We start from the raw sequence: 71,637 nt of genomic DNA on the forward strand, positions 1-71,637 counted from the left end.
GCAACAAATATCCCACAGAGAAGAATGAAGGGCCATTCATACAAGCGTATGCATATACCTTTTTGGATGAACCACTTAAAAGAAAGTTGCAGTAAGCATGACATTTTGCCCTTAAATACTTGATTGTGTATCTTTCTAAGGACAAGGACATTCTCCTACATAACCTCAACACTAATGTGACACCCAAGAAATTTAACATTGATACAATAATATAAAGCCCATATTCAATGTTCCCAGTTGTTCCAAAAGTCTTTAAAAGCTATTTTGTTTTTGTTTGGATCCAATCAAGGATCATGTATTACATTTTTATCGTCATGCTTTTTAGTTTCATTCAATCTAGAATAGTATCACCCTCTACCTTTGTTTTTTTCTTTAAAGACACTAGTATTTGTGAAGAGTCTGTGTCAGTTGTCTGTAGAACGTGCCACAATCTGGGTTTGTCTCATTATTTTTATATAATTTTATTCAAGTTCAACATCTGTGGCGAGAATACTACATAGGATACCCTAAAAGAGTGTTTACCTGGGCACATAGCAATCCAGATTATTCTACTCCACTCTGCTCCCTGTAACGTGTATGACACCATCTTACACCATCAGAGGACCACACTCCACTCTCCAGGAACACAAGACTAACGAACTGAAAGGAAATTGGATCCCTGAGAACTTCTTGAATCAGAGAAGCCATATTGCTCTGAATTGCAAAACTTCAGACATTTGAGTGAAAGGTAAATAAATTTTCATCCTTTTTGAGCCACTGGTGTTTTCATTACTTTCAGCAAAACCTAATAAAAGGGTCAGACACAAAGGAATTGGAAGGAAGCTAAGTAGGAGATCTGTTATAAGTAAATCTTGAACTTCTAGTTATAGGAACCGATAAATGAACTTATTGTTTAAACCAGTGTAATGGTTGTTACAGGTCTTGAAAACATCCTATCTGATACACGGGCTTTATGGTGTCTATAAAAATGTGTGAGAACATAGAAGAAAATAAGTCAAACAATAAATCCAAACAATAACAGTGCAAAGAAAGTTCTTATGTAATAAACTAAAAGATCAAAACAAGAGAAATTAGGGACAATTTCCCAAGAAAATGACATTTATCAGCTCCCTAAGGTCTAAAATATGTTTATTTCTCTTTTGCATTCTTAGTGCTCTGTAGAATGACTGAAATATATACGGGACTATGAACGGTTATCAAATAAATTAATTACTGAATTATATCAATAGCAATGAGATAGAAAAAAATGCATTATTACCTTTCGTTAAGTGTATAGGACATCTACAGTAATGAAATGAAGAAAATCATGAGAAAGGAGAAGAAAATAAAAGTGGTTGACCAGAGACATTATGGGAGAGCTAAGAGAAACAACAGCCCTGGACGTTTTCTCTGCAATGTTCTTAACAGGTCACCCTACGCTTTTTGGGATCTAAGAAGCAAACTCCAAAACAACAGATTAATTGGTTATGTGAAGAGCTCTCCCCATTGGAAAGTCAAATATGCTTGGAGACTCAGGTCCCCAGAGACATTAAGAAGAGATCAAATCTAAGAGTACCTTCCCCATGAGGGATCCACTAGGTAGAGAAAGGAGAAAATAAGCAAGTCATCAAACACCATCTGCCTTTATCACTGGTTATTTCTCCAAATAGAAAGACATTATTCAGGTAATGTCTCCTGGAAAACACTGAAAGAGGCACTAAGGTGGAATGAACCAAGGACTCTTTAACTGCAAAAATACATCAGCGTATGAGCTTGTATTTTTAACATATGTTCTTGAATATGATCATATTTTTGCACAGAATTTGGATTTATGTATCTATTTAACAGTATCTCAGTGTGTTTATATTTTTATGTTAAATGTGCTTTCATTTTCATTTTTATTTGTAATGATATTTGTATGTATATACAATGCATGATTTATTTATGACCTTAGACGAACCCGGAACCTGAGGATATTGGGCTATTTATTTTTCCGTGCTTGTGTTTAGAAATGTAATGTGTTAGTGTGTGGATTTGTGGAGTTCATGTATGTTGCTTTCAGATTTGCATATGTGTTGTGGTATAAGGGGATGATGTTTGAGAGTCTATAAAATGCAGAAATAAGCAACCAAGAAAGGCGTTATCCTCTCCTTCTTGATCATCCTTAAAAACTAGAGAGATTCTGACTCCTTTGAATAACTGAACTGTTTAACTGCCTACAGGAGCTTGACGGAGATGATCTTTCAAATTTCTTCCCTCCCCCTTCTGAAAACCATGAAATGGCAAAATGATAGAAAAAGAAGAGAGTCTGAATAGATCTGGTCTGAACAGATTGGTAATAGATCTGATTTCCAATAGAGCTGGAAAAAGGCGAAAAAAAAAAAAACAGGAGAAAATTGGGTTGGAGAGGAGACACGTTGAGAGGAAAAGAAAGAGAAAACAAGTGAAAGAAGGAAAGAAAAAGATAGAAACAGAAGGACTCCAGAGGGAGAAGAATACAAGAGAAAATTCCCTTGACTTGGAATGGGATTTTCCACACCCTGAACATAGAACATATTCTGAATTTGAGCAGGAAAATGTCTGCTGGGAGGGAAAATTCTATCCCCAGCCTTGTGGGAAGGATGGGAAAGGGAGAAAAAAGTGAAAAGGGGGCCAGAACGATCCAACCCTCACCCCAGGAGAAACTGAAAACAGAATTCAACGTGTTCTTATGAAAGGTGGGCGCCATCAGGAAGAGGTCAGGTGAGGGAACTAGGTTTAGAGAGCCCAACATTCACCCCGGCTTCCAAGAGTGGGTGAGGGCCAGCATGGACTCAGGGCTGTCCTGCCTCAAAGACCATGAGATTCTAAAAGAAATGCAGTTCCAATGCTTTGATCAGATGCAGAAAGGGGTCACTTTTGCCCTCTTCACAGTTCCATATTTACAACTTTCCCTTGCCCTTTCTTTCATCCTCCAGCCAGAAGGGATGCGAGCAAGATGAGCACAAACATGTCTGTGGTGACTGACTTCATTCTTGTAGGCTTCTCCCACCTAGCTGGCCTCCAGGGCTTCCTCTTCTCTCTGTTCCTCACCATCTACCTGCTCATCGTGGCAGGCAACCTCCTCATTGTGGTGCTGGTCTCAACTGATGCTGCCCTCCGGTCCCCCATGTACTTCTTCCTTCGAATCCTCTCAGCCCTGGAGATTGGCTACACATCTGTCACCGTCCCCTTGCTGCTTCACCACCTCCTCACTGGTCAGCGCCACATCCCTCGCTCTGGCTGTGCTCTGCAGATGTTCCTCTTTCTCTTTTTTGGTGCCACAGAGTGTTGTCTCCTGGCAGCCATGGCCTATGACCGCTATGCAGCCATCTGTGAACCCCTTCACTACCCTCTTCTGCTGAGCCATCGGATGTGCCTACAGCTAGCTGGGTCAGCGTGGGCCTGTGGAGCAATGGTGGGCCTCGGCCACACCTCCTTCATCTTCTCCTTGCCCTTCTGTGGCCCCAATGCCATCCCACACTTCTTCTGTGAGATCCAGCCCATCCTACAGCTGGTATGCGGAGACACCTCACTCAACGAACTGCAGATTATCCTGGCCGCTGCCCTCATCATCCTCTGCCCCTTCGGCCTCATCCTGGGCTCCTATGGGCGTGTCTTGGCTACTATCTTCCGGATCCCATCTGCTGCTGGCCGCCACAAGGCCTTCTCCACCTGCTCCTCCCACCTGATCGTGGTCTCCCTCTTCTATGGCACTGCCATCTTTATCTACATCCGCCCTAAGGCCAGCTATGATCCAGCCACTGACCCTCTGCTTTCCCTCTTCTATGCTGTAGTCACCCCCATCTTCAATCCTATCATCTATAGCCTGCGGAACAGTGACATCAAGGCTGCCCTTAAGAGAACCATCCAGAAAATAAGGCCTGCAGAGATTTGACAAGGGGGTGACAGTGATGACTACTATTCTCAGTCAGCCCCAAATCACCAAGGATCAAAGGGAGAGGAAGCATGGTTCTCACCTTGGGGGAGGGCCATCCTGTCAAGAAGGCCTGTTACCTTCGAAGAACTACTGGAGCCAAACCCCTCCTTAGACTCCCATCACACACATACATGCTCTATGCTGCCTTCTGTTGTAAGAACAAGAAATTCAAGATGGAGGGTCAACTTTACAAACAGAGGAAGTTGACAACAAAGGAAAAGTTATAAAATGTCATCTCCACCAGACTATCAAGGTAATAAAACTTCCAGGTCCTTAAAGTTATTTGTCATTTATATATCCTAGGTAAGGTATTGGTTTCGTCAGTGATACTGCTGGCTAGTACACTAGCACCCATAATTATACCTAATTATATCCATCACCAGGCAAAGAGCGAAGTCCTTAAGAAGTAAGGAGGGGCCAGAAAATTTCAACACAGGTAAGTTCTTATGGGAACCATTAAGACACAGTGATTAAGAGAATAGATTTTAATGTCAGACTTTAATTCGTCTTAGTTCTTCCAACTGGTTAGCTGTGTGATCACAGGAGAATGATATAATCTCCCCCAGTCTTAATTTCTTTATCCATAAAGTTGGGATAATAATAGAGTCTATTTCTTTGAGTTTTTGTGAGGATTTATAGACTTGTAAATCACCCAAGCTCAATATCTAGACAAAACATTGTCTCAATAAATGTTTTTATTAGCAAGTCAGATAAGTCAGCACAGAGGATAATATCCGTATTAGGTGCCTTTTTGGAGGGAGAGAAGAGTATTTTTGGAATGTCAATGGCATTGGGAACCTAGAGACCCAAGGGAGAATGGAAGAGACTCCACACACCACTGCTACAGGAAACTGCCGCCCAGCACAGACATAAACCAAAGACAACCAGGACACTGAGAGTGAATATAATGGGGAAGTACAGGAGAGTCAAAGACATGCAGAACAAAGACACGAGATGATCTAAGTTAATCAAAAAAATGTCTCAGAGGGACAAGTATTCGTTAATAATTAAAAGTTCAATCCACATCCTTTTTTGTATTCCCAACACTTTGAGTTTTACAAGCATTTATTGAAGGCCTTGCATGTGCCCATCGTTCTACTTGGCACTGTGGTGAGTACCAAGTAACTACAGGGTGGGTATTTTGCCCAGATGGTGCTTGCTGTCTGGTTGGGAAGATAATCTTGATTCTCATACAATTGTCAGAGAACAATGAAAAGTGGGGGAGACAATAAATGGTTGCACCCTCACTCTCTACTCCATGGAGGAGTAGTATGGCCTTCCCTGGAGTCAGGTGAACTGTCTGGCTCCTTGATTTTCAGAAGAGGAATTCAACCCAGTCCCTACAGTCTATACACCTATCAATGAGTAAAATCTCAAAACTATTGCTCCTTAGTACTTACCAAGATTTTGATTGAGAGGGACAACATTTAGGAAGGGTTGCCTAAAGGATTGGTAATACAGCTTTTCTTCTGATAATCTGAAGTCTCCTCTCCAGACTAAAGCAGACGAGCAGAGAGCTGCATACCTAAATGCACTATTTTCCACCTCCTACTTATCTCTACCCACCCCATGACATCCCTCTTAGAGCTGTTCTTGCTACACGGCACTTTGGCGTTCTAGCATTGGTTTACATTGAGGAAGCTTACAAGAAGCAACATTATGAAACTCATAGAGGAAAACTTTCTCTCACATCACAGTGCCAGGAATAACTGTACTTCTGTCATATAAGCAATAACTTTTTTCTAACAGCTTTATGAGGATATAATTGGAATATAATAAAACTGCATATATTTAAGTGCACAAGTTGATAAATTTTGGCATAGGTATACACCCGGGCAACCATCTCCACAGTCATGATGTGAACATATCTGACCCCCTCCAAAGTTTCCTCACACCCCATCGCAATTTCTCTCTTCCACGCCCCCACCCCCGCATTCCCCACTCCCAAGCAACCTCTGATCAGCTTTCTGTGACTAGAGATTAGTTTGCTTTTTCTCAAGTTTTACATAAATAGAATCATAAATTATGCACTCCTTTTGGTCTGTCTTCTTTCATTCAGCATAATTATTTTGAAACTCATCCTTGTTGTGAATATCAACAGCTCGTTACTTTTTCTTGCTGAGTTGTATTCCACTGTATGGATATATCACAATTTATTTATCCATTAACCTGTTGGTGGAAATTTGGGTTGTTTCCAGTTTTTGGTTATTACAAATAAAGCCACCATGGGGGGCCAGCCCCATGGTTTAGCAGTTAAGTGCACGTGCTCTGCTATTGGCACCCGGGATTCGGATCCCTGGCACGCATCGAAGCACCGCTTGTCAGGCCATGCTGAGGTGGAGTCCCACATAGAGCAACTAGAAGGATGTGAAACTATGACATACAACTATCTACTGGGGCTTTGGGGAGAAAAAGGGAAAAAAAGGAGGAGGATTGGCAATAGATGTTAGCTCAGGACCAGTCTTCCTCAGCAAAAAGAGGAGGATTGGCATGGATGCTAGCTCAGGGCTGATCTTTCTCACACAAAAAAAAAGAAAAAAAGCCACTATGAACATTTGTGCACAACATTTGTGCTTTCATTTCTCTTGGGTAAATATCTAGGTGTGGAATGGCTCGATCATATGGAAGGTGTATGTTTAACTTTTTAAAAAACTAAGTCACCAATTTTCCCTCTTTTCATAACATCTGATGAGCTTATAGCCAAATTTGTAACTCAATCCCAGCAAGTGTACATTTCCTCACAGTACGCTTTTGGAATACTCACCTGCTTTCTGATTTCATCTTATTTTTTCTATTCTACAATTTTCTTTGTTTAGTCTACCTCATCTGTATTTTGTGCATATTATATAAGGCACATTGAAGTCTTTCTGGAACAAGGCGTAGAGCCATGAGCATGCAAAAAACAGCAGGAAGGATTGTTGAATGGGAAAAGCCCTTGGTGAAGACTGAAAAGTTGGGTTATCATCTCTACTCTGCTACTAAAGACTTACATGACCTGGTGCAAACTCCTTCCATCATCTCTCTGATTTTCAACTTGGTCAATAAACAGTATTGTTGAACTGAAATATTGTAGCCATTATCCCTGGAGCTAAAGGCTGAACCAAATGAGTTCTACATTGGGTTCAGCTCCACTATTCTGTGCCTGTTTCCCCAAGGACTTTCTGCTTCTTGTGGCTGATTCTCTTACAAAGCACCAAAAAGATTGTGGTGAATGCTCCTTCTCCACTATCGCTACCAAGAAATCTTAAACTACATTAATCCTGGCCAAATACAAGCACGTTCACCTGATTGCCACAGCCAACAACAGTCAAAATAGGTAGCAAGTTTCTAAATTCAGATCTATGACCCTGGATCTAAAAGAAGCCAAGCAGACAGGTTTCTGTTTCTTTTATTCACATGGTGATTTCCGGCAGAGAGCAGACATGCATGTGCTCATCACGGGAAAAGGAAAAGACACAGGGGGGAGCCACATACTGGAGGGATCTTTGGGAGGCCAACGGTCACCTTCCCCCAAGGTTGAGGAACAAGAGAGATCAAATGACATCTGCTCCCAAAATCCAGTGTGCTTTCTGCCCCATCTGTCTTTCTGGTGAATGCTCATCATATCTGTGAGCTGTATATAAGAGCCAGCATCTAATCTAGAAAACATCGAGGTTGCAGTGTCTCACACAGGGCCGTCAGCTCCCTGTCAAGGGGGATCTCCCAAAGAGGGGAGAGGCTTATCAGCATCTATGGTGTTAGTAGAAGGCAGTCCCCAACAACATGGGGGTTTGCAAACCAGGCACATGTACGAAAACATTAACACGACTGCCTGACAAGGTGCCTGAAATTGCACTCTTAAAGACTCATAAAAGCTCTTCCCTTCGGATCACAGATAATTTACTTCAGGAATTTCTGAGAAAGTGCATTACCTGAGTCATTTGTCATTTACAGCTTAAGGGAGAGTTCTAGAAGCAAGATGTCACAGGACTTGGAACTCAGACGGATGGAGAGGGAATGATGAGAGGCAGGCCAAAAGCAAAAAGGAAGGGTCCCGAACAGCAGAAAAGGTGGAAAGCAGCTAAGTCCGACGTTGTCCATGTCCCAGTTGTGCCACAGTCAACAATACGACTTCTCTTGGGTAAGCAGGACCTCACCTCCACTCTCACTTCCTAGCACTTCTCCGAACTTTCCCTGTTGACTTCATGGGGCAATAGACAATTTTATAGTGCGCCCCCCAGTGGTTAGGGAGCATGTAACCGACTACTTCATCTCTTTTCAATAGTTCGCAGACTGGAACACTCTGATCATCTTTTATTTGGAGTGGGACGGGAACCCGCCGTGATGGGGCTGGGAGCCTCCAAACTACTGGCCTTTCCTTACACTAGCGCAGCGGTTCTCAAAATGCAGTCCCTCGACCAGTAGCAACAGCATCATCACCCAGGAACTTAGAAATGTAAATGCTCAGGTGCTACCCCAGACGCGCTGAATCACGCATCCTGTTTGTAAAACCCAGCTTAAAGTCTGAAACTAATGCCCTAGCTTCAGCTCAAGGGATAATGGCTAGGATATTTCAGGATCAGGGCGAGCCCTCCAGAGCACTGAAGATGCGGTTACCCATCTAGGCCACACGGTGGCACAACAATCCTGATAGCCTGACATTTTCGCCCTAAAGATGGCTGTTGTATTTGCATTGCTGAAGGAAAAGGCCTCTGCCCACAAATTGGTAGGCTCCTGAAAGTTCAGGAGAATTAGAAAGCCAGGGTAAAAGTATTTGTAAACAATAACTTTAAGCCAGGGTAAAAGTATTTGTAAACAATAACTTTAAACCAATTCCAAAGACAGCACAGGAAAGTGAGGTTGATTCAAATAATTCATCTAGAAAGAGAAATGCTGGCTTCCACCAAGCAGAAGTTTAAAAATAACTTTCTTTTTCCAGTGAAAAGGCAGTTTATTGAAGGGAATAGTTGGTACACAACAAAACACATAGGCAGCCCCAACCTCCAGGAACTGAGTCCAGTGGAATGTTGTAATGACTTTCACTTCCAGAAAGTCTGATTTTCCAGATGGGGAACTGAGCAAAAGATGGTGTTTCCACCCACTTATTATCACTTCTGACACCTCTTCAACCAGGAAACACGAAGGGCTGAGAGGAAGTTGGGCCATTAACAGCCACCACCACCACCACTCTTATGTGTGTGTGACTTCCCCCCTGAGTTCTGTGGAAGACAAAAAGTGTTGTTTGGTTTTCACATTTCTACTCACCCAGACTACCACCACCTCCTGTCTTGATGAAAAAAATGGGCAGGAAATTCCACCAGAAAGGCAGAGTGCAAATCTAATGAAAATCCCATCCCCTGTACCCCCAAGTTCAGAATGTCCTGGCATCTTAATTGAAAGCTGAAGATTTGGGTGGAGGCAAGAGAGAGCAAGTTGATGGGCTGATGCAAATGAGGGCGCCTGAACTGCACAGCTCAGAAGGTCACTTCAGGGGTGGAAATATAGGGGGGACCATCTCAAAAGGGGGCCACCTTCTCCTCCCTCTTTAACGTCATCCATGAGGTAGACCAGAGGCTCCAATGAGCCACTAAGGAGTGGGGGTGAAAACCCTAGAAAATAGGATGAGGTAAGTTAAATGAGAAAACTCTACAAAGGGTTTCTCCCCCCATCCCATACCATCTGCCATCCTTGTGCTCCATAACTTCTGCTCCCAGATAATTCCTTGGGGACCCAAGCACCCAGGAATTAGCTGTCTGATGTTCTCTGGGAGTTCCCATACTTCTGGGAAGCGTGGGAGAGACTCTGAGGAGGCAAGAAGAGCAGAGGCCCAATTCCCAGAAACCCCACTTAGTCACCGTGCAACCCCAGGTATTTGCCTGAGAGCAAGTAGATCCCTGGCAATGGTGACTACGGAAAACCAACTTGAGCTGGCCTATCCACCCCCATTCTGGTGTGGCCCCAAATCTTCCCTTGATGATTCCCACTGAGGAGGGGTGGAGCCCGGGAGCGGTGAAGCCGGGGCCTAAGCTCCCTGAAGTGGCTGGCCTCTGCTTAGTCCCAGCTAAGCGCCTCAAGCGTCGGTCCCGGGTCTGGCCAGGCCTCAAAGTGTCACGCCCGGCCGCCTGTCCGTCCCGTGCAGCTTCCGGTGCGCGATGAGGTTGGTCTTCTGACTGAAGCTCTTGCCGCAGTCACGCATAGGGACGCTCGCCCGTGTGCGCCCTCTGCTAGATGATGCGGTGCGAGCTCTGGCTGAAGCTCTTCCCGCAACCCCGGGCATGTGCAGGGCTTCTCGCCGGTGTGGACCTGCCTGTGCATGATGAGGTTGGTGCGGTGGCTGAAACACTTGGTACAATCCCCGCACTTGTAAGGCCCCTCCCCGCTGTGGGTGCGCCGGTGCTTGACCAGGTCCTGGCCAAGACGGAAACTCTTGCCGCAGTGACTGCACTGATAGGGCCACTCTCAGGTGGACGCGCTGGTGCGCGGCCAAGGTCCGAGCTGCGACTGAAGCGCCGGGTGCACTGGGGACACGGGAAGGTCCGCTCACCGGTGTGCGTGTGCTGGTGACGCCCCTAGTCCGAGCTGAAGCCAAAGCGCTTCCCGCACGGCGCGCACCAGCAAGGCCATTCGCCGTTGTGTCTCCGCAGCTGGCGCGTCAGGTCTGAGCTCCAGCTCAGGCGCTGGTTGCACTGTGGACATTGGAAAGGCTTCTCGCCGCAGTGCCTGCACTTGTAGCGGTTCACGTTGAAGCGGTGGCTGAAGCCCTTGCCACACTCCAGGCACTGATACGGTTTGGGGGGTCTGGAGGAGAAAGAAGTCGCCAGGGACAGTCAGTGGCAGTGCAGGGGATCAGTTCCTTGCCCTCCGAGAGAACCTTATCAGAAGGCTCCCCAGAGACGTCGTCCCCACTGGGCTAGGCTGGGGAAAGGAATCCCTAGAGATCGCCGGCCTCGCAGCCCTCCCTGGACAGGGTAGGGGTTTCAGGCATGTCACCTGTGGGGGAAAGTAGAGGCCAGAGTTAGAGATGGGTGGAAGTGTGCTCGAGTGCAAATTAGGAGATTTGTGCCCTAGTATTGAGGCTAATATTGACCCATTGAGCGAATCACTCAGTATCTCTAAGCCTTCTTCCTCATCTGTAAAATGGGGGAAACTGGCCACACTTAACAGGTCTCTTAGGGTGATTAAGTAGTTGCTCAATAAATATTTGCTGGATGGAGCAGTTGAAAAAATAAAAAGATAAAGTGATACACACATTCATGGTGTCCACAATGCTTCAAACTCCATGATCTGGCTTCTCAGCAGAAACTCAGACAATTCAAAAACAAAATCAATATACAGTTATCTCTACTTGGTTTTAGTAGGTTTAATTTCCTGATTCTGTCTGGCTCATAGTCATTTGGGGGGGTGGAGGAGGACTTCCAGTATGGCTGAGTGAGGCACACATTTAGCAAATACTCTTACCAACAATAGAACTTGACAAATTTGTCAAAAACAGCCATGCAAGGACTCTGGAAATTGACCAAAGGCCTCCAATAAATTGAGAAGCATTTATTCAAGAATATTTCCTAAACCTCAGCAAAAACAGTGAGAAGCTGTGGCATTTTAACCTGGATCTCTCCCCATCACCCACCCAGATCTCTGGCCCCAAAGTTCTCCCAGGGAAGGGCAGGCCATGAAGATCAGCAAGAAAAGGGCTGACTTTATTTGCAGCAGAACAGAGAAAATACTACGTGCAGGGAGCTGTCAAAATAACAACAATCTCAGTAGCAAACAATCAGGGAAAGCCAACATCTTATCTACCCCAAGATCTACATACTGACTGAGGAAAGCAACCAACCTACAGACCAGCCAGCAATTTAACAGGCAGATCTGGAGAACAAGACATCCAAAGTGGTCCTTGATAAGATCCTACATTTCTTTCATGATCTGAAGGCTGTGCACATGTACAAGGCTACACATACTAGCAAACTACTCACCTCAGACTGAATGTGAGACCTTACAAACACAGAAAGTAAAAGACAAAAAAACTTACAAACTGCCTGAAATTTGAATGCATTCTCCAAGCCACACAGATCCATCAATAAAGGATACATCAATAAAAGATGGAAGACTTAATGGCTCAAGCACAACATCTACCCAAGCTTTGGCTAACCAATAAACTATGCTGACCTCTAAGAGGCAAGCATTAAAAATGAAACAAGAATTAGGAAACACTGTGGCCAACACAGAAGGAAAAGAAACCCCACAGAACTAGTCCAGGAAAGTTACCAAGCAAATAAAAAGACAGCAACAACCACCACCCTTGGAATTGGGATTCAGATTTGCTACATTATCTAAAATATCCAGTAATCAACAAAAAATTGTAAGACATGCAGAGAAATAGGAAAGTGTTACCAGTATACAAGAAAATAACAATCAACATAACTGTCTCTGAGGTAGCCCACATGTTAGATTTAACAAAGACACCAAAGCAGCTATTATAAATATGTTCAGAAAACTAAAGGAAGAATTAAAGAGTTTTTTAACTGGGATAACAATGTCTGATCACATACAGAATATCAATAAACAGATAAAAATCACGAAAAAAGAACTAAATGAAAATTCTGGAAATGAAAAGTACAATAACAGAAAGAAAAAAAAAAAGTAGATTTGAGCTGGCATAACAAATAATAAGCAAACCTGAAGATAGATCAATAGAAACTATCCATTTTCAAGAACAGTAAGAAAAATAAAAACAAAAGAAAAGTTACTCATCAAATACAAAGGATCGTCATAAAATTAACAACCAATTTTTCATCAGAAATCATGGAGACCAGAAGGCAGGAAGGTAACATATTTAAAGTGCTGAAAGAAAAAAAACGTCAACCAAGTAGTCTACATCTGGCAAAATTATCCTTCCAAAATGCTAGAGAGGGTCTGGCCCAGTGGCGTAGTGGTTAAGTTCATGAGCTCCGCTTTGGTGGCCTGGGGTTCATAGGTTCAGACCCCTGGCATGGACCTACACACTGCTCATGAAGCCATGCTGTGGCAGGCATCCTGTGTATAAAGTAGAGGAAGATGGGTACGGATGTTAGCCCAGGGCCAATCTTCCTCAGCAAAAAGAGGAGGATTGGCAACAGATGTTAGCTCAGGGCTAATCTTTGTCACACACACACACAAAAAATGATGGAGAAATTAAGACATTCTAAAATAAACAAAAACTAAAGGAGTTTGTAGCTAGAAGACCTGCTCTATAAGAAATGCTATAGGGAGTTCTTTAGACTGAAATGAAAGAACAGCAGATGGTAACTAGAAGCTATATGAAAAAATAAAGATCTCTGGTAAAAGTAACTACATAGGTAAATATAAAAGCTAGTACTATTATATTTTTTTGTTTCTAACTCCTCTTTTTGTATCCTATATGATTTAAAAGAAAAAGCCTAAAACAATCATTATGAGTCTATACATATAATGTATATTTAATTTATGACAATAACAACATAAAAGGTGGGGGGATAGAGGTGGATAGGAGCAGAGTCAATGCATGCCACTGAAGCTAAATTGTTGTCAGTTCAAATTGGATTGCTTTAAGTTTACTATGTTAATTGTAATCCCTATGGTAACCACTAAGAAAATAATTAAATACCCATGGGTCAAAGAGGAAATCACAAGAGAAATAGAGAATATTTTGAAGTGAATGAAAATGAATACATGGCATATCAAAATTTATGGCTGCAGCTAAAGAGTGCTTGGGTGTAAAATTATAGCTGTGGATGCCTATATTAGAAAAAAATTCCTATTTAATAACATAAGTTCCCACCTTATGAATCTAGAAAAAGAAGCGCACATTAAACCCAAGGCAAGATAAAGGACAGAAATAATGAAGATTGGATGAGAAATCAATAAAATACAAAAACAATAAAGAAAATTAATTAACATAAAAGTTTGTTCTTTGAAAAAGTCAACAAAATTTATAAACCTTTAGCTAAACTAACCAAGGAAAATCTGATAAGATACAAATTACCAAAATGAGGTATGAAAAAGGTAACATTACCAACCCTACAGAAATTAAAAGGATAATTAGGGACTATTATGAACAACTTTGTGCCAACAAATTAGAAAAATGAACCAATTAAATGGACAAATTTCTAAAAAGACGCAAATTACAAAAACTGACTCAAGAAGAAATAGAAAATCTGACTAGAACTGTAACAAATAAAGAAGATGAATTCATAATTTTAAATTTTCCCCAAAAGAAAAGCTGAGGCCCAGATGACTTCACTGGTCTATTGTATCAAATATGTAAAGAAAAAAATCCTTCACAAATTCTTCCACAGGAGAGTAGGAAGAAACACGGCCAAACTTTTCTATGAGGCCAGTATTATCCTGATACCCCAAAGCCAAAAAACATCACAAAGAAAGCCAACTAAATCCCAATATCCCTCATGAATACTCATACAAAGATCTTCAACAAAATATTTGCAAACCAAATCCAATAACATAGAGAAAAGATTATACACCGTGGCGGAGTGGGATTTATCCCAGGAGTGGAAATTTGGTTTAACATCCAACCATCAATATTGTAATATACCATATTAATACAATAAGGAACAAAAACTACAAGATCACCTCAACAGAGGTGGAAAAAGCATTTGTCAAAATCCTGTATCCATTCATGTCTTAAAACTCTTAACAAAGTAGAAATAGAAGAGAACAACCTCAACCTGATAAAGGAAATATAAAAAAACTATAACCAACACCATATTTCATGGTGAAAATCAGAATGTTTTCCCCTTAAGATCAGGTGTGGATGGTGAGGCTCTTCACTCTCACCACTGTCATTCAGCATGGAGGATCTAGCAGTATTATCAGGGAAGAAGAAATAAAAATTAGCCTGTCAAAAAACTGACTTTTTTCACAAATGACATAATTCTGTAAGTAGAAAATCTTACAAAATGCACAAAAATAAATACAAACTAATAAATGAGTTCAGCAAGGTCACAGAATAGAAGATAAACATACAAAAACGAATGGTATTCCTACAAATGGACAATGACCAACCTGAAATAAAAGTAAGACAGTTCTATTCACAATAACGTCAAAAAGAGTAAGAAGAGCAAAAGCTGCACACTGAAAACTAGAAAACGTTGCTGAGAGAAATTGAAGATCTGTTTATCTGACTTATTAAAGATAAATGGAGAGACACTCCATGTCTGTGGATTGAACGATTCATTATGAAGATGGCAAGTCTCCTCAAATTAATCTGTAGATTAAATGTAACCCTTATCAAAATCCCAGCAGGCTTTTTGGCAGAAATTGACAAGCTAATCTTAAAACTTATATGGAAATGCAAAGAATCCAGAATAGTCAAACAATTCTGAAAAAGAACAAAGTTGAAGAGCTTCCACTTCCCAATTTCAAAATTCACTATAAAGCTACAGTAATCAAGACAGACTGGCAGTAGCTTAAGGATACACATATAGATCAATGGAACAGAAATGAGAGTCTAGAAATAAATCCTTGTATTTACGGTCAACTTGTCACTGACTAGGTGCCCAAAGGAACTCAAGGGTGGGTTTGGAAGCACTTAACTGTTTTTCCAAATTGTTTTTTTCCCTTTTGTTATGTTAAGGACATGCAACCACCAACCACCCTGAACCAGACCAAGCCTCACCACAAGAGCTATGCCCATGACCTTTGCCTTATTTTTAATGCTAAGACCTCTCCAGGAGGAGCTTGGGCCTTATTACCATAACCTGCAGTGTACTGGAAGCATGTTTTCCAACTGAGCCTGCACAAGAGAATACCCACCGCTCCCTTTTGAATATTCATTCCCAATCTGAAATAAAAGTTCCTTGCCTCCCTTTGTTCCACGACACCATGACTTTGGAAATGATTCCTCATGGCCTCCTATTTGCTACAAATACACTTTACTTTGTAAGACAATTTCCACTGGTGTGGAGTCATATTTAACTCACCAGGAGGCGAACCCACTGGGTTTGGTAACAAACTGATTTTTGGCAAAAGTACCAAGATAATTCAATGAGAAAAGAACAGTCCTTTCAACAAATGATATTAGGAAAATTGAATATCCACATGCAAAGAGATGAATTTAGACCCTTACCTCACATCACATATAAAAATTAACTTAAAATGGATATCAGACCTAAATATAAAAGCTAAAACTAAAACTTTTAGAAGAAAATATAGGAGAAAATCTTCATGACCTTAGTTTAGGTAACAGTTTCTTGGATATGACACCAAAAGGATGAAACGGAAAAAAAAATAGAAAAAGAATTTGATAAATTCGATCTTCATCGAAATTAAAACCTTTTGCACTTCAAACGACACCATTAAGAAAATGAAAAGACAAGCCAAAGACTGGGCAAAAAATGCTTGCAAATCATGTATTTGATAAGGGATTTGTACCTAGAATATATAAAGAACTCTTACAATTCAATAATATGAATACCAATAACCCAATTTTAGAATGGGCAAAAGATTTGAATAGACACTTGACCAAAGAAGATATGCAAATGGCTAATAAGCACATGGAAAATGCTCAGCATCATTAGTCATTAGGAAAATGAAAACTGAAACCACTTCATACCACTTAACAAGTGTTGGTAAGAATGTGGAGAAACTAGAACCCGCATACATTGCTGGTGAAAATGTAAAATGATACAGCCACTATGAAAACAGTTTGGCAGTCTTTTAAAAGGTACTATTCCATTTTTATGAAATGTCCACAAAAGGCAAATCTATAGAAACAGAAAGTAAAATAGTAGTTGCCTGGGGCTGGGAGTGGGAATGAAGAGTGGTCACAAGGGATCTTTCGGGGGTGATGGAACTGTTCTAAAATTGGATTGTGGTGATGATTTACAACTCTTTCAATTTACCAGAATTCATTGAATTGTACATTTAAAATGGGTGAATTTTATGGTATGTAAGTTATACCTCAACAGAACTCTTGTTTAACAAAGAAATATTTCTAAGGTCCATTTTAGCTCCAACATTTCTACAACTTTAAGAAGTAGAATTGTTACCACCCACAAAGGGGTTCGTCTGCCCACCGCAAGACATGCTGATAGTCAAGAAGCAAGGTGGTAGGAAAGAAAGGACTTTTTATTACAGCTTGCTAGCAAGGGGGAAGATGGCTGACTCATGTTCGAAAAAACCATCTTACAGAACAAAGATTACAGGCCAGTTATATAGGAGGCTGCTCTCCAGGTGCAGGAGACATCTACTCTCTGGGTGGGGCATCCATCTGACCTCCAGATGGCGGCAGACATCTGACCTTAGTTCCTGATAGTCTTTGGTTTTACTGGATATGCATCAGAGACCAGAGCAACGCCCTCTACTCTGATCTTTCAGTTGTCCTTGGTAGTGGCTATCAGCATAGACTCTCTGCCCAGGGGTCATCACATTCCTAAGGAACTCAAGAGAACAAAGTTATCGACTTACTGCAGCTGGGAGGGGCCATAAAATCCCCAGAGCATGTCTGGTCTAGTTAACCAGAGGCCATTCAAAGTTACAATATGGTTTCTTTTCTACAATATGGCTTCCCTTATGTCAACCTTGTGTTGAGCCGGTACCAGAATAAGTTTACATTTCCAGGACACAGGGCACTGGCTTTGGATGGGTGGAGCGGCCTAGAGTGGGGTGGTGAGGAGATGCCAGATAAAGATTCAGACCACCACATAAAATCCAGGGATTGATGGATCCACACACAAACCATTGAAAGTTGATGCACTTCTCCAAATCGCCATGGTCAGAAGCAGTAATGAAGAGATCCCAAACCAGAAGCTGATGTACAATGTTTACTATCTGGCTCTGGAATTTGTTTTTCCTCTTACAGGAGTACCAGTGTAGCTGATATTTGGGGACCAATACCTTTAAAAAGCAGCAAATCCTCACCAAATGACGCCCTAACAGAGCAGCTACTAGGAAATGGTCTCATTTCCACAGGTGGCCCATCTTCATCAACACTGCCTCACACATTTCCTACACACAAGGAGATAGTTTCATCTTTTAATTTACAAGGTCTTTCCTTCTAGGTCTAAGGTCCTACTGGACCACAGGATACACAAAAATGATTCTGAAGTCAACAGATGATAGAATCATAAAAAGTAGGGGACAAATCCAATTTGAACTTGGAAGAAATATTTTTCCATGGCATATTCTTCCCTAAGAGTTAACACCACAGTCAGCTTTAGCTTATGTTTAGTGAGGGGAGAGGCAATATATCTTAGAAGATGAGAGCACAAGTTCTGGAGTCAGACCATTCATATCCCAGCTCCACCACTGACTGGCTCTGACTAGCTCATCTCTATGATGATAATAGTAATATCTAACTCGTAAATAGTTGGAAATCTAAAATGAGTTAATATGCTTAAAGTTCTTTAAACAATTCCTAGCCGATAGTAAATATTACACAAATGTTTGCTATTATTTTGACTCTAAAACATGTTGAGATAAGATATGCTAAAAAAAAAAAACCTCAGGCTGATGTGGTGAGTTTTTATTTATTTATTTATTTATTTATTATTTTTTGTGAGGAAGATCAGCCCTGAGCTAACATCCATGCTAATCCTCCTCTTTTTGCTGAGGAAGACCGGCTCTGAGCTAACATCTATTGCCAATCCTCCTCCTTTTTTTTCCCCCCAAAGCCCCAGCAGATAGTTGTATGTCATAGTTGCACATCCTTCTAGTTGCTGTATGTGGGACGCGGCCTCAGCACGGCCGGAGAAGCGGTGCGTAGGTGCACACCCGGGATCCGAACCCAGGCCACCAGTAGCGGAGCGCGTGCACTTAACCCCTAAGCCATGGGGCCGGCCCTGATGTGGTGAGTTTGTTTCAAACATAGTAATAAACCATGTTCCAAAGCCAAATAGAAACTACTTTTTTACTTTTGAACATTTTATCTTATCTATGTCTTAGGCTATCTTTGCAATAGATTAGCATGAAGACTGGGAAGGTGGCTCAATTTACTACATCTAATATGTACAATTTGGTTTTGAGTTCCTCTAAACCTATGCATGAGCTATGGGACTCCCAAACAAAAATGAGACAGAAACACACATATAACTATACAACTATAAACACATATATACACCAATAGACATGCATATACAGATGATCTCTATAAATAAGGATGAGATACTTGGAGTTCTCTCAGTAGCCTAGTGGGCAATGATAGGGCTAGGGGATGCCTGTAGAACAGTTTTTAGCTGTTTAAAAATAAGAAGTCATCAAATGCATGACCTCTCCCTTAGCATGAGGCATAAAAACATGCACAAAAAGATTCATGCATACACCGACACACTATATACAAGGATAATCTATATATTTACCACTCACTCAACATGATCTCAGATGTGTAGCAAATCAGTGAGCCTGCCACACTACTGCCAGTGACCAATGGGAGCCAAGAAGTGCTGAAGACACCAGAGTGTACCCGCTGCTGTCCCCAAGCCACATCACCTGCCAATGACACCACCAGACCTTTCTGGTTCCATATTTTCAGGATAGAAAGAACTTTGCCCCAAACTTCTCCCAACACTCAATCCAAGCTAACATATGTGGGCTTTAAAAATCTCCAAAGTGTCAAAAACATAGAGAGAGTGTGGAGTATCACCAGATGGGCCCAAGTTTAAATGAGCATGAAAATATTACTGGCCACCATTATCCAAAAAGATAAAAATACAAGAGCTGATCTTAGTAGACAGTTTGATTAAAAGAGCCTCAGAAGTTGACTGTGGGTTCACAGTACCTCCTATCACTGACATTCCCACTCTTAGAGACATTTTGGGCTACATAAAAAAGACGGACATTGTCTCTTGACTATATTAAACTAACTTTTTAAAAAGTCTGTGAGGAATACACAAAAACGTTGACAAGTTGTATTTGGGTAGTGGCATTATGGGTGTTTTAAAAATTTTTATGCTTTTTGTATTTGCCACTTTTATTCAATGAGCAGGCATCACATTTATAATTGGAAAAATACGTCTTATTTTTCAAAAATTGACAAGGTTACCTAGAAGGGCAAGGAGAAACCACTGCCTCTCCCTTATACCCCTGGAACAAATCTAAATCTACTTTACATTCCAAATGACATCTTTCTCAGGACATGCTGATAGAGCTCAGGAAGTGCACAGCTCCAGCACACAGTACATTCCATAAATGCTTGCTAAATGAACACAGCAAGAATTAGAACACAATGAGATCTGGATGTTAGGGCTGTGAGGTATCCACAGATGAGTCTCCTTTAAAGGACTCAGAGATAGCTGTAAGTTGCATACAAACCCAGCAGATGAGAAGCCATATGTGGCAGCATGGGGACCCATGCAGAATGACAATCTCAGAGTGAGAAGGTATACATGGAAAATACATTTGAGAGCAGGGACTGATGATGTGAAGAACAAGAGACAAAAGGATATGGTTGGCAAAGTAGAATTTCCCAAAAAATGAACAATTGGATGAGCAGATTGGTAAGAGGGTGTATGACAAAGGAAAAAAAAATAAAAAGTAAGTTTGCTTTGCCCCTCACCCAGTACCTTGCCCAAATACTGAAACCTTCCCTTCTGCTTTGTAACTATACTTTGGACCCAGCCCTCTCACCTGCAGGAAAGCCTGGAATAAGCCTTCTTGGGGCATCAAGAATCCATGGCTCCTCACCTTGCTCCTGCTGTGAGATTAGCTCAGGTTTAGGAAACAGGAATCCTAGTGGATCAATTAGAAGATCAAAAATTTCTTGCTAAACTATCCACAGCTATTCTGCCCTGTAGTCTCTGTACCACGCCACTCTAAAAAACAAAATTCAGATAGTCATTCTTCAACTTGAACTACCACCCCTCCACCAAGTTATGTCCACCTTTCATACGTCCAACATACATGTGGTCCATTTTACTCTCAAAATTCTAGAATGATGCTTGTGGCCCATATAACAAAGTATCATGGGTGATGAGGCTGGCTTCAAAGGTAGATTTGGGCCATGTAGTTCATTCAACTTGTCTAACAGCAATTTTTGTAACCACCTCCATCATCTCATGTTACCCTAACCTAGCCAGGCAGACTGGTCTATTTACCATCATCGAGTAAGTCCAGCTGCCTTTGAGTCTTTGGTCTCATGCTTCTTCCTGCCTGGAATACCTTCATTGCTTCTCCTCTCTCCATACCTAATTATTTCTAGTCATCTTACAGCAGCTCCCTCCCTCATGAAGCCATCCTCAACCACCCCACTTCACATAACATTTATTCTCTAGACCAGTGCTTCTCAAACTATCTGTGGGGAAGGACAAGGGGTTTGTTTTGTTTTGTTCTTTTGGTCAATGAGATGAGTCCACTGGTCCTAGGCTTGGATGCTGTGGCAATGTCAAACTGCTATAAAAGTTACTAAATGCTTTCTCTCAATTTATCTACTTATCCCATCACAAACTGATAACAAACAGTTCACAGACTGGTACTGGTTCACAGACAACACTTTGAGTAGCACTGCTCTAGAACATTCATTTGCCATTGAGCATACTCAGCCTTATGTGTACAACTGGTGGTTTTTCTGTATGGACCTCCTGTCTTACCAGCCAGAAGGTAACCTCCAGGTAGGCAGAGGCCATGTCTTATCTGTGAATGCCCCACCCCAAAATGTAATGTGTGTTGGCTAGCTGATGGCAGATCCATAGAGGATTCTGGGGGAAGTTTGGGATTTGAAGTAAAGAAAAATGTGATGGAAATCAACTAGATCCTTCTATTATAACCTTGTTATCAATATAAGAAAGATAATATTGGACTGGTAAACCAAGGATCTGATTAAAGTTGTTATAACTCTCAGCTTCCTTGATCCTCAAAGCCTCAACCTCCTCATAGCACCCACTAAAAGTTGTGCCTATAAAGGCAGTGAGATAACTACCTGAAGACTGACTGACCCAGAAGTCTCCATCTCCCCAACCAGGCTCATGTCTCCCATTCCCAGGCCTTTTTATTCTACACAGCCCATTAGTGTAGCTGGATTTCCCATCATATCCCACCAGACTATTTAGGAAACAAAAATGTGTATGTAATAAAAATGTAATGGAGAGAAAGGAGTGTTATATGCATTTGGGTGAGAGTAGAGGCTGAACGCTTCATGGCTAAGAAGGGAGTGAGGGAGACAAAGAAAAGAGAAGAAAGTGTGGAGGAAAAATGAGAAAAACAAGAAGGAAGAACATAATGGAGGACTAGAGGGAGGAAAGGAGATATAGGCAAAAAGAATAAAAGGGATTAGTATTGAAGAAAAGAGAAATATGAATGAAAGCCTTTCCTGTTTTGCAAAACAGCTGGTGACAACCCGTTTTTGCTAATGAATTTGTGGGCTCTGGTCTGAATGACAAAGGTTACTAAGTCTCCCAAAGACTTTTGTTATAATGGTCCTGACACGGCTTTCTAAATATCTTTAACAAATTAAGGACTATTGCTGCTTTAAAAGAGTCTAGATTTCTAGAAAGAGTTATACAGAGCTATTACTCATTGTTCTAAGTGCCCCCATATAAATATCTTCAGTTCCTAGAAAGTTTTTTGAGTATAATACTAACCAAAAAACTTGCTGTATTATCAGATCACTCCAACATCAATCAGTAGCCCCTGATTTGGGGTCACAGAAGCAGTGGGGATGTTCTCAATGAGTAGTGCTGAAAATCACATGCAGCTAATGAAAAAGAATTCTGAAAACGGGAAGTGAAAGGAAGTCTCACCCACAGAAGTCAGATGTCTGTAGTTCTCCCACATAACACCCCTGTAGAGGGCCCTCTGCGCAAAGTCCAGACACCCCCACTCTTCCTGGGAGAAACTCACGGCCACCTCCTCAAATGTCAGCAGCCTCTGGAATGGCATGAGAACCCAAGAATGAGACCCAAAAGAGACTGAAAGATAAGAAGAGACACTCAAACGTGGAAGGGGCAGCAAGATACAAAGACACAGAGAGGAGGACGGCATGAGAAGCAGATAAAGGCAGAGTGACCTAGAGAGAAAATGGGACCAAATGCAAAGAATATAAATTAAGTGCCCAGCATTGTTGAATAAACAGAACCATCGCATCACAGAGTTGTTAGGGCATTTGAGGAGAAAAGTGGGCTCATCTGGTCCAATCCCATGATTTTGGAAATGAGAACATAAAAGCATAGAGTGGCTTAAATGTGTCCAAAGCCACAGAGCCACCTAGCGGCAGAGTCAGAATTAGGACTTAGGTCTCCTTTGGGCCAGCCAAGTTCTCTGGCCATTGTGTTCTTGTCTCTACTTGCTGAATGAAAAATGAATGAATCCTCGCCCAGTTTCATCAAGAGACTTCAGTTGAAACTGTGGATTCAGAGAGAAATGAAGGGACCAGGCTTGTGAGATGGAGTAAAGGAATAGAGATGGCTGAGTACAGGCCCAAAGAGCAAAAAGGAAAAAGAAAACACACACACACGCACGCACACACACAGACACAGTCACCACAGAGATAGCAAAGAGGAAGAGGTGAAAAAAAAGATAGAAGGGGGAAGTAAAGAGGCCACCTTCTCACCTGAACCCCAGTTGCAAAGTGCATGGATGCCGTGGTTAGTCTGTGGAGGATGAAGATGGGGAAAGTTAAGCTAGGGGAGGCCATTAGAGAGACCTCCATGCTGAGCCCTCCACTCCCTTCTACCTCCCTAAACCTGACACCTAAGAACTATCTCCCTTACCCACATCTCTTCCCTACTGGCCTCCTGCTCTTGCCCTTGAGCAACCCCTGGCCTTCTTCAGCTCCCACCTGCCCTTTCCCTAATGCCTCCTCTTTCCAGCCTCTGTCTCCTGCCACTACCTTCCTTTACTTCCCCAGTCCCAGAGGACCCACTCTCTAAAGTGTGTCCCCAGCCCCTGGTGGTATCTGCTACCAGAGGTATCCTCCTTCCTTCCCTCTGCAGAACCGAAGTAGAAAGTGACTGGGGAGGGAGAGGTGCAGGCAGGTTGAAGCACTGAGTAGGGAAAGATTTAAAAAAAAAAAAACAGAGGAAAACTCACCGGCTCACAGGGAAAGCGTGTCTGTGCTCCCTGGGCCAGCCTTTTCCCGAGCTGGGGAGCAGATGGCCTGGCAGATCTCACTTCCCCAGCCTGCACCGGCCGGTTCCCGCCATCAGACTCTGCCGGTGGCAGCCCGGTCCCCCTGCCTCCTGTCTCCTCCCGAGCTCTCGGGGATTCACAGATCAGTGCCCCCAGGGTGCGACAGGAGAGCATAGCAAATGGGGATCTCGCATAGGGGCCAGGAAAGGAATGTAGGATGCAGGAGTGGATACTGAATAGAGACAGAGGCTCCAACTCAGTCCAGGAAGCCGGAGTGGGTGTGCGTCAGGTCGGCTGTCAACCTCTCTGCCTCTCTAGGATGTGTGCTCTCACTGGCCTTAACTCTTCCCAGTCAGGGTCGCCTAGGAAAAGGTAGGAAGATGGAAGAAGGGAGAGGACTCCTGTGCAAGGGGCTGCTGAGATACAGGGCCCCTGGGTCCTCCTAAGACATAGAGGGAAGGAGGAGGAGGGGCAGACCTGGCTTGCGGCTCCAGAGATTCCCAGGTTGGTGCGCTGGGTGCAGAGAAAAACAGGAAGTGGGAGTTAGGTGCCGACTTCCGCTTCAAAGATGCCACCCACTGCTCTATTCAACCTCCTTCCTTCTGGCTAACCGGTACCCTTCCTTCAAGTCTGCAAGTAATTATCAACGTCCCTCAGTGTGCCTCCTACTAAACATTCTTCGTGATCAGTAAACTCCCTTTGCCTTCCTTCTCCACTCAGCATCGCGTTTCTAACCTCCTAGCTCTCCCTCACCCTCCCCCAAACCCAGACCCACTCCTTCCCTCCCCTGTGGGCCTCCCTTCCTTGAGTCCCTCCTCACCACCCCCCACCATCCCACACCCTGCAGGAATGGGAAACATCAATCTGCCTCATCCGCCATGAACACCACCACCACTGCCCACCAACGGCCATGTGTAGACATTTCCTAGATATATTTACTCTCCCTGCAGCCAGGGTTGACAATGTCACCTGCCAGGGGGCTGGGAAATCAAGCCATACTCTTTTTAGAAACCACTGATGGGTAGCAGAATATGCCATCCCAAAATATACCTCTTTGGCATATGGAATTATAGAGGACTCCTAAAAGAGAAAGACAAAATGGACTCTGTGTGGCTAACCCAGACCTAAAAGAAAGCAGAGTCAAGCAGCCATGCCAGGAACGAGGTGCAGTCATGCAGTTTGTTCTCAGAAAAACCACAACTTGTACCTGAAATAGCGTTCCTTCCTGACAGATGGCCAGAAGACTGATAAGCTGATTTTAGAACGCTGGTATCTATAGGGGAACCAGCGAATCATAGGGCTTTCAAAACAATCCCTGTGGTCTATGGTTTTTGCCTTTATAAGCTCTGCCCTCCCACACCCTCCCCAGAGCATACCTTCGATTTGTCCTGGAGGCTGCAACTCCCTGGTTTGCAAACCGTATGAGCAATAAAACTTTTGTAACTAAATTCTTGTATTCCAGATATTTTTATTGACAGGCATAAGGATTATTTTGAGCTGATCGTTTTTGAGAAAGAGCAGACACAGAAGAAGCTCTGAACACTAAGTAGAAGTTACCCTTTTATAAGAGACATTTATAAGGGAAATCTCCATTTGTAATAGTGCCTCCCTCTCTGTACCAGATAGAGAAGGATGACTCTAAATCCCAAGAAACTCTTCTCAAGATACAGGGATCCAGACTTAAAATTGCATAACAACCTTACTCTTGTTACCGAACCAAGTGGACTCACCTCCTGGTGAGTTAAATAAGGCTCTACACCAGTGGAAGTTGTCTCACAAAGTAAAGTGTATTTGCAGCAAATAGGAGGCCATGAGGAATCATTTCCAAAGTCATGGTGTCCCCAAACAAATGGAAGCAGGAACTTTTATTTCAATTGGGGAATGAATATTCAAAAGGGAGAGGGGAGTATTCTCTTGCACAGGCTCAGTTGGAGAACATGCTTCCACATAATGAGGCCTAAGTTCCTCCTGGAGAGATCTTTGCATTAAAAATAAGGCAAAGGTCATGGGCGTAGCTCTTGTGGTGAGGCTTGGTCAGTTTCAGGATGGTTGGTTGTTACATCTCCTTAACAAACAAAAGGAAAAGAAACAACTTGGAAAAACAGTTAATTGTTTCCAAACCCACCTTTGAGTATCTGGAGGCACCTAGTCAGTGCCAAATCGCCCTTCTAGTTTTATCCTGCTCCTCATTCTTGAGGGGCACAGATTGAAGGTCCATCTTCTGCAACTGCTTCCTGCTGAGCATAGGCATTGCCATAGGGACCAGTAGAGGAGCAGCATTTCCAGAAAATCTCAAGTAGGTTTGTGGGTCACTGGAGGCATAGCCACAAGTTGTTCATAACAACCATCTGTAATTTTATAGCCTCAATGTGTTTAGGATCTGGGCATACTTGCCCTTCTCCCTCTAGATTCCCTCAGCTCTTTATAGTCTTGATACTGGGTTGCCCATTTCTCTGATGGACCTAGTCCTGCTGCCCAGGAACATGCAACCTCCTTGGAAGCATACTGTGCCTAAATGGTATAGGGTTGGTTAGGATCCAGGGCAGAGCCTGGGGTGGATAGCTGGTCATTACTTATCTGCATGGTGTCGTGGAAACAAGAGTTTCAAATTAGAGAGTGGTGTGCAGGAAAACTCGGAGTCATCAGTTGTCTGTCTCTCTTGATGCTCAGGTGTAGAAGCCCCTTTTTCATCTGTGTGTGGTGGATCCAAGGAGTGACTCCTTTGAATTTTAGAGACTAGGTGGTTAGTAACACCAAGCAAGGCCCTACCCAAATAGCATTTAGCTGATCTTGGCACGAACCGCTTTTCCAAGTTTTAAGATAGACCCAATCTCCCGGTTCATATGGGTGGAGTTTGACCTCCATAGACAAGGGAAGACAGAAGTTTCCATACTTATTGAATGCATCTACCACCTGCTTCAGATTGATTATGTGTTTGATTGCCATGGAAATCTCTGGGTCTGGGTTTGCGAGCAAATCTGAGTCTTTAGGGAACCTCCTCCCATAGGTCATTTCAAAGGGGCTAAGCTTCAGTTTGCCTTTTGGAGCTGTCCTTATCTGAGTGAGGGCTATTGGCAGTAGTTTTAGCCAATTTTCCTATGTCTCTTGGCACAATTTAGCCAGGGTTTTCTTTAAAGTTTTATTTGCCCACTCCGTTTTTCCAGATGATTGTGGTCTCCATGAGGCATATAACCTCCATTTAATTTTTAAAACTCTAACTACTTCAGAGGTTATTTTTGATATAAAATCTGGCCTATTGTCACTCTCAATTGATCTAGGCAACCCAAAATGGGGAATTATTTCTTTTAACAACAATTTTGTTTCTTCATTTGCCCTTTCCAACCTACAAGGGAAGGCTTCAATCCATCCAGTAAATGTATCCACAAACACCAAGATGTATTTGTAGCCTCCAGGGGCTGTGGACATAGCAGTAAAATTAACTTGCCAGAATTACCCCAGTAAAGTTCCCTGAATTTGAGTTGCTTTGGCCAGGAGAGGTACAGGAGGTCTGGTTTGTGCATTATTCTTTTGGCAATAAAGGCATTGTCCAGTTATTTTTTTTTAATAAGTTCTTTTATACCTGGGGTGCTTATGAACTTTGTCAGCCATAGGTATAAGGCCTCTTTTCCATGGTGGGTAGAATCATGAGCACTCTTAAGGAGCCCCCAAGCTGTTTGTTTGGGGACCCAAGTCTTCCCTCGTGGGTATATCATCCAGACCTTAGCTATTGAGGACCACTGACAACCCTGTGTCATGGCTTCCCTTACTTCATCACGGGAATACACTGGTGTAAACTCATAGAAGGGTAGAGTGGGAATTAATGGCAATTGGAGAAGCTCTCCTGATACAGTGGCCCTTTTTGCAGCTGCACCTACCAAGTTATTCTCTTTTATGGTCTCTGATTCCCCACTTTGAAGGCCTCTACAATGGACCCCAGCTTCTTCCTTGGGGTCCTGTACTGCTTCCAGCAGTTTAAAGATCTCTGGCCCATGTTTAATTTCTTTACTGCTGCTATTAAGGAGTCTTCTTTCTTTCCAAATGATTCCATGAGCATGAATTACAGAGAAAGCATATTTAGAGTCTGTGTATATTGTTATTGTTTTTTCTTTTTCCAATTCCAAAGCTCTGGTTAATGCAATTATTTCTGCCTTTTGGGCCGAGGTGCCTGGTGTCAGCCCCTTGGCCTCTGTGGTTGCATGCAGAGACATTACTGCATAACTTGCTCTTCTTTGTCCTTTATTCATGAAGCTGCTCCCATCTACAAATCATTCTTCCTCTGCATTAGGCAATGGTTCACTCTGGAGATCTCTGCAGCTAGAGTAAACCTGATCAATCACTTCTGGGCAAGCGTGGGTAATAGGCCCATTGGAATCAGGGATCAGGGTAGCTGGGTTTAAGGTATGACAGGGCATTAAGGAAATCTGAGAGGAATCTAGCAGCAGAGCTTGATATTGTAGTATTCTATTCTGGTATAGCCATAGATGTCCTTTAGTCTCTAGTAGGCTAGAGACTTAATGGGCTGTCCACACTGTCATAGGTTTGCCCATAGTCAGTTTTTCTGCTTTCTTGATTAAGAGGCAGGTGGCATCTACAGCTCTCAAGCATGGGGGCCATCCTTTCACCACGGTGTCTAGCTGTTTTGACAAATAGGATACCACTCTTTTTAGGGGTCCCAACATTTGGATTAGCACTCCCATAGCTATTCCCTGTCTTTCATAAACATATAGGTCAAATTCTTTGCTCAGGTCTGGTAAGGCCAGTGCAGGCACTTCCATGAGCAAGTTTTTAAGCTTATTGGAAGCTTAGTCACATAGCTTATCCCATTCAAAGGGGTCCATTTCTGGCCCTTGTAGTTTATCATAGAGAGGCTTAGCAATTAATCCAAAGTTAGGGATCCAAATGTGGCAAAAACCAGCCATCTCCAAGACTCCATGTAGCTGCCTATGAGTTTTTGGTGGAGAAAGTTGGCATATTACCATTTTCCTCTCCCAGGGAAGGCTGCATTGTCCCCTTGAAATGATGAACCCCGAATACTTTACAGTCTCTTTAGATATTTGTGCCTTCCTTTTAGACACTTTATATCCCTTACTGGCTAAAAAGTTCAACAGAATTATAGTGTTTCTATCAGAGATCTCCTTAGTAGGGTTGGCTATTAGGATGTTATCCACATACGGTAACACAGTATCCTCAGTTGGCTCTGGGCAACCAAATCCTCATCCCCCCTGAGGGGTCCCGGGTGACATTAACAGTGGGAGGAAAGCATGCTGAATTCTTGCTCGATACCGGAGCTACATCCTATTTTAATTTTAGTTCCCTTAAATCTTGGCCTAGGATTTCCCCAAAGATAGTGAGGGAGTTTTTGAACCATTGGGGTAAGACAGCCCAGCAATACTGTTGCTTCTGGTGGGAGTCTGGGTCCTCCAATTCAAAGGCAAATACCACCTGGGACTCAGGATCCAATGGGATGCAGAAAAAGCATCTTTTAAACCCAGTACTGTATAAAGCCTGCTGTCCCCAGGGAGGTTAACTAGCAGGGTGTATGGATTAGGCACTACAGGATGTATGTCTTGGACAGCCTCATTGACAGCCCTAAGGTCCTGAACAAATCTATATTCCCCTGTTCAAGGTTTTTTAATGGGTAAAATGGGAGTGTTCCATGGGGATCTACACGGCCTGATCAATCCCTGTTCTAAAAGCCTATTAATTACAGGAAGGATTCCTCTTATGGCTTCTGGCTTCAAGAGTTATTGTTTTACCCAGGGCCAGTGATCTATCTTCTTCAATTCCACCTTTACTGGTGTGGTACCTGCTGCTCACCCCACCTGTCCTGTGTCCATACTTTTGAGTTACATCAGCTTAAAACATTTAGGGGAATCTCTTCCTTTTCAGGTGCTGATGTATCCTGTAATAGGGCCATAAGCTCAACTCCCTGACTTTTGGCGACTTGGATCTCTATTTTGCCTTGTTCCCAGCTTATTGAGGCCCCTAACTTAGATAGTATAGCCCTCCCTAGAAGGGGAACAGGACATTCTGGTACATACAGAAAGGAATGCTTCAGCAATTTCGATCCCATTTTACAGGTCAAGGGCTCCAGAAACCTTTTGGTCTCTCCTTTTCCTGATACTCCTTTTATGTCACACTTACTTTTTGAAAGTTTTCCTTTTGGATATTCATCACTGAGAATGTAGCTCCAGTATCGAGCAAGAATTCAACATGCTCTCCTCCCACTGTTAGTGTCACCTGGGGCTCCCCAGGGCAGATGAAGATTTGGTTGCCCGGAGCCAACTGAGGAGCCCCACGGCCCCCATCACATCTCATCTGTAGTCAAGGGAAGTTGCCATGGCTCGGTCTTATTCAATCCCTTCCCTATATCGGGACATTTTGGACAAGCCTGCTGCCAGTGCCCTTCCAGTTTGCAGTATGCGCACTAGTTAGCCTCCAGCTTTGTTGGTGGCTTTCCAGTCCCTCGGTGGAGGCCAGGGTTACTCACCCGTGGCGTCTTCTTTCTCTCCCTCCGGTACCTTGAATAGACTGGAGGGCCACAACTAACAGGGCGGCTTGCCTTCTCATCTTTTTGTCTTCCTTTTCATCCTCAGCTTCATCCCGGTTATTGTACACCCTAAATGCAGCCTCCATTAGTTGTGCAGAATTAGCATCACGACCTATAGCCAACTTTTGGAGTTTTCTACGGATGTCTGGAGCACTTTGAGCTATGAAATAGGTATTAAGAAACACTGTACTGCCCTGGGCCTCAGAGTCCCAATTTGTATATCACCCGAGGCAGTCCTGCAGCCTCTGGAAAAAAGTGGAGGGATTTTCCTCAGGGTCTTGTTGGACCTCTCTTAATTTAGACCAGTTAAGGGGTAGCTGGCTTACTATTCTCGTGGCTTTCAAAAGCAAACCCCAGAAATATCCAGCTTTTCTTGATCATCAGGATCATTGGGATTCCACCCAGGGTCAGTCTCTAGCACAGCCTGTTTGCTAGGCTTGTGAATGTCTGATCCCGGGTGATATTCATTATCTACTTGTTCCCTAGCTTGTGACAGAACAGGTGACTTTTCCTTAGCTATGAGGAGTGTGGTTAACAGGCTTTGAATATCTGCACAGGTTGGATTATGAGTGGAGAAGATTCCCTGTATCAGGTTTATGAATTCCTCTGGGTCAGCCCTCAATCCTTTAGTGTGTGCCCTCCAATTATACAGATCAGAGGTGGAAAATGGGACATGCAAATTAACGTCTCCTTTCACCATCAGGTACCTGTCTTAGGGGATACATCCCAGGTTTGTGACTAGTTCCTAATCTAGTTGTACTATCTGGAAGAGGATGGTTAAGGGTCTTTGGTTGTTGGAGAGTCCAATTTCCTATAGAGGGATTGTTCCGGGGGCGGGGACAGTAACAGGGCCCTGTTACACTCTCCAGCTTAAACAGAGTTGAGGTAGGGGAACAAGATGGAGGTCTTTGGGGGCTCACAAGCTGGTCTAGCAGTGGGGCCAAAGCTGGAGTATCTGAGCAAGGTGGACTCTGAAGTGGGCTTTTCTTAGTCCCATGTTTCCTGCTTTGGAGGAGCAGGTCCTCCTCGTCAGAAAGATCTTTTAATATGGGAAGTATTTTCGACGTCTTAGATTCAACTTTTAATCCTTCATTTAGATATAGTGCCATGAAGCACTGGACATGCAGGATTTCTTCCCATTTCCTGGTCCTTTTGCAAAACAGATCCAATTGTAGTATGGTACTAACATTTAGGGTCCCATTTTATGGCTATTTTTCCCCATCCTCCAGTGAATATTGTGGCCAGGCTGTGTTACATAAAAAGATCATCTGCTGTCAGGTCAATGGGGAATACCCAAAGACCTTCCAATTCTGGAAGATGCAGCCCAACGGGATCTCCTCCAGGATGGAGCTTGCTTCCCCTATATTCTAGCACCTTCTCTTGTGGTCTGTTTCCAACCTCCCAAGAGCTACTTGTAACAGTTAGTGGTGGAGCAGATGCCACAAGGTTGTGCCCAGAGGATGCTTAGCACCCTAATAGCCTGAAACTAGACCAAGGATGCATAACTAAATCCTTAAAGGGGAAAAAAAAATGAGTGGACACTGGGTTTCATCCAGTGACCACTGATAGGGAGGGCAAGGAGTAAAAAAGAAAAGAAGACCTAGGAGTCCAGAAAAGCAAGACTGTGGAAAAACAGGACTGATGTCGAACATCCTTGACAAAAATGCTATGTCAAGCATCCTTGACAAAAACACAAAAATAAACAAAACAAAAAACCAGGCTCAGCAACTCCAGAAGGGTTTAACCCTATCCAAGGGGATCCCCCCTCTGATTACAGGCAAACACAAAGACAGACTCAATGACCTCAGGGGGTTTCAAACCCCTACCTCATCACTCCAGATGATATTCAATCTCCAGATGGGGTTTGACCCATGACTAGTCACCAGGGATTACTCCTGTTTTGCCAGAACTGAGCACCGGCCCTTCTGGAGTGGCCGGGTCATGCAATCCTTCCAAACAGAGGGGATTCTCACTCCCCTGAGCCAGGCTACCTCAAGGTGGGGACTCGAACCCCAAAGCCAGGCACCATCAGACAGGCTTTGTGAGGCAAATTAAGAAAATAACTCTTATAGCCATGCTGTGGGGTTGACACCACTCACCTACATCAAGAGATCCTCTGAGCAAAGCACTCAGTGCAGCTGCTGGGTCTCCTAATGTGGCAGCGACATCAAGCCAGTAGCACAGGCACCACAAAGGGGTATGTCCCCTCTGGGTCGCCAATTCTGTTACAGAACCAAGTGGGCTCACCTCCTAGTGAGTTAAATAAGACTCTACACCAGTGGAAATTGTCTCCCAAAGTAAAGTGTATTCGCAGCAAATAGGAGGCCATGAGGAATCATTTCCAAAGTTATGGCGTCCCCTACCAAAGGGAAGCAGGAACTTTTATTTCAGTTGGGGAATGAACATTCAAAAGAGAGAGGCAGGTGTTCATTTGCACAGGCTCAGTTGGAGAACATGCTTCCACATAACATGGCCTAAGCTCCTCCTGGAAAAGGTCTTTGCATTAAAAATAAGGCAAAGGTCATGGGTATAGCTCTTGTGGTGAGGCTTGGTCAGTTTCAGGATGTTTGGTGGTTACATCTCCCTTGAGTTTCTCACTTGGTCAGTTTCAGGATGGTTAGTGGTTACACCTCCTTAACATACAAAAGGAAAACAACTTAGAAAAACAGTTAATTGTTTCCAAGCCTACCTTTGAGTTTCTCAAGGCACCTAGTTGGTGACACTCTTGTTTACTGTACTTTTCCTGATAACCTCCCAAAACTGACCTCCTGTCGATGCAAATAATCCATAACCAATCTATAAATCAAAATTGGGGTGAGTTTATTATGAACCAAATTTGAGGGCCATATAGCCCAGAGAGTCCTTTCACAAAGGAAAGGAGCACTCCAAAGAAGTGAGGGTGTACAGAGTGGTCATATATCATCAAAGAGCATGTATCACATATGATGGCAATGTCCCTTTTATAATAGTCACGAGATTGCCCTGTCGGCACAGCGATTGATGGACACAGCAGGTATCAGGTCTGCTGTCTCAATGCATGCAGCAGGTAGCAGGTCTGTTGTCTCAGGTTGGGTGGTACAGGATGAGTGTAGCAATCAAATCCTAGACTAGGGAGAAATGCTTATCCTTAAGGAAATGCCAATGTGGGGAAAGTTGCATCCTTATCTTAAGGGCATTTGTTCTTGTCTTTAAAGCAGATATACAATGCATGTTCCAAGGCCACAGGCCCTTTTGGAAAAACAAGGTCAGGCCAAATTCGTTTTACACCAAATGGCTTCCTCATATGCTCCAATATATCCTATTGCTCGCCATTTATTTATCACTCCACACCACCCAACATCTTTCTTTTGTCTTTAGCTGAAGATGTTATTTAAGGTGGTGGCTTGGGCCATTTTGAGCAGTTTTACTCAGTTCCCCTGGGTTTATCCCATGTACATATACATGAGATGTACATGGTGAAACTTCTATTTGTTTTTCTCTTGTTAATATGGCTTTTGTTACAGGGGGATCTCAGCCAAGAACTAAGAAGGGTAGAAGAAAATTATTTTTTCTCCTCTACACCATTCTGGCCACCAAGCAGTTAGAGGCACTGCAGAGGAGCAACAGGGAACAGAGGACGAGCAGCCCACAAATGGTCTTGATGTATTTAGAGAAACAAGGGTAGAGGTGCAGCACATGACTGAAGTTAGACATTTAGCCACTGTAGGGAATGGGGAGACGGAAGCACAAAGGTTAAAAGCCACCTCTCTCCCTGTTTTAGGAGAGCTCAAGTTTGCTTCAGCTTCAGCATGCCCAGAATGTGATCAATAATATACCTGAGTGACCAGGCCCTAATGAAGGGACTGGCTTACCAAAACTGACTTCACCAGAGGCTGATTTAGAGCCAGAATGACGACTGACTACTTCCGAATGGACAGCACATCTGGTCTGAGTAGTGGGATCAATTTTGCAATCACCATCTTCAGGAAGCCAAATTACTGGTCAAAATGTTGTCTAGAACCCAAACAGTGAAAAGAACACAATTAAGGGCTCTATCTACCTTAGGCTTTATGATGGACCTAAACAAACGTCTCTCATTTTCCACACCAAGAATATTAACCCAAGGACTGATTCTTATAACCCAAAACAATGTTTTCTACCTTTTTTTGTTTGTTTTTCAGTTGATAACGTTCCTGTGAGCGTTCTTTACTCCTCATCTCCCACCCCAACCAACCACCAGTCTAGTCATTGCTATCTGGATCTTATTCTCTATTTGTATAAAAACACCTAGACCATAGCCATGCAAACTCTAAAACATCTTTGACTCAAAAAGTAAAAAAATTGGCATAAGCAATCACAATGCCTCTTCTCTACTGCCTTGCAATAGTTAGGACACTTTCTAAAGCAGTGATTGGAAAATAGTTCATAGAATTTTTGCATTTGGACCACAAATACACATACACATCAAGTATTTTCATTATAATCTTTATTCAACTCCCCACAAATAAGCAGCTTGAAAAATGCAGTTTGCATTGAGAGCTCTACATTAGTAATGCCAAATAGGAATTTTGAACTCAGTAACATTTGTTGAACAGAATTGAATCAGGTGGAAGATTTTGTTGGCTGGAGCATTTATAAGACCTTGCACCAGTATGGGTGTAGAGACGAACTGAAGGAGGCCTAAAGATAAATGCAGTCGTTGACCTCAAATCTGAATAGGAACTCAGGCCATAGTTTTGGAGAATAGCCATTATGGTTACCCTGGCAGTGTGGTGGGGCCATTGTAGAGTTATTCTCCTGAACTATACAAAGATAGAACCTAAAATGAAAATTATTACTGAGATAAAGATTGTAGGATTTCTCTTACACGGTCTTTTAAGTCTTCCCATTTCTGGGATGGTCTGGCTGAGTCTCTTGAGGGTCTTGGCTCTTTCCCAGTTCCTCCCCAACATTGGATATGCTTTCTTGGCATTCCTTGGCTTTCTCACAGATATTTTCTATAGGAAGTAAGCCAGTCATAACTCCCACTAGTTTCTTCCTGCCAGTCTGCAGCACTCTGTTGGTACCCAGAAAAAGATCAAAAAGCGACTAGCATGATCTTTTCTAGTGGAGCCAGGATCGTGGATATAGACTAAGAACAGAACAGAATACCTGGGGTCTTGGATGCCTCTCCTACCCTAGTGTCTCTGCAGTTCCTCTTGGAGAATCCTGGGGCCCATCAGCTGTTATTTTATCCCATGTGGATGACCTGTAATGATCAGCAGAGAAAAGCACCAAAGCTGGGAAAGAAAAGGCAGATCTGTAAAAACCCTTCCAGTGCAGGCTGATGTCTGATCACCAGGTGATTGGTTCTCCTTCAGTAGGCTACTGAACTCTTGGCAGAGGCTCAATTTTCCAATAGCCCTGTCCAGAGAATTTCCCGTGTCCATTGTAAATGCCACTCACTTCCTCTAATGAATTCGTATCCTTCTTAGTGGCATACTAGACATTTTGAGATTTGATAACCTATAACTCCTATTTCCCATGACTTCCATCTTCCAAATTCCAATGTCCACCTTCCCTTTAATTTCACAGTAATCAGCCAGTGACTCCCATCCCTATCTTCCTTTGAGATATTTCTGTTTTTCATGACCCCTTCTCCCAACATTTTTCTTGCCTTCAATGACCCCATTTCCCAAACATCTATTCCTCATTTTTGATTACTCATGACTTATTTCTCCTTCTTTTGCTTTAAACTCTACACTCCCTTGATCCGTCTTCTTAAAACTCTTTAAGAAAAGGCAAAATAATGAAGACAGTTAAAAAAAAAAGTTAGTGTTGCTGAGGGTTTTGGAGAGGGAGGAATGAACAAGTGGAGCACAGAGGTTTTTTAGGGCAGTAAAACTACTCTATATGCTACAATAGTGGATGCAAGTCATTATACATTTGTCAAAACCCATAAGATGTACACCAAGAGTGAACTCTAATGCAAAATATGGACTTTGGGTACTAATAATATATCAACGTAGGTTCATCGATTGTAACAAATGTACCACTCTAGTGTGGGATGTTGATTATGGAAAGGCTGTGCTTTGTGGGGGTAGGAGGTATATGGGACCTCTATGTACTTTCTGCTCAATTTTGCTGTGAACCTAAAACTGCTCTAAAAAAATAGTCTATTGAAAAGGAAAAAAAAAGAAAAAACTCCAAATATTTCCCCACAACCCTACACATACTAAATGACACTCTTGCAAGCTTCCCTTCTCCTAATTACCAAAACTCCCTAACCTTTCTGTATGTAAGTGTAATACAAAAAGTATTTCCAAATATTAAATATCAAAAATAAATTACTCAATTCCTCCTCCTGCAAAAATTACCTTTCTTCCCCAGTTAAGATTTTTCTATATTTTCATAATTTCCTCACAACTGGATGTTCCTTTCCAATACATACACATCCACCCACAAAGGACCATCTTTCTTACTGCTCATCCCTAATACACCACAGCCATACACATATACACAGCGAACAGAAGGAGCTGCTGCTCAAAATACTGGGATGCCCGCTGGCTGTTTAACACTCAGTGTGACCTGGAGCAAGTCACTCCCATTCCTCAGCTTTCCAACCCGGAAAATGGGCCCGCTGCAGCACGCTTTTACGGGTAGCTAACATACAAGACATGAAAGAACCTTGAAAAGTAATGAACTGCGACAACAGTCGCTATTAAAACCAGGCAGCAACGCGGGTCCTCCCCACCCCGGCGGCACACGAAACGCTGGCGGGTGAGGGGGCAGAGCCCCTCCAGCGCGCCGGCGTGAACGCAGCACCGCTGCCATGGAGACGACTGCGTTAGGCTGGGAGGCCCCGCCCCTCCCTCCGGCAGGTCGGCAGCCTGCTGCCCTGGGCCTCTCTAGGAAGCACAGGAGGTTCGACCTTGGTGATTTTAACTCCTTCTTTCCAAGTGCCCACCTGACTCCGACGTAACTGGGGGGGTCTCAGTGCCCATTTGTACTTTTAGCAGAAGTGGGTACTGAAGGGGCGGAAATAAAACAGGGAGCTCTCCGGCTCTGGTTGAGCCTCAGATCCAAGCAAAGAACCCTTTGAAAGAGTGGAAGGGACAAGGGAAAGAAGAGAAGAGGGAGCCGGGGGAAGGAAGCGAGGAGCTGAGGATGAATGGGAGTAGAAAGAAGAAAGGATGGAGTTGGGGAGGATACTTAAGGAAAGAAAGAGTGAGGGTGGTTTTTGACAGAGTACCTGTAGGGGGCGAAACTGAATGACGAGGTCCCTAGACTGTAAAAGGGAAACGGGGATCTACCGGGAACTGGAGGAGAGAAGGAATGAATTAGGAAGGGGGTTCTGGTAGGCGTGATGGGGGCCAGAGATAATGTAAGTTTAGCTTCTTTGGATACATCGCCCTCTGATTAAAATGATGATATGGTCACCAACTAGGCACTTCAAGAAACTCAAAGGTGGGTTTGGAAGCAATTAACTGTTTTTCCAAGTTGTTTTGTTTCCTTTTGTATGTTAAGGAGATGTAACCACCAACCATCCTGAAACTGTGAGAAACTCAAGAGAGATGTAACCACCAAACATCCTGAGACTGACCAAGCCTCACCACAAGAGCTATGCCCATGACTTTTGCCTCATTTTTCATTCAAAGATCTCTCCAGGGGGAGCTTAGTCCTCATTATGTGGAAGCATGTTCTCCAACTGAGCCTGTGCAAGAGAATACCCCCCTCTCCCTTTTGAATATTCATTCCCCAATCGAAATTTGTTTGGGGACACCATGACTTTGGAAATGATTCCTCATGGCCTCCTATTTGCTGCAAATATACTTTACTTTGTGAGACAACTTCCACTTGAGTAGAGTCTTATCTAACTCACCAGGAGGCGAGCCCACTTGGTTCAGTAACAGTATTAATAATAATAAAATTTTCTACACTTGAAGATATCTCCGACTACCTGCTGATATCGCTAGTGGTGATTCAGAAGAGCAGATTCTCCTCCAAAATCTGAGGTTATCATTTCTTCACTCTGCAACTGCACAGAGCATCCTTACTACCTTTCTTGTGCTAGATGAGGTTCTTAGAGCAGGACAAGCCCTCCACCACCTTCTTGCCTGTTAGCTAAGCCTTACTTGCTAAGTCAATCAAAATATAGCAGCAATTATTCATAATGGCCAAGAACTGGAAACAATCCAAAAGTCCCCCAACAGAAGAATGGATTTTATAAAACTGGTATGGCCATACAGTGGAATATTACTCAGCAATAAAAAAGAATATTGTTACACACAACAAGATGGATGAATCTCAAAAGCATAATACTAAGTGAAATAAAGGAGTCACAGAAAAGTACATAATGTATGAGTCCATTGTATGAAGTTCTAGAAAATGCAAACTAAACTGTAGTGACAGAAAGCAGATCAGTGGTTGCCTGGGATTAAAGCCCCTTAAAAGCGGGTAGAGAGAACTTTGGGGGGGTGATAGGAATATTATATATTCATTGCGGGAGTGATTTCACAGACTATACACTTGTCAGAACTCATTGAAGTGTGCCTTTAAATAGATGTAGTTTATTTTATGTAAGTTATACCACAATAAAGTTTATTTAAATTTATTAAAACAATAAAAATATATCAGCAATAATAATAATATCTCAGTCTATTTTACCAAGTACTTTCAAATGCAACAAAAATGCAGAATACTAGCAATTCTAATTTACAGACACTGACGATACAGCTATAAACAAGAAAGACCATGTACCTGCCTTCTAGTACAGGAACAGAATTGTTGGGGAGAGACAATAAACAAGTAAATGTAACCAGTACATTGAACAAATAGGAATCCAAAGAGTGGAATTCCAACAGAAAATAACTATATTCCATTCCTTCACTGCCTAGGCAAACCAGCTATGTAGGGCACTTCCCCACCCATTGGGCGAAATATTGGGCAGATCACTCAGACGATAAAAAGTCCTCTGGTCACTTTTGATCCCAAGAATGGACTTAAGTAAATAAAATAAGCAAAATCCTATAGTAATCAGTGTTCTGAACTTCTACCATATCCCATTTTCCAAGGGCCTGCCTGTAGTAGGAATTGAGAGAAGGGTCCTCTCCTACACTCCTCCTCCACTCACTAGATTATCTCTGGATCCTCCAGACTTGGAGGAGGGGATGGGGAATAAGTTAATAAGTATAAAAGGACACCTGACTAGTGTCCTATAATTTGGTGAGTTTCCTCTCAGTATGGCAAATATACAACACTAACTCCCTCTGGGCTTGCCAGATATTCTAAGCTAACACTTTTCCTTAGGAAGCACACATGGGGTCTTCATATACCTCCCACCATCCACAGGTATTTCTCCCCTGCAGATCCCTCCTGCCATGCCTTTTCTGGTTGGGCTCTCATTACCCCCTATAAACCCTAGGTTTGCGGCCTCTACCCCTATTTGAAAAGTGTTCTGAAAGATGAGAAAGGGCTCATCTTGGACAAGTGATTGGGGAAAAGGAATAAAAAACAGGTAGTACAAAGAGCTTACCATGTTTAAGGAGCAGAGAGGGAACCAGTGTGGCTGGTCCACAGTAATCAAGACGTAGAATATCAGAGGGTGAGCTTGGCCAAATACACAGGAGCCAGAACAGGCAGAGTCTGGAAGGCCTGGCCCTGTGTCCACACCATGAAGCTTTAGATATATTTGGTGAAGAAAGCTATATATACAGCTCAGATTTAAAACAAAAATATAACAGAATTAAACTTTTCATCTGTCAAATAGGGCAATATTTGAATGAGAATATTTAGTGATGGCTGGAAGTGATAGAGCAACGTCTACACTGTACATGGCTTATAGAAGTATAAATAAGCACTCATTTAAAAAAAAAAACCTGTCATATACTGAGCTCCTACTGTGTGTCAGAGGTTTTGCATACACCACCCCTAATCTTCACAGCAACCTTGCAATAAGCAGGTATTATATTCAAATTACAGATGAGGATACTGATGCTCACAGATGTCAAATGGGTTCTTCATGGCCAAGCATCATGGCCAGCATTCAAGCCCAGGTCTCTCTGTCTACAAAGTATAGACTCTTCCCACTTTGTCACTAGAGGGATAGATATACAGATAAACAATAGATAGATAGATAGATAGATAGATAGATAGATAGATAGATAGATAGACAGATGGATAGACAGACTCCAATGATTCTAAAGACATATACGATGCATTCCATTCTCACCACTCTTTCCTAAAGAAAAAGATAAAAATACAGGGGCCGGCCCAGTGGCGCAAGTGGTTAGGTGCACACGCTCTGCTTCGGCAGCCCGGGGTTCGCAGGTTTGGATCTGGGGCGTTCACCAATGCACCATGCTGTGGTGGCATCCCATATAAAGTAGAGGAAGATGGGCACGGATGTTAGCCCAGGGCCAATCTTCCTCAGCAAAAAAAAAGAGGAGGTTTGGTATCGGATGTTAGCTCAGGGCTGATGTTCCTTACAAAATATAAAAAATAAAAATACAGAAAAAGCATTCTGTTTCCTTTAATATATTTTAAGAAAATTAAAATAACCTGGATATCAAAGAAGAGGGAAACAGTTAAGTAAATTATAATAAATTGACACATTGCACACACATGTATCTGATGGATGCTATAGTGTCTGATCATTAGCAGATGATCTATAAATATATTTTTATATTCACAAGAAATATGTAATAATACACAAATTCTTTCACTATAATGTTAGATGGCTAAAACAAAGTACAAAAAATAAATTTACAGAAATCATAATGAATTTAGCTATGCAAGAATTTGAAGGAAAAAAGGGGTGGGAAAGAGAATATACTAAAACATTAATGGTGGATATTAACAGCATTGGTTGTATGAATTATGGATAGGCTTTTTTTCCTTCTTTATATATTTCTGTAGCCCTATATTTCTATCCATCTCTCTTATTTCCTAGTTTCCCATAATCAGTATGTATTATGTTTATAATCAGAAAATATGAAATGAAAAGTAGTAGGTGAAAAACGTCATGTTTGGTTATGCAAACTATAAGGGCTCTGGGGAGTGAGAAGGGGCTTGGGAAGGCTTCTTGGAGGGAGTGAAGCTTGTGCTGGACCTCGAGGGGTGGGGAGGACTGAGGTAGGTGAGAGGGGACAAGGAAGACATTTTGTTCAGGTAAAGAGAAATGCTAGTGCAAAGACATGGAGGTGGGAAAACACAGGGAGTCACCCAGTTGAACCAGTGCAGCAAATTCATGTGAGGAGAAGCAGAACACATGATGGGCTTGGAAATTTGGAGCTGGATTGTTGGAAGCCTTGAATGCCAGGCCTTGGACTTCTGGCTTTACCTTGGGAGAGGGGGCACAGGAGATAGTCCCATCCTTCTAGCCACCAAACATCCCTCTTACTAAGGCAGGAGACATTTAGGTTAAATTCAAGGCAAATACAAGGATTCTGAGCAATCCTGAGAAAAACGGAAAGAAAATGGAGAGGACCGTGGAGAAGGTCTCTAAGTGTTACTACATTATTCCAGATGTCTTCGCTATGCCCTAAACAGTTAAAAGTATGTTGAGTTCTGGCCCTTTTGTCACAGACACGATATTCATCATGCTCATTCCCATCTCAGCATATTTTTTCACAATGGCTCTCCTGGACTTTAATGGGACCCCTCCCTCCAAAGTCAGATGAAGCCCCTGCTTCCTTCCCCTACTGGAACACCTTCCCCTACTCCTAATGCATCCCTGTCTGCAATCCTCACAGCACTCAGGTGCCTTGGATGTTTACTGCCTTGTGCCCTATGCACATGTTTAAGTTATTATGTTGCTTTGTTTTTAAGGAATTTAACTTGTTTCCTCAAATAGAGTGAAAAATCTTTATAGGCAGGAACTTTTGTTGTGTTTTTTGCAACCCAAGCACCACATATCATGTTTAAATAAATAAACAATAAATAAAATTATAAATGAAAGAGAAGACATTATAACTGATGCCACACAAACACAAGGGATCATAAGAGAATACTATGAAAAATTATTTGCCCACAAATTGGATAATCTAGAAGAAATGGATAAGTTCCTAGAAACATACAATCTACCAAGTGTGAATCATGAAGAAACTGACAAGCTGAACAGACCAATAACCAATAAAGAGATTGAATCAGTAATCAAGAACCTCCCAATGAAGGAAAGCCCAGAACCAGATGGCTTCATAGGTGAATTCTACAAAACATTTAAAGAAGAATTAACACCAATTCTCAAACTCTTCCAAAAAATTAAAGAGGAAGGAATACTCCCAAACTTGTTTTATGAGGCCAGCATTAACCAGAGACCAAAGCCAGATAAGGATACTACAAGAAAACTACAGACCGATATCCCTGATGAATATACATGCAAAAATTCTCAACAAAATACTAGCAAACTGAATTCAACAGCACATTAAAAGGATCATTCACCATGATCAAGTGGGATTTATCTCTAGGATACAAGGATGGTTCAACATACACAAATCAATAAATGTGATACACCACATTAAAAGAATGAAAGATAAAAATCATATGATCATCTCAATAGATGCAGAAAAGCTATTTGACAAAATTCAACATCCTTTCGTGATAAAAACTCTCAATAAATAGGGTATACAGGAAACATATTTCAACATACTTAAGGCCATATATGACAAACACACAGCTAAGATCATACTCAATAGTAAAAGGTTGAAAGTTTCCCCACTAAGATCAGGAACAAAACAACGGTGCCCATTCTAACTACACCTATTCAACATAGCACTGGAAGTCCTAGCAAAAGCAATTAGGCAAGAAAAAGAAATAAAAGGCATCCAAATTGGAAAGGAAGAAGTATAATTGTCTCTGCTGATGACATGGTCTTTTATATAGAAAATCCTAAAGATTCCACTAAAAAACAGTTCCACCTAATAAACAAATTCTGTAAAGTTGCAGGATACCAAATCAACATAAAAAATCAGTTGCATTCCTATATATTAACAATGAACTACCTGAAAAAGAAATTTAAAAAATGATCCTATTTACAATAGCATCAAAAAAAATACTTAGGAGTAGGGGCAGGCCCCGTGGCATAGCGGTAAAGTTCGGCACACTCTGCTTAGCTGGGCTGGTTTCATGGGTTCAGATTCTGGGCATGGACCTACACCACTCATCAGCCATACTGTGGCGGCAACCCACATACAAAATAGAGGAAGACTGGTACAGATGTTAGTTCAGAGATAATCTTTCTCAAGCAAAAAAAAAAAGAGAGAGAGGAAGATTGGCAACAGATGTTAGCTCAGGGTCAATCTTCCTCAGGAAAAAAAAAAAAACTTAGGAATAAATTTAACCATTGAAGTAAAAGATCTATACACCAAAAACTATAAGATATTGATGAAAGAAACTGAATAAGACACAAATAAATGGGAATATATCTTGTGATCTTGTTAAAATGTCCATACTACCCAAAGCCATCTATAGATTCAATGCAATCCTTATCAAAATTCCAGTGGCATTTGTCACAAACAAATAGAAAAAATAATCCTAAAATTCATATAGAACCACAAAACACCCCAAACAGCCAAAGCAAACTTGAGAAAGAACAAAGCTGGAGGCATCACACGTCTTGATTTCAAACTATATAACAAAGCTATAGTAATCAAAACAGTATGATATTGGCATAAAAACAGACACATAGACCAAGGGAATAGAATTGAGAGCCCAGAAATAAACCCACACTTATAGGTCAACTAATATTTGACAAGGGAGCCAAGAATACTCAACGAGGAAAGGATAGTCTCTTCAATAAATAGTGTTGGGAAAACTGAATATCCACATGCAGAAAAATGAAATTAAACCCCTATCTCACACTGCTCACAAAAATTAACTCAAAATGGATTAAGGATTTAAATGTAAGACCTGAAACCATAAAACTCTTAGAAGAAAACATAGGGGAAAAGCTCCTTGACATTGGTCTTGGCTATGATTTTTTAGATATGACAAAAAACCACAAGCAACAAAAGCAAAAATTAATAAGTGGGATTACATCAAACTAAAGAGCTTCTGTACAGCAAAAGAAACAATAACAAAATGAAAAGGCAACCTAAAGAATGGGAGAAAATACTTGTGAACCATACATCTGATAAGGAGTTAATATCCAAAATACATAAAGAACTCATATAACTCAATAGCAAAAAAACAAACAATCTGATTTAAAAATGGGCAAAGGACTTGACTAGACATTTTTCCAAAGAAGACATACAAATGGCCAACAAGTGCATGGAAAGGTACTCAACACCACTAATCATCAGGGAAATGCAGATCAAAACCACAATGAGATATCACCCACAGCTGTTAGAATGACTAGCATCATAAAGACAAGAGAAAACAAGTGTTGGTGAGGATGTGGAGAAAAGGCAAGCACAGTATACTGTTGGTGGGAATGTGAACTGATACAGGCACTATGGAAAACAGTATAGAAGTTCCTCAAAAAATTAAAAATAGAACTACCATATGATTCAACAATCCCAGTTCTGGGTATATATCTGAGGGAGATGAAGTCACTATCTCAAAGAGATATCTGCACTCCCATGTTCACTCAAGGATTATTCACAATAGCCAAGACATGGAAACAACCTAAGTGTCCATAGACAGATAAATGGATGATGAAAATGTGGTGTATATATTTACAATGGACCATTATTCAGCCATAATAAAGAAGGAAATCCTGCCATTTGCTACAACATGGATGTATCTTGAGGGCATTATGCTTAGCGAAATAAGTCATACAGAGAAGGACAAACACTGTATGAACTCATTTTTATGTGGAATCTAAAAATATTGAACTCATAGAAACAGAGAGTAGAATGGTGGTTGCCAGGGGCTGAGGAGTGGGGGAAATGGGGAGATGTTGGTGGAGGGTACAAACTTTCAGTTATAAATTGAATAAGTTCTTGGATGTAATGTACAGCAACGGGGAGTATAGTTAACAATACTGTATTGTATACTTGAAAGTTGTTATGACAGTAGAGTTTTAATGTTCTCACTATAACAACAACAACAAAATGGTAATTATGTGAGATAAAGGATGTGTTAACTAACTTTAGTATGGTAAACATTTTGCAATATATAGGTGTATCAAATCATCACAATGTACACCTTAAACTTACACAATGTTATATGTCATTTATATCTTAATAAAGCTGAAAAAAAATAAAAAACAAAGTTAATGGTCATGAACGTAAAATGAAACTTCTCAGCATGGCTATGGCCTTTTCTCCAGCCACAACTGGCTGAACAAATGTAGAGAGTGGGTAGGATTAGAGTTAGATTTAAATAGGATAGTGATTTAGCCAAGGGAGTATAACAAAATGAAAAGAGTCAGGAATGTTGAGAGCATGTGTGCAAAGCAGTAATTACAATGATTGACCAGGGAATCTAAGCTGGATAGAGAAAGAAGTGAAGCCATGAGGGAGGTGAAAGACAGTAATACATTCCCAGATGCCTACTGAGGACGGAACTGAGAGGAGGGACTATAGAAGTATAATCTATGTGGATAGTGAATTCATCAAGGATTAGGACAGTAGCAGAACTGGAAAGGGAGAGAGAGTGAGGCAGGGACAAAAATCTTCCAAGAATAAAGGGGAGCAAAGGGGGTGAGGAGAGGGATGACAGCAACACGGAGGGCAAAAGCTGATGACATGCATTCAAAACTGCATTCAAAACTGAGGATGACTTCATCAAATCTACATCTTCTCTCACAGATAAGGGTTGTTTTCCATGTTTTACAGATGATGACCCTGAGAATCACTGAGGTTAAACAGCTAGCTTAAGGTCACTCAATCAGAGAATGAAATCCTAAACCAGTTAAAAATTGGGAGTGGAAATAGCAGTGAGAGGGAATTATGCTGCCTCTGGCCTCCACACACTGCCAGGAACACACTACCCTAAATAACCTTTCCTTCTAGAATTTTCCCTGCTTCACCCAGGGGGACTCCTCTCTGGACACCTGCATACAAGGTACTAATTATGGGAGTGGGACATAGATTCCCCAGAGCTCCATCCTTTCTTCTAAATAACAGGGAACGTTGATTTCCGTTTCCTCTCCAGTGAGAGGTCTCGTCATCATCCTTCCTCCTCCTCTACAGCTGCTATGCCCTTTAGAATCAGGAAGAATATTTCTGCTACCATCTCCAGCTAATGCTGATTTGCTACAAGGATCAAGTCCTTGCCTTGTCTATGCCCCCTTACAGGGCCCTCCAGAAACAGACACCACCACCTCTGCCTGGATCTGGATGCTTCACAGGATGTGGGTGGCCTCTTGTCCAAAGACATTCTATTCATTCCTCTACTGACACCAAGAGGGCACTCACTCCACATCTTCTTCCTGAAATACCTACCTCTGATCTCAAGCATCCTTTCCAGAAATCAACGGTCATGCAACTGGGTCTTTCTTTCATCTCCCCAACTGCCATTTCAAACCCAGAGAATCCAGAGAAGAAGCAAGAGACCAGCTTATCTGGAAACTGAAAGCCTAAATTCAGTGCCAGAGAATAAGACATGAAGGTAGGCTTGTTATTACATTGCCCTAGGAAAAAATGGTCTTGAAGATGAGGGGCACATTCTAGAATACCAAATTAGGCTTGGGGACACATTGTAGAATATTTTTTGCAGCAGAACTGCCTTCTGGATGCTTGAGGGAAATTATGGGTGTGTGTGTACGTGTACACACGTGTCTGAGCTATGTATTTGAGAATTTGTGTGGACATGTAGTAAGGATGTTGTCTGTGCAATTTGATTATTGTGTGCCTGTTTTCAGGGTTTGGCATGTTTGGAGTGGAAGGCTTACTGGCTGAACTGGTGTGTGTCTATGTAATCACAGAATTAGAAAATTCGACTTTTTATAACTTACATCTAGCACCATGAATGTTAAGCCTAAATGTCATCTCTTGTACTTTATTCGTCTCCAGTATGACCCCAATGCTATAAAATTATCTAGAAATAAAGGTCAGGCTTTGCACGTACTTTCATCCTCCACGGTCCCTAGCATATTAGAGCCTGGTTTATAAAAAGAGCAAGGATCTCAGAATTAGTCAGATTTGGCTTGAAAGAGCACTGATTTGGAAATCAGACAGGCCTGCATACAAGCCCCACACAGTCACTAACTAGCTATGACCTTGGGACAATTTAGCCTTTCTGAGACTAAGTTTACTCATCTATAAAATGGAGATTCTATCTTCCTCATAGAATCTGGTAAATAGATAACCTAAGGTATACTAATATATGGCTATCTTCCTAAACTAAGAGTTCAGATCTGTAAATGAGATGACAATCGATACGTAAGCGTTGTCTGTGCTTCTATCCCTTCCCCCACCCTACTTCCACATGCCCGGGTTTTCCTTTGCTTGTAACAGATAATGACACCCTTTTGTATTTCGTCCTTCCAAACATTCTGGGAGTTTTCCTTCTTTAGGCCAACCACAGCACAGAGGAGCGCTTCCTCCTGCTGGGTTTCTCCGACTGGCGCTCCCTGCAGCCTGTCCTCCTCGCCCTTGTCCTCCCCTGCTACCTCGTGACTCTGACGGGCAACTCGCCTCTTGTGCTGCTGGCAGTGCGCGACCCGCGCCTGCACACGCCCATGTACTACTTCCTCTGCCACCTGGCCCTGGTGGACGCGGGCTTCACCACCAGCGTGGTGCCGCCGCTGCTGGCCAGCCTGCGCGGCCCGGCGCTGTCGCTGCAGCGCCGCGGCTGCAAGTCCCTGGCGCTGGGCTCGGCCGAGTGCGTCCTCCTGGCGGTGATGGCGCTGGACCCCGCCCAGGGGCAGGGCAAGTTCTGCCGCGCGCTGGCCGGCGCCTCCTGGCTCGGCGGCCTCACCAACTCTGCGGCGCAAACGGCGCTCTTGGCGGCGCGGCCGCTGTGCGCGCCCCTCGGGGTGGACCACTTCATCTGCGAGCTGCCCGCGCTGCTCAAGCTGGCCTGCGCCGGCGGCCGACACGCCACCGAGCGCCAGATGTTCGCCGCCCGCGTGCTCATCTTGCTGGTGCCGTCCGCCGTCATCCTGGCCTCGTATGGCGCCGTGGCCCTCGGTGTATGGGGCATGCGGTCCGGCGGGGGCCAGAGGAAAGCGATGGGCACCTGTGGGTCTCACCTGACAGCCGTCTGCCTGTTCTACGGCTCGGCCATCTATACCTACCTGCAACCCACGCACAGCTACAACCAGGGGCAGGGCAAGTTCGTTTCGCTTTTCTACACTGTAGTCACACCGGCCCTCAACCCACTCATCTACACGCTCAGCAATAAAGTGAAGGGGGCAGCGAGGAGGCTCCTGGGGAGTCTGGGGAGAGGGCAAGCTGGGCAGTGAGTAGGTCGGGGAGGGACGAAAGTGTTAGACGAGGGACCAAGGATGGGAATGCCCATTGGAAAGTCAGTCAGTGTGGCCTTCAGGCTGTTCATTTCTTTATGAGAAACTGCAAGATTTGTCCTCAGGGAGTCCAAGGTTCATGGGGGAAAGCCCTTCCTCCTGTCAGGAAATGTTCCTGTGCTGGAGGGAAAATCAGTATATCCTCCATTCATACAGGTTTAGGGAGGGGGAAATGACCCTTGGGCTTTCTCCTCAGCTGATGAAAAGAGAAAGTATGATTTGGGGAAGATCTTCATTCTCAGGGGATACTGTGTCACCACCCCTCAAGAGTCTGTATGCTGGTAAGATCATGTATGATGTGATGCTTAACTTTAGCTCTCTTGGAGTCTAATGGAAGAGACCATAGAAGACCCCATGATGTCTGCCATCAGGAGGCTCTCAAGTTGACAAGGAAATCATAGACTCTCCCCTGCAGAAGACCCCAACCAGAAAAAGGAGCCATGGTCACTCATCTCAGGAAATCAGTCCAAGCTAATACCCACCTAGCCAGGTGACTAGTGCCCACCACAGAGCACTTGCCCCATAAGTGTAATGAGGAGCACCCATAGTGTGGGTTGTGCTGAGTAGGGCTAAGTTGGGAAACTCTTCTGCAGGAGGTGGTTCTTGAGCAAGTTTTAAAGAAGAGAAGGGACTGGTATAGTGGAGAAGAAGGTGGACATGTGTCAGCCTGTAAGAAAAACATGCAGGTGACCAGTAACGAGACATGAAAGAGGGACAGTGAGACAAAGGAGTAAATGAAGGCAGTAAGACGGAAGAAGGGTCTGGAGTTCCCAAGAGAGGAACAGGTCCCTGGTGGTGAAGGAGGCAGAGAGGAAAGCAGAGGTGGTGAAGGAAGCAGAGAGCTCTATCAGCCAGAACCTGGGCAGAGTGTTGAGGTCAAGCCAGAGACCAACCCCTCCTCCCCTCACCCAAACTGATACCTCCAACCTAGAGAAGACCTGCTAGACCCTGAGGAAGGCACGACAGAGACTGGTCCACAATCCCCCATCCTTCAGGAAGTCTGTTCCCTCCTGAAGCACATCTGCTCCCAAGGAGCCTCCACTAGAGACACAAAATCTCTAGATCCCCAGGGATGTATCTTTCCATGCCCACCATCATCCCCAGAAATAAGAGGATTTTAATTGGGTTTAATTAGAGAGTAAGAGGGGGCACGGTGCCTGGTTTTATTTCATACCAAATAGCTTTAAATAAGGAGAAGAGTAGTTGAATTGAATTTCTAAATTCTTTATTAATTTGATTGTAATCATGTCAGAGTAATTAATTCACTTCATAATAAATCAGTTCACTGTTCTCTATAAGTAAAAATTCAATTTGCTGCAACAATTATTGAGCAATATAATAGATGAAGCACTGGGCTAAACACAGATGGAAGCATAGAAATTAGGAGAACATGAATCCCAACCTAAAACTCACTATCTTGTTGGATGGGAAAGGAAACAGGAGTTTTTTAATAAACCAGAAGGAACCAAGAAAGGATTAAACTGCAAGCTGGCTTTGAATGCTATCTCTAATGTGCCTTAAAAATGTATTTTGTCTTAAGTAATATATTATATGCAATCCTACCACTTAATCAATTGTTAGCATCAAAGAATCATAGAGTTAGAAAGTATTCTGCAGTCTCCCTCCCCACTTCACCCCAAATCTTATCCTTCTATTTATCTCTCTCTCATTAGTTTTGGGAAATAATCAAAGGATGTGATTGGTGAGTAAGAGCCAAAAGGAAATAAACTCTTTTGCTCCTGGCATTACCCCATCCCCAGGGTGGTCACCCCCCAATGCAGTGTCGTGTCAGGAAGAGTAAATTGCCCTTTCTGATGCCATAATCTGCCATGATCTTCCCGTCTTCCAATTTCTTTCCATTGCAAGTCACGATCTGTTTCTCAGGAGTTATAGCGGTCTTGGCCTTGATCATCTCTTTCACCTGGGCCACTGAGCTGGACCTTCGCACCTGGAGGAGGTGCCTTTGGCCCTCATCACCTGACTCCACCAGAGTCATGTTCAGCTCCTCATCACTGGGCTTCACCACCTTCAGGGTGAGGTGGATGGTCGTCTCCTTGTCAATGCCATAAGATGATAGCTTCCTCATGGGCTTTAGGGTCTTCGAACCCAGCAGAAGGATCTGGTCATGCACGGGAACCTTGGTCTTAGACCGGACATGTTCATTGATCTTCTTCACTCTGTCTTCCAAGTAGGCAGTGAAGGTCATTAATTTCCATTGCTGAGAATGGACATTCACCTGCACAATGAAGGCCAACAGACAGTTGCCTAGATTGCCTGCCACCTTTTACACTTCTTGCTCCCCCTCCTTAATTGCTTCTGCCCTTCACTGCCCATCTGATCCTCTAGCTTCTTTACAACAAGCTGTGTCCCTTCCTTCCTTGGAACTTCTCTTTTGGAATTTTCAGGTTATAACACAAACAATAAAATCAGTCTTATTCCTTTATAACCATACTTCTTATCCATTTCACAATGTCATTAACGATTTCCCACTTTATTTACCTGCCTCCTATCTGGATAAATTTTGTCAAATGTCAAAAACTAAATACAACTACAAAGCATCCAAAGATGTATATCAGACTCTGGGGAAGCTCACCCCTGTGTTGTCACTTGAAAGCCTGGGAGGACCTCCCTCACATTCTGTTCAAAAATATCTTCCCAATCTAGATGTCACAGACATTTCTTCACTGGAGTCTGTGCAAAGCACTGCCCTCATTCCAGGTTCTCTTTATAGTGCATATATTCTTGCATAAGTAATATCAGATCATTAACAACTTAGGATAAATGAGTTTTGTGAACCTCTCTTTTGAGAGGAGAAGGAAGCTTAAGTTTAAGAGCTCTGGGCCTTGAACAGGATAAGGGGAAAAGGGGTCAAGACAGTATTTCCACAGTTTCAAATCTCATCAGCCCTGTTAAGAACAAAGCCCACTCCCACTTCCTACCATTTATCCCTAACAGTGGCCAGTCCAAGGTCTGACATAAAAGAGAACTCAGGAGCCAAATGGCCAGCTTCTCTTCACAAAAGCTTCCTTTACCTTCTGTAGCTATCAATGCCTATCTCATCCCCTTCAAGATGCTCTCCCAGTCACGCTACCTCCCTGAACACTGTCCCTCATCCATTCCTGAGCTCTCTCCCCCATCTCTTGAAGGTGCTTTCCCTTTCCCCATCCCCATTATCAAACCCAAACTTACATAGAGGCAGGTAGCCATCTCAGCAACCAAGGGAGTAGAAACAGGAGCCTGAGGAGACTGCGAGTGCACCCAGCTTATATATGAACAGCTGAGTTGGAAATCCCCTGCCTGATTTGTTGTGTTTGTCTAGATTTCCTGTGCTCTCTGTTCTTGTATAACTTCATAAATTTTCTTTCACTTTTGCTTACAGTGACTCAATAAACAAAGAATACTTTCTGTTCAAGCCCTTCTCCCCTCAGCCAATACATCTGCCCTCCTTAATCCAAGCATGGGTTGGTGCTTCTCTGTTGAGAATTTTTCCCTGATTAACAACCCACCACTCCCAGTCCTAACTTATGACTGTCCAGTCTGCAACCCTGGGCCCTCACTGGCTTGAAGACCTTTAAACTTGGTGGTCCTCTCTTGCTGCTTTTAAGAACCTCCCATCAGTCAGGGGCCTTCCTGAGAGCACGTACACCCAGGAGAGGACAGAGGTGTGGAGTGATGTGATTGTGAGCAGCCTCTCACACTAGCCTGGCAGGATGTGTGAAGCAGCCTCGAGAAGACATAGAATAAATAACCCTGGACTGAGAAGTGACATGACGGTGCCACTTGCTACATTACCTTGGGCAAGTCTGTTCACCTTTTTAGGTGTTGGTTTTCTGATCTATAAAATGAGATGATTGAGAGAATTCCTAAGTGTCTTCCAGGCTCAGAAAACTTTGTTTATAAAATGTCCTTTACAAAGAACTTCAGATTCCTGGGTCTTGAGGTCTCCAACTCACTTCTTCCCCTGTCCCAGAACCTGCAAACCAAATCCACTACTTGAGAACAATCCAAAGCCAACAGTCAAATGCTGACTCCCCCCTTCCACACACTAAAGCCATCACACATCCACTCTCTCACCTCAGTGCCTCTACTTTCCCAGCTGTACTCCTGGACTCTCCTCACACTGCCATCTCAGATGCCTATGGTGCTCTCTGCCTGGCCCTTGAGATTGGGATTGGGACAAAGAGAGAGTACATGAGCTGTGTGCCCTCAGGGAACTGACTCGATATCACTCTGATCCTCCTAACACTCCAAATTACTCACTCCCCTCTCCCAGACTCTCAGGACATTGCCACAAAACCCATTTTTTTTTTAAAAAAAGCATTTATTTCAAAGTAAAAAGCTCATAAAAATGCCAAGTTATCATCTTTGTTGGCTGTATTTTCAGTGGCCATTTACTGTATCTTCACTCAGTGATAGATTTCAAATGATCCCATTTTATTCCAGGGGTTTCCATCATGGAGAACTTGGATTTACAGAAGTGCCTGCATAGAGTAATGGGATCTAAGAGGTCATTCCAATATTTCAAAAATCTTAACATAAATCATGTTCTTCTATTTGAAGCTCTTAGTTAATAAAACTGAAAAAACTAATTATTATCTCAATGTATTTTTGTGGGGTAGACATACTTTTTTTAAATACATAGGGTGAATATGAAGAGGGAAGAGTGTGTGATGGAATAGACTGGAAACATGGGCACCTGCTAGTCTCCCTTCAGATATCTCTCCAGGTTCCTATTGTCCTCTGTGTTTAGAAACCAGGATTGTGACCTTTAGCTGATGCACAGCAGAAAAGGCTGCCTTGCATCTGCTATCCAATAGAATTTGGGTATTCTGAAACATCACCAGTGGCCAGGCAGAAAATGTCAGATCAGGTTGAGGGTGATAGAGAAAGAGAAAGCCCTGCAGTGGGGTAGTGATGGGAAGCGTGGAAAAAGAGAGAGGAAAATCTATAAAAAACCCAGATTGAATAAACTGCTTTCACTTTTCAAATTTATTTGCACCCATTATCTTCTTAGATCTTCACATCATTTCTGTAAAGGGAAGAGGGAGAGTAAATGTTTAAGGCTGCTTAAAATTAAATTACTCTCTTCTCATACATTTTCCCTCTTTGCCCTTCTTGTTCCAGTAGCCTACACCATCTTGATGCCAATGTCTGCATTCTCAGGGGAAGCAGGAAACCTTAGCCGGAAACTCCAGGAGGGGGAGTCCTGGAATGACATTCCCCAGGAAAGATATTTGTCTGCTGATGCCCCTCAGATATATAACCACCACCCAAACTGAGCTGCAGATACGTAGGTCTAGCTGCTTCTCTGCACAGTTCCCTGAGTTCCCTGCATATCCTTAAACATGCCAAGCTCTCTGCCACCAGATCATTGAGCATGCATTTCCCTCCAACTCTACCCCCAACATCATGAATTTATAAGAATATGCACTATAAGCAGCATCTCCTCCAGGAAGCCTTCCCTAACTCTCTTCCTTCCTATTTTGTGTTATGTGCCCATCTTCTGTCCTCTCATACTCCCTCCACAAGCCTCTCAGAGCACATTTGTTCAGCAATAAGATCATCTGCTTACTTGTCTGTTGCCCCAGTAAACAGTAGGCATCTTGAGGGTCATGACTATGTCTTAATTAGCTTGTATCTTCAGCACTTCCCGGGCATGCTGTCTAGCATAGTAAATAATAAATATTTACTAAATCCACGAATGAATTTCTAAATGAATAAGTAAGTGAATAACTAAAAATGGAAAATAACATTTAGTGAGTACTTATTATATTTCAGGAACTGCACGAGACATTATTAAATGGTACCTCATTAACTGTTTCAGCATTCTAATGAGGTAAATATTAGTATCTTTATTGATAAGCAAGCTAATCCACAGTCATATTAGTAGTAGCTCGTGAGCAAGAGTTCAAATGCTAATCTCTACTTCTATAGTCCTTATCTTCTTCTTATCATATTGTGCTTCAGTGGAAAGAGAAGGGGAGAGTGCATGCACACATAGGCCTGTTTATTACAGGAAAGGTACAAGTTGGGGGAAGGAATACAGAGAGACAAAGGAAAGCAGAGGATGCAAGGAGCCTTGGGATGAGTGACAGCAAGAAGAGTTTTGGGGCCCATATGTAGGTAGGAATAGTCCTAGGTGGCAGGCTCTGCCCAGACCACTCTATCCTCCCCGACTCGGCGGAAGTAAGCAAAGAGCCTGTGAGCGCAGGTGTCAGAGCCTGGAGGAAAATTGCAGCCTGGTGCAAGGTAGATGAGAACTGCTCTCCCGGGACTGTGAGTATTAAAGAGTGCCACTGTCATGCAACTCCAGGTGGCAGTACAGGAACCTCCCACTGGAGCTGGGGATTTCAGAGGATTCCCTACGTAGACAGGATCTGGATTCTGCGAAACAGTGTCCTTTTAAGGAATGAGAATAACAAATCTGGGCTCTGATCTTCTCTCTCTTCTCCCTCTTCCCTTCCTCTGTGAAATTCCCCTCCCACCCAAGGCCAGGGCGAGCTCTTTCCCAGACACCCTGGTGCCACTTTGCTGACCACAGGTAGGAATTCTTTTTGGGACCTGACCTCCTCCTTGCTTGTTACCACATGTCAATCTGACTTATTTTTTTCTCTATGCCACAATAAATTTTTTCAGAGACAGAAAGGTCTCTTTTCATTTGCCCCTCTAACAAATTCAGAAGATCAGCCAACATGAACGATCATGCTATAGAGATCTTGCTAGGTTATAAAACAAATGTATCCTGTATCTACAAACCTCCTAGCTTGGCCCTAGCTGATGGGTGGTCTTAGGCTAGTCACTGCTTCCAATGAGGCCTCTTTCCTGTCTCTTTACTAATACCCATGAAAGAGTTCGTAAAACTGCTTTGAGATCTAGAATATTGCTTCTGTAATGCCAGCTAAACTCAGTGAAAAAGCCACTGGGAATTCTCGTTTATTGATGGATGGAAAAAAAATTTGTTCACTCTCAAAGAGGGACAATTTGGAAATACTATAAAAATTAAAAATGGACATGCCAAACTAAAACAACCCAAATATCTTTCAGTAATAGGGAAATAGATAACTGAATTGTGGAATATCATCAGCAGTGAAAACGGATGGATTATACCTGCAAGCAACAATATGGATGAATATGCCAGAAAGCTCCTGAGTAAAAAATACAAGACCAAGGAAACTACATAAAGTATGGTACTCTTTATAAATCTTAAAAACAAGCAAAACTACATAGAGAAACAGAGAGATAAGCTACTTTGAAATTCAGAGTGTGTTCTCTTTTTAACAGAAACGAAGCCCAATCTAAATGCTAATGTGAGTTACTTGAAGATTTTCAACAGGGAATGATTCACTTAGGATCCCTCTGATATGATCTCGTCTTGTCATATTCAGAGCCTAAAGTTTAACTGTGAGAACTTAATGTTAGATAAAAGCAATTTATTGAATGGCACTAATGTGTGTTACGTTAATACTTAAGAGATGCAATGTGTATTCACTCTATTAGAGATAAAGTAATGTTATGGTCTAAAACATAAATGTTCTAAAAGGAAATAAACACAAGCAAAACTGAACATTACAGTATTGAGGACCACATATGTATGAAATAAAGCTGTTATAAAAATGTAAAAACTGTAAATGTTCATTATGACATTATTACGCTTTAGAGTTTACATATGTTACGTATATTCATTTGTGGTATCAAAGTTTGTGATAAAAAAATTTTCATCTACATATCCTCTAATCCAGCAATTTCACTTCTAGGAATTTATCCTAGTAATGTATGAAATAAGGTATGTACCAGAATATTCATGTGGCATTATTTGTAATAAAAAAAACGAAAAAAACATTTACCAATAAGGAACTAAATAAATGAAGGTGTAAACAAAGTTGCAAAGTGTGTGTATAATATTCTAGTGTTCAAAAAAGAAGAAAATATACATGTATGCTGAACTATGCATACAGTTTCACTGGGAGAAGATATTTCCTTTGGGGAGGGAAACTGAATTGCTTGAGGAATAGGAATGGGAAAGAGACTTACTTTTTATTGTATGCCTTGTCCTATTGTTATTTTTTTGGTTTTGAACCCTGTGTGTGTTCTATCTATTCAATAGCTAGAGATAGATGATATAAATAGATTGATAGATAGATAGATAGATAGATAGATAGATAGATAGATAGATAGATAGACAGATAGACAGATAGATAGTGTGGGAAGGGGTATGTATCTTTTTTATGCTATTGTTGGCTCAGGACAGAATTGGCTATAAGTTATGCACCAATGAGAACTACTTTTAGTGCTCATCACTAGTTGCTGGGCAAATGGCCATGAAAAGCTGGTGGCTATAGTAAGTTAATTGTCGTAATCTTGTGCCTTCCCTATTCCCAAACATGCACCATCCACTAGTATTTTACATACTACAAAACTTGGAAAGATTGATAATAAATCCTACAATATTATCTGAATTTGAGGACAATCACTGAGCCTGGTTCATGGGTCTAATGGCAACGTGCGAAAATCGACTAAACCAACAAGGTAACTGGAATAGCTAATGCACTCATGGGTGTAGAATGGTGTGTGGGCCAGTGCCCACATCCACTTTGCAGTAGTCAGATCATCATGGAGTGAATCCAGGCTCTGCGTTCTACTTCCCATACAAGATATTTAACCACCCTGAAGCTTAGTACTTTCTTCTGTAAGTTGAAGGTTTCACTTAGGATTTAGGCTCTGCTACCATTAACTAACACCTAAAAATATGTGGCTTTAAAAAGATAATAGCATATTTCACTCCACATCAAAATCCAGAGGTAGAAGATTCAGAGCCAGTATAGTAGTTCTGTTCCACAAAAAAACTCAGGGCCAGCCTCCTTTGAACTCTGCTATTCTGAAAATATGGCCTACATTTTTGTGGTCCAAAATAGCAGCTAGTGTTCTACCATTACATCATCATTCCAGGAAGCAGGATGGCAGAAGTGATGAAAGAAGATACCAAAGAGAGGGCTTCAACTGTATTTTAAGAAAGGCTCCAGGAAACAGCCAGAGGAGATTTCTCTTACATCCCATTGCCTGGCATCTCATGGCCACATGAAGCTGCAAGGGAGGTTGTGAAATATAGTTTTTATTCTGAGCAAGCATAACCTAACTGAAATAGTATGGGAGGGGGAAAGAACTACTACTGGGTAATAATGAGCAGTCTATGATACAAAAGGTAAAACAGTATCTACATCACATGACTGTCGTTATGATTAAATGAGATTTCATATGTGGTTAGGCTTTTGCTAATCTACAGAAGTAAGACCAGAAAGTGGATGTAGAAATGAGGCAAATTTTAACACAGAATAACATAATAAAAAAAAGTATGGAAAAAATGGAATGGGAAAAAAATGGCCTGATATGATTCAAAAGGTAGTGAGTTATAAGGGAATTTTGAGGCATCGAATGAAGATTAAACAATGTCTCAAGGGCTCTTCCAGCCTTAGGATTCTAGAATTCACTGTTCCTACACTGTAGTCCAACACAGAGGGAATGATAAAAGAATCTGAGAATTTACAACAAAGAGAGTAGCCTGCATTGGAGTAACTCTTCTGCTAGTAACAATGATAAATTCTGTAAAAATAAAATATATATTTAAAAAAAACAACTGTTTGAAGTCAGTGGGGAATGACCAAAAGCAAGGAGAAACTAGAGGGCCCTCGACTCATGCAAAAAGGGAACCATCCTAGGTAAGATCTCCATTTATACAGCTTTTCTCTGAGAGAACTCCTCAGTCCATGCATGGTGGATAGAGTTCAAACAGAAAGCTGCTGTCTTATTAGCTAAAGGACGCCAGAGTATCTGGAAATTAAGGAGAAATCTCAGAAAAGAGGGAGCTATAAAGAGACAAACCCAAAAATTAGATGAGAACTCCTCTCACATTCCTGGCTGACTACTGACCTACAGATGTACAAGGCAAGCTTTTAAAGAGTACAGGAACAAAACAACATCTGGAAGGCTGAAAGAGCCAAGCAGAAATTTCTGCCGCTTCCCACTGCAAGGGAGATAGACAAGTTAGAGGGGCATGGTAAACACCTTGGGCTTTCCACTGAAACCCTAAAAGGACCAGACCTTACACATAATTCTCAAGTACATATGGAATATTCATCAGTATATGCTAGGTAATAAAACAAGTCTCTAAGTATGTCTTTTCACCAAAATGTAATTAAATTAGAAGTCAGTAATATAAAGAAATATGGGGAATCCACAAATATTTAGAAATCACAGAATATAATTTTAAATAGCCCAAGGATCGAAAAAGAAAACCTGAAAGAAGTTAGCACATAATTAAAACTGAATGAAAACAAAACATATCAAAATTTATGGGCTGCGCATAAAAGAGTACTTAAGGGAAATTTTATAGCCTTAAAAAAAAGTCTCAAATCAATCATTTAAGCTTCCAGCCTAAGAATTTACAAAAGGAAGTGCAAACTTAATCAAACTCAAACATAAGGAGAATCAGAGCAGAAATCAATGACCAGAAAAAATAAACCCACAACATAATAAATCAATCAAAACAAAAGTTGGTTCTTAAAAACAGATCAATAATGGGGCTGGCCCAGTGGCGTAGTGGTTAAGTCCACACGCTCCCTTCAGCAGTCCAGGGTTTGCAGGTTCAGATCCTGGGTGCAGACCTACTCACCGCTTATCAAGCCATGCTGAAGCGGTGTCCCATATAGAAGAGCTACAACTCTACAACTATTATACACAATTATGAAGTGGGGCTTTGGGGACTAAAAAGAAAAAAAAAAGAGGAATATTGGCAACAGATGTTAGCACAGGGCCAATCTTCCTCAAACAAAAAAGAAAGAAAAAATCAATAAGAAAAAACTTAAGCTACACAGATCAAGAAAGAGGTAGAGAAGAAGAAAATTAACAACATCAGGAATGAAATAGAATATATCTCTATGAAACCTACAGAAATAAAAAAAGATTATAAGGGAATATTAGGAACAAATTAGACAACTTGGATGAAATTTTAAAATTCCTAGAAAGCAGAAATCATCAAAATTGAAATAGAAAATCTGATTATACCTATGACAAGTTAAAAAATGGAATTAGTAATTTAAGATATTCTCACACACAGAAGAAATTCCAGGCTCAGAAAGTTTCACTCGTGGCCTCTATCAAATATTCATGGAAAAAACAATACCAATCCTATACAAACTTTTTCAAAAAATAGTGAAGGAGGTAACATTTCCAAACTTATTCTACAATGCCAGTATTACCTTGATGCCAAAGCCAGGTTAAAAACATCACAAGAAAAATACAGAAAAATATCCCTCATGAACATAGATGCAAAAAAAAAAACCTCTTAACATAGTATTAGTAAACCACATCGTTTAACATATAAAAAGAATTATACACAGTGACCAAGTGGAATTTATGCCAAGAATATAAATCTGGCTTAGTATCCAACAAATGTTTAATATAATATACCATATTAATAACATAAAGGCCAAAAAACATGAGATCATCCCAAAATACACAGAGAAAGCAGTTGAAAAATTTCAATACCCACACATGTATCCAGAATATATAAATAACTCTTACAACCCAAAAAAATAAGACAAACTACCCAATTTGAAAATGGGAAAAGATATGGATAGACATTTCACCAAAGAATATATGAAAATTAATAACCTCAATATCATTGGTTATTAGGTACATGCAAATTAAACACAAGATGACACTACAAATCCACTAGAATGGCTATAATGAAAAAGACTGACAATATCAGGTATTGACGAGGGTATGAAATGCTGGTACAAGTGTTGGTAAAGACATGTCAAAGCTGGTAGAGCCACTTTGGAAGAAAATTCAGCAGTTTCTTTAAAAGTTAAACATAAATTTCATATAATCCAGCATTTCCACTTTCAAGTACTACTCAAGAGAAATGAAATCAAATGTCCTCACGAAGACTATTACTGGCTCTTCATAGCGATGTTATTCATAATAGACAAAAAGTGGAGACAATTCAAATGTCTATGAACTAGGGATATAAGTGGGACTGAATAAAAATTCTAAAAACAAAGCCACTTGTATAAGATCAATTGATTTTACGCAAAGATACCAAGGTCTACATCACAACATATACAAAAAATTAATTTGACATGGGTCATATAAATGAACATCAAAACCGTCAATAGAAAGTTCTAAAAAAAAAGAAGAGAAAATATTTATGACTTTAGAATAAAAAAAGATTTCTCAGGACACAAAAAGCACTAACCACAAAAATGTAATTGATAAATTTTCAGTTAATCAAAATTGAAAGCTGCTTCTCTTTAGAACACACCTTTTAAAATGAAACATCAAGCCATAGACGGAAAGAAAATACTCACAGTTCATTTACCTAAACTATATAAAGAACTCCTACAATTCTATCATAAAAAGACAAACACAATAAAATACAGGCAAATGAATGGAACAGATGCTTCATGAAAGAAGATAATATAAGCAGCCAAAAAAAAAAGATGCGCAACAACTTAGGTATCAGAGAAATGTAAGTTAAAACTGCAATGAGATATCACTTCATACCCACTAGCATGGCTAAACTCAAAAAAATAATAGTACTAAGTTCTGGCAAGAATATAGAGTAACTGGAAATCTCAAAATTACTGTGGGAGTACAACCACTTTGCAATACAGTTTGAAGCCTTCTTATAAAGTTTAACATATGCCTATCACATGACCCAGAAATTCCACTTGTAGGTACTTACCAAAGAGAAATGAAAATATATGTCCACAAAAGACTTGTACGTGAAAATTCATAGCAGATTTATTCATAACAGCAAAAACGGGAAACAACTCTACATTGGTTATTTATTGCTGCATAACAAATTACCACGAAACTGAGTGGTTTCAAACAATGAGTAATTATCATCTCACAGTTCTGTGAATCAGAATGCAGAAGCTACTTAGCTGATGGTTCTAGCTTAGGGTCTCTCATGAGGTTGCAGCTGTCAGCTAAACTGCAGTCCTTAGAAGACGTGGCGGAAGCTGGAGGTTCAACTTACAAGATGTCTCTGTTTTTTGTCAGCAAGAAGCCTTAGTTTCTCCTCGTATGTGCCTCTCCACTGCTTGAACCCTTTCATGACAGGGTGGATGGCATGAACAATCCAAAAGAAAGAACAAGAAGGAAGTCAGAATGTCACTTATGACCTAATCTTGGATGTCACAGACCGTTATTTCTGTCACATTCTATTTGTTAGAAGTGACTCACTAAGTACAGCTCACACTGAAGAGGAGGAAAAGTAGGCTCTACCTTATGAAGGGAGGAATATCAAAGAATTGGGGGACAGATTGAAAATCACCACAAACCCAAATGTCTATCATTTTGGTTTATGAATGGATGGACAAATTGTGCCGTATTTATACAGTGGAATACAATGGAATAATACACAGTAATTAAAAAGGAATGGACTGTTGATACACAAAATAGCATGGATGAATCACAATGTTGTGCAGAGTATAAGCAGCCCAACGCAAAAGAGTGTGCACTGAATGAATCTTTTATGTGAAGTTCTAGAACAAGCATAACAATCTAAAATGATAGAAATCAGATCAGTGATTACCTAAAGCATGGAGAGGGGAGAATTATTGTCAATGGGCATGAGGAACTTCTGAGGTAATGGAAATGTTCTATATCTTCGCTAGGGTGGTGTTCACCTGGATGTATACATTTACCAAAACTCAGTGAACTATGCATTAAAATTTGTGCATTCTATTATATAAATTATACTTCTATTTAAAAGAAGGAAGGAAATAAACCAAAGTAAGGAGGTATTGATTAAGCACATGAGAGGCTTGAGAGGAAAGGCTAGAAATATGGGACACTCAGGAGGTGGTGGCAAAAAGAAAACAAATACCCTTGTACTCCCCATGACACGGAGGAGCAGAGGTTGACCTTTTTATTTACCAAAGGGAGCGCCACTGCTGGCACGTTTCCTGTAGATCCTCCCCTCTCTTCTTAACTATCATTAGTGGCAGTGGCTAACTAATTGTGAGTTATGAGGCCCCTATTCTTGGCAGAATTAATGAGCTGTTTCTCTCCACGGAATGAGAGTCCTGGGATCCCTCCCTCCATCACCCTATCATGCTTCCTTTTCTACTTCCAGTACCACTAAAAGAGAAGGTAATTCCCTGGATTGAGGAGGAGAGGTTGTTAGCAAAAAGCTCCGTAGTGAAGAGCTACCTCTGACTTCACATGTTGAGCAGGGCGATGGTGGGATGTGGTTGGTACATTACCTCCTCAGCCAGCCCACCTGGGTTCGAATCTCAGCACTGGTGCTTACCTGCCACACTTGCCAGAACAAGTATTTTATCCTCTGTGTGTTTTCATTTCTTTATCTGAAAAGGAAGATAATAAGAGTAACCTCCTCTTAAAGTTGTTACAAGGAGCAATATGTTGTGAAGTGCTTTGAAAAATGGCTGGGGAAGTAGGTACCAGCAATCATTACTCTTACCTGAAATCTAAGCTCTAATCAATTTCAAGGGTACGTTTCTCCAGAGTTTGCTTTTAGTTCTCAGTGGATCTCAGAGGATCAAGTGGATGCTCCAATCAGTCCAGAAGCTCCTAGTCATGGGGAAGCTCTGGCAGCAAGGCAATTGGGAGATTCTGACTTGATTGTGGGTAAGTTACAAGTTTATTCTTCTCCCACAGCCCATCCATTTCCACATGTTCTCAATAGTGTTTGAATCAAACAAGGTCTAGAAACCTGGCCCTGACACTTATCGGCTGGATAACCTTGGGCAACTTACTTAACCTCTTTAAGACTGTTTCCTCTGTAAACGAAGGATAATATGAACTATTTTTCAGGGTTGTTGTGAGATCCAGATATTCAGGAAGTTTTTTAACATAGTACCTGATACATAGGAAGCACTCAACAGATTGTAACTGCTAAGGCAATAGGTGGTTATCATTAGTGGGTTGTAGAGCAGAGTTCGTATCACATAACCTTGTAGCACCTAGTAAATGACTGGCTCTTTGGTGACCAAGAAAGGAATAAATGCGTATGTGAATACGGAATTAATGAGAAGTGGGGAAAGTAGTGCTTGCCTTCTGTTGGAGTAAGAGAAAAGAAAGATGAAGAGAAAGAGGATGAGGAAGATACACTTTGAGAGAGAACAGGAGAGAACAGACAGCTGAAGGAAGACATAAACTGCAGAGATTCAGAAGTAACATACAGGGGCCGGCCCCGTGGGGTAGTGGTTAAGTGCTTGCCCTCCGCTGCTGGCGGCCTGAGTTGGATCCTGGGTGCGTACTGATGTACCGCTTGTCAGGCCATGCTGTGATGTCATCCCATACAAAGTGGAGGAAGATGGGTACAGACGTTAGCCCAGGGCCAGTCTTCCTCAGCAAAAAGAGGAGGATTGGCATGGATGTTAGCTCAGGGCTGATCTTCCTCACACACACAAAAAAAGAAATAACATACAAAAGTGAGACAATACATAGCCAAGAGAATAAAAACATGAGAAATTCTAAAGTTGATGGCTGAATAAAATATGGTGGGCAATTGCTGAGATATAAAATGTATGAGAACTATAAAGTTTAAAAGGGATGCAGAATTCAAAAAAATCAGCATAGCGTTTACTTCTTCTAGGAGAATGAAGGAGATGTGATGAGGGAGGGACACATGGAAGGCTGCTAAGATATTGGCAACATTCTTTCCATTCTTAGATTGGAGGAGGGGCAGTTACACCATGTGTTCATTTTATTATTCTTTAAAATCCATAGACATATTTTATATACTCTTTTGTTTGAATAATTAACAATTTTTTTTTAATTTTATTTATTTTTTCCCCCAAAGCCCCAGTAGATAGTTGTATGTCATAGCTGCACTTCCTTCTAGTTGCTGTATGTGGGACACGGCCTCAGCATGGCCGGAGAAGCAGTGCGTCGGTGCGCGCCCGGATCCGAACCCAGGCCACCAGCAGCGGAGCACGCGCACTTAACCGCTAAGCCATGGGGCGGCCCTAACAATTTTTTAAAAAGGAAACAAATCCTATCCTAAAGGTGTAGGATTTCTCCTCAATCCCAGAGAAAGGAATATAGAAGAAAACAAAAAAGAGGGAGGCCTGACAAAAAGAGAATAAGATGTAGCTTTTAACACAAAATGGAGCCCCTGTGATGGAGAGATGATCACGCCATCCCATAAACTCCCAGGGCACTTTCTGCCAACAAGGCCACCAAGTTGCTTGCCACCTCATCCCCTAAAACGCCTTCCTAAGATTGTCTGTTTTCAGAAGACCCCCAGTTCCTACCTCTTAACTACCAGGGGGGCTGCCGCATCCCACACCCATCTTTGAGTTCACCTTCTGTGTCTCAACACAGTCTTTCATAGCAAAGATCCAGGTCATCTTAAAAATCTTAAAAAAAAAACACCTCCCGAAGGTTTTCCTTGACTCACTCACTCAGATTCATCCTTTGATATTCAGACTTCCTTCTCTCACCTACCCATTATCTTTGCTTTATTTACCTTCAGTTTCTTGGGGTCTTGACAATTTTCCATGTATTTCCCAATGTTTATCATATGCGTGAGGCCACGCTTCCTCCATCCTCTCAGCTTCTCCTGGTGAGGCCTGAACCCACCACCCTATAATTTAAGGCTTGTTGTTTCAGTGACAAAGGGAAGGCTATTACAGAGGCCAAGGTCAGCCATAAGAAATCCAGACTGGATCTTCTATGGGAAAAATTACGATAAAGGTCATTATTAGCAAAATTATGAGTATGGACTAGAGTCAATAACAATATTATATCAATGTTGGATTTCCTATATTTAGTAACTGTACTGTGTTTACCTAAAAAAATTTCCTTTTGCTTAGAAAATACATGCTACGATACAAAGGCGTGAAGAAGCATTATGTATGCAACCCACTCTCCAATAGCTCAGAATAAGTATAATTGCATGTAAAATGAAAATGATGGGATAATAAAAAGTAGCAAATATTAAGAATTTGTTAATATGGATAAAGTTTATACAGGAGTTTTTTAGACTACTCTTGGAAATTTTCTGCAAGTTTGAAATTTATATATTAATTTTTTTTAAATCTCAACTAGTGAATAGAATTAAGGAAGCATTAAACAAATTCTAAGTTTTTTTTTTTTTTGAGTAGGAGGAATAATCTTTAATCTGGTGCTTAAGGAAAATTTATGTAATTTTTTTTAAATTTTTTGTTTATTGCAGTAACATTGGTTTATAACATTGTAAAAATTTCAGGTGTACATCATTGTACTTCTATTTCTGCATAGATTACATCATGTTCACCACCAAAATACTAATTACAACCCATCACCACACACATGTACCGAATTATCCCTTTCACCCTCCTCCCTCCCCCCTTCCCCTCTGGTAACCACCAATCCAATCTCTGTCCCTATGTATTTGTTTATTGTTATTATTATCTACTACTTAATGAAGGAAATCATGCGGTATTTGACCTTCTCCCTCTGACTTATTTCACTTTGCATTATACCCTCAATGTCCATCCGTGATGTCACAAATGACTGGATTTCATCGTTTCTTATGGCTGAGTAGTATTCCATTGTGTATATATACCACATCTTCTTTATCCATTCGTCCCTTGATGGGCACTTAGGTTGCTTCCAAGTCTTGGCTATTGTGAATAACGCTGCAATGAACACATGGGTGCATGTACCTTTACAAATTGGTGTTTTCAAGTTCTTTGGATAAATACCCAGCAGTGGGATGGCTGGATCATATGGTATTTCTATCGTTGATTTTTTTGAGGAATCTCCATACTGTTTTCCATAGTGGCTGCACCAGTTTGCACTCCCACCAGCAGTGTATGAGAGTTCCCTTCTCTCCACATCCTCTCCAACACATATTGTTTTCCGTCTTGTTAGTTATAGCCATTCTGACGGGCGTGAGGTGATATCTCATTGTAGTTTTGATTTGCATTTCCCTGATAGTTAATGATTTTGAACATCTTTTCATGTGTCTGTTGGCCATCTGTATATCTTCTTTGGAGAAATGTCTGTTCAGGTCCTTTGCCCATTTTTTAATTGGGTTGGTAGTTTTTTTGTTGGTAAGATGCATGAGTTCTTTATATATTTTGGAGATTAAGCCCTTATCAGAAGTATGGTTTGCAAATGTTTTCTCCCAATTGTTAGGTTGTCTTTTCGTTTTGTTGATGGTTTCCTTTGCTGTGCAGAAGCTTTTTAGTTTGATGTAGTCCCATTTGTTTATTTTTTCTATTGTTTCTCTTGCCCGGTCAGACGTGGTGTTTGAGAAGATGTTGCTAAGACTGATGTCGAAGAGCGTACTGCCTATGTTTTCTTCTAGAAGTTTCATAGTTTCAGGTCTTACATTCAAGTCTTTAATCCATTTGGAGTTAATTTTTGTGTATGGTGTAAGGTAAGGGTCTACTTTCATTTTTTTGCATATGGCTATCCAGTTTTCCCAACACCATTTGTTGAAGAGACTTTCTTTTCCCCAATCTATGTTCTTGGCTCCTTTGTCAAAGATTAGCTGTCCATAGATGTGTGTGTTTATTTCTGGGCTTTCGATTCTATTCCATTGATCTGTGTGTCTGTTTTTGTGCCAGTACCATGCTGTTTTGGTTACTACAGCTTTGTAGTATATTTTGAAATCAGGGAGTGTGATACCTCCAGCTTTGTTCTTTTTTCTCAGGATTCCTTTAGCTATTCAGGGTCTTTTGTTGTTCCATATAAATTTTAGGATTCTTTATTCTATTTCTGTGAAAAATGTTGTTGGAACTTTGATAGGGATTGCATTGAATCTATAGATGGCTTTAGGAAGTATGGACATCTTAACTATGTTAATTCTTCCAATCCAAGAGCACGGAATATCTTTCCATTTCTTTATGTCTTCTTCAATTTCTTTCAGAAATGTTTTATAGTTTTCGGTGTACAGATCTTTCACCTCTTTGGTTAAGTTTATTCCTAGGTATTTTATTCTTTTTGTTGCAATTGTAAATGAGATGGTATTCTTAATTTCTCTTTCTGCTGCTTCGTTGTTAGTGTACAGAAATGCAACTGATTTTTGTATGTTGATTTTGTATCCTGCAACTTTACCATATTCGTTCATTACTTCTAAAAGTTTTCTGGTGGATTCTTTGGGGTTTTCTATATATAAAATCATGTCATCTGCGAATAGTGACAGTTTCACTTCTTCCTTTCCAATTTGTATCCCTTTTATTTCTTTCTCTTGCCTGATTGCTCTGGCTAGGACTTCCAGTACTATGTTAAATAGGAGTGGTGACAGTGGGCATCCTTGTCTGGGTCCTGTTCTTAGAGGGATGGCTTTCAGTTTTTCACCGTTGAGGATGATATTAGCTGTGGGTTTCTCATATATGGTCTTTATTATGTTGAGGTACTTTCCTTCTATACCCATTTTATTCAGAGTTTTTATCATAAATGGATGCTGTATCTTGTCAAATGCTTTCTCTGCATCTATTGAGATGATCATGTGATTTTTGTTCCTTAAATAGCTCAATCTCAACTCATTGTATTTTGCTATTGATGTAATCTTATCTGAAAGGGAAAATATTGAAAAATTGTATCCTCTTTCTTATTTCTAAGCCCCAATATTGTAGATTTTTGCAGCTACAGAACAAAACAAGTTTCAGCATTTTGGGTCTTATTTTGCCATACCGCACATAATGTTAAGTTGAGGTTAGGGCTTTCCATTTGTGGACAATGCTCTTGTGAATAAAATGCAATTTTTTTTAAGGGGACAAGATCATCTAATTAATGTCTCTGTCGGGGGGTCACATCACAAAGAGGAGAACTCTACTTAATTCATACATGGCTCTGGTGGCTCCCCTCCAAATAAGGGTAATATAAATAAAACATGAATGACTCTAGGAAATGTATGCCCCAGAGTAGGAAAAAACCCTGCATAGATATTTATGAAAGTGAAATTTAGTCAAAAGGATTTCTTTGCTAATTCTTCCTGGATATATTGTAAAAGAATATTGAGAACTACCACAGTATTCAGAACAAAATAATTGATTGGAGCTCAATAATCGATTCTTGAATTAATAAAAAATAATTAATTAACCCGTATTTCACAGCGGTTTTTTTTTTTTGCCTTCAACCAGTAAGACTGAGGTACCAGTGTGAGGCTCCACCTGTTTTCCAGCACATTCGTGGTTTCCTACTTCCACCAGACAACGTCTGACCAGGAGAAACAGGGGAAGAGAAGGAGCTATGGGACTGTGATGTGCCTGGAGAGAGAGGTTGAGTGAGAGGGAGGGAAGAGAAACGTCCACTTGGTGTGACGCAACAAGTACCCAAGTATCCAGAGAGAATTTTGCTAAGACAGGTTGGAACACACTGATCTGACAGCTCTCATCCCTCTAGGTCCAAACAGGAACAAGCCATGGTCAACCAAAGCTCCCCAGTGGGCTTCCTCCTTCTGGGCTTCTTTGAATACCCAGGGCTTGAAAGAATCCTCTTCATGGTTGTCTTAACTTCCTACCTCCTGACTCTGGTGGGCAACACACTCATCATCCTGCTGTCTGTGCTGGACCCCAGGCTCCACTCTCCTATGTACTTTTTCCTCTCCAATCTTTCCTTCTTGGACCTCTGCTTCACCACAAGTTGTGTCCCCCAGATGCTGGTCAACCTGTGGGGCCCAAAGAAGACCATCAGCTTCCTTGGCTGCTCTGTCCAGCTCTTCATCTTCATGTCCTTGGGGACCACTGAGTGCATCCTCCTGACAATGATGGCCTTTGACTGCTACGTGGCTGTCTGCCAGCCCCTCCACTATGCCACCATCATCCACCCTCGCCTGTGCCAGCAGCTGGCAGCTGTAGCGTGGGTTATGGGTCTTGTCCAGTCAATAGTCCAGACACCACCCACCCTCCGCCTGCCATTTTGCCCCCACAGGAAGATAGATGACATTATATGTGAAGTCCCTTCTCTAATTAGACTCTCCTGTGGAGATACCACCTTTAATGAGATCCAGTTAGCTGTGTCCAGTGTCATCATTGTGGTTGTGCCCCTCAGCTTGGTCCTTGTCTCTTACTGTGCCATTACCCAAGCAGTACTAAGGATTAACTCTGCAAAAGGGAGGAAGAAGGCTTTTGGGACCTGCTCCTCCCATGTCATGGTTGTCACTATCTTCTACAGCTCAGTTATTGCTGTCTACCTCCAGCCCAAAAATCCCTATGCCCAAAAGAGGGGAAAATTCTTTGGTCTCTTCTATGCAGTGGGCACTCCTTCACTTAACCCTCTGATATACACCCTGAGGAACAAGGAAGTAAAGAGGGCATTCAGAATGTTGTTGGGGAAGGATGAGGACTCCAGAGAGAGCTAAGGAAGAAAGCTGGTTAATGTGCTTTCTAAATTCTGAAGAGTTTCTTCATGATTTATAAGAATGGTGAGTTCGGGCCGGCCCTGTGGCTTGGTGGTTAAGTGCGCGCGCTGCAATGCTGGTGGCCCGGGTTCGGATCCCGGGTGTGCATCGAGGCACCACTTCTCCGTCCATCCTGGGGCCGAGTCCCACATACAGCGACTGGAAGGATGTGCAGCTATGACATACAACTGTCTACTGGGGCTTTGGGGGGAAAAAATAAAATAAATAAAATCTTTAAAAAAAAAAAAAAAAAAAAAAAAAAGAATGGTGAGTTCCCCAGTCCACTACTTTTTCTATACACACCCGAGCCACTGCAGTGTGTCACTGTGTAATAATGTGGTATCTAAGAGAGAGAGACAGAGAGAAACTGGGTTAAGAGGAAGTAGGTATCTCTATAACACACCTTAAACCCAAACAAGCCTGCCAATTCTCATTATTTCTTCTCTTATCCTCCCTGTTTTTACTGTCTTCCCTTCTATAGATTCTGCCATGTCCGTTTTTGGCTATATAGTCTCTCACCAACCATCATGTCAATATAGGGAGACAGCTCCACCATGACACTCTAGGGTCCTTACACACATCCACACACATCACACAGCAAAGGCTTGAACCACAGCTAGTCTGAGACTTGGCAGGATACCTTTTGATCGTCCTGGGACATGAAAGGATGGGAGACTTGTTAGGACCTACCTCAAAGCCATCTCTTACTCTCCTTCTTATATCCTCCAGGAGGTTGTCATGAGACAACATATTGCCTCCCAGGTTTTGATGGGTTATGAGGCTTCTACCTTACATCCCTTAGGATATTAATGCAGAATATACTAGCGTACCAAATCTAGGAACATGAAAAAAAATTATACTATGACCAAGTAGGATTTATCCCGGGGATGCAAGGTTGGCCTAATATCTGGAAATCAATTAATGTAATTCATCTTATCAATAGAATGAAAAATAAAAATCACATGATTACCTCAATAGGTGCAAAGAAAACATTTGACAAAATCCAAACACTTTCATGAGAAAAACATTCAAAATAAAACTAGGAATAGAAGAGAACTTCAGCTTGATAGAGGGCATCTTCAAAAACCCCACATGCAGCTAACATCATATTTAATAGTGAAAGATTAGATGCTTTCCCCTAAGATCAGGAACAAAACAAGGATTTCTATTTTTGCTACTTCTATTCAACATTGTACTGCAGGTTTTAGCCAGGAAAATTAGATAAGAAAAAGAAATAAAAAGTATCTAGGTTGGAAAGGAAGAAGTTAAAATATCTCTATTTGCAGATGATATGATCTTGTATACAGAAAACCTTAAATAACTATCTTAGAAACTATTAGAACTAATAAATGAGTTCAGCAAGGTTGCAAGATACAAAATCAATGTACAATTATCAACTGTAT

At 41.7% G+C, this 71,637-nt stretch overlaps 5 protein-coding genes and 1 long non-coding RNA gene across 11 annotated transcripts; 3 read left to right on the top strand and 3 right to left on the bottom strand.

The window, feature by feature from the left end:
- Positions 1-2,956: 2,956 nt before the first annotated feature.
- On the top strand, positions 2,957-3,895 carry LOC101401108 (olfactory receptor 10C1). Its single transcript, XM_004441713.3, has one exon. The coding sequence runs from the start codon at positions 2,957-2,959 to the stop codon at positions 3,893-3,895; it is 939 nt and encodes a 312-aa protein (XP_004441770.1).
- A 4,874-nt stretch (positions 3,896-8,769) lies between these two features.
- On the bottom strand, positions 8,770-24,815 carry LOC147915631 (zinc finger protein 789-like). 6 transcript variants are annotated; one of them, XM_087438234.1, is made up of 5 exons: positions 24,425-24,815; positions 23,430-23,469; positions 22,621-22,747; positions 20,513-20,614; positions 8,770-10,906 (listed from the first exon to the last, which is right to left on the bottom strand). In XM_087438234.1, the coding sequence occupies exons 2-5, from the start codon at positions 23,451-23,453 to the stop codon at positions 10,848-10,850; spliced, it is 312 nt and encodes a 103-aa protein (XP_087294360.1). In that variant the 5' UTR covers positions 23,454-23,469; positions 24,425-24,815; the 3' UTR covers positions 8,770-10,847. The 6 variants fall into 6 exon arrangements, 5 of the variants coding, with proteins under 5 accessions (XP_087294360.1, XP_087294361.1, XP_087294359.1 ...); XM_087438235.1 differs by lacking the exon at positions 24,425-24,815 and adding an exon at positions 23,917-24,411; XM_087438233.1 differs by lacking the exon at positions 24,425-24,815 and adding an exon at positions 23,909-24,411.
- A 22,188-nt stretch (positions 24,816-47,003) lies between these two features.
- Positions 47,004-48,981, top strand: OR2I1 (olfactory receptor family 2 subfamily I member 1). Its single transcript, XM_004441778.2, has 2 exons — positions 47,004-47,009; positions 47,917-48,981. The coding sequence occupies exons 1-2, from the start codon at positions 47,004-47,006 to the stop codon at positions 48,805-48,807; spliced, it is 897 nt and encodes a 298-aa protein (XP_004441835.2). The 3' UTR covers positions 48,808-48,981.
- A 1,094-nt stretch (positions 48,982-50,075) lies between these two features.
- On the bottom strand, positions 50,076-52,313 carry UBD (ubiquitin like modifier D). The gene is made up of 2 exons (XM_014796257.2): positions 52,057-52,313; positions 50,076-51,103 (listed from the first exon to the last, which is right to left on the bottom strand). The coding sequence occupies exons 1-2, from the start codon at positions 52,072-52,074 to the stop codon at positions 50,633-50,635; spliced, it is 489 nt and encodes a 162-aa protein (XP_014651743.2). The 5' UTR covers positions 52,075-52,313; the 3' UTR covers positions 50,076-50,632.
- Positions 52,314-61,269: 8,956 nt separating this feature from the next.
- Positions 61,270-65,752, bottom strand: LOC147915632 (uncharacterized). Its single transcript, XR_015554057.1, has 4 exons — positions 65,369-65,752; positions 63,356-63,482; positions 63,185-63,239; positions 61,270-61,977 (listed from the first exon to the last, which is right to left on the bottom strand). It is a non-coding gene; the product is annotated as an uncharacterized LOC147915632 (long non-coding RNA).
- Positions 65,753-69,256: 3,504 nt separating this feature from the next.
- LOC101403367 (olfactory receptor 2H1) lies at positions 69,257-70,195 on the top strand. Its single transcript, XM_004441721.2, has one exon. It carries the CDS (start codon positions 69,257-69,259, stop codon positions 70,193-70,195), a length of 939 nt encoding a protein of 312 aa, XP_004441778.1.
- The last annotated feature ends 1,442 nt before the right edge of the window (positions 70,196-71,637 follow it).

The sequence above is a fragment of the Ceratotherium simum genome, chromosome 13 (assembly GCF_057802395.1).
Source record: "Ceratotherium simum simum isolate JZ-2026a chromosome 13, ASM5780239v1, whole genome shotgun sequence".
NCBI lineage: Eukaryota > Metazoa > Chordata > Mammalia > Perissodactyla > Rhinocerotidae > Ceratotherium > Ceratotherium simum.

Excerpts from the sequence above, each read along its gene's own strand:
- LOC101401108 (XM_004441713.3), top strand. The coding sequence starts at position 2,957 with ATGAGCACAAACATGTCTGTGGTGACTGACTTCATTCTTGTAGGCTTC.
- LOC147915631 (XM_087438231.1), bottom strand. The coding sequence starts at position 24,121 with ATGCTCTCCTGTCGCACCCTGGGGGCACTGATCTGTGAATCCCCGAGA. Across the intron at positions 22,748-23,908 it reads CACGCTTTCCCTGTGAGCCG|AGGCTGCTGACATTTGAGGA; the intron begins GTGAGTTTTCCT and ends ATGCCATTCCAG. Across the intron at positions 10,907-20,512 it reads TATTCCAGGCTTTCCTGCAG|GTGACATGCCTGAAACCCCT; the intron begins GTGAGAGGGCTG and ends TTTCCCCCACAG.
- LOC101403367 (XM_004441721.2), top strand. The coding sequence starts at position 69,257 with ATGGTCAACCAAAGCTCCCCAGTGGGCTTCCTCCTTCTGGGCTTCTTT.